A 72,089-nucleotide genomic window follows, 5' to 3' on the forward strand; every position below is an offset into this window, starting at 1 on the left:
CAAAAAAGACGGAAAGATGGACAGACAGAGAGCGAGAGAGGGCAAGTGCAATGCACTTGTTGTTTTTGTTCTGCCTGCGTCCGCTGATCTTTCGGCTGATAAATATCTCTTTTTCAATCTGTTGTGCGGTTCGATGTGTGCGGCGAGTGATCGAACAAACGGAGTAACGGAGAGGGTGTATGTATGTATACACGAGCACCTAGCCCATTTCTGATTTTATTTGTTTTACGGATCTGTCTCTCTCACTCTCTCTCTTTCTCTCTCAGTCGCCCTCGACACTCCCTCTTTCCATTGATTACAAATCAATGAACAAGGGAGGAAACAAAATATATATATGCAAGGGCATACAACTTTAAAAAACTTGCAACAGAACTTCCGCTGCTGCTGCTGCTGCTGCCTTTCATTCCCGTAATTATTGAACTGCAACTTTCCTCTGCCTTACACCTGATTGCGGTAATGAGACACCAACTACCGCACCCTCCCTTCCTCTTCCATCTCATCACTCTCTGTCTCTCTCTCTCTCTTATTGGTGTGTGGCTTTTCTTTTTCCAAACTCTTTCAACGCGCTTCCATAGCTCGTTTTTTTTTGTACATTTTTATCCTCCTCCACTGGCTCTTTTTCTGAGTCTTTTTGCAACTTTTTCCCACTGGTTTTCTAATTAGTTTTTAATACATTCTCCCAACACACACATACAAACACACATGAGAGAGTTAGAGAGAGGGATCAAAGCCACTCAATGACTAATTAGCATATGGCATTACCTCCTTGTAAGCGATGGGATAGGAACCATTAAGTGCCAGAGAGTGTGGTGCGGTGCAGATGATTTAGAGATTTCTCTCAAGACAGTCGCTGCCACACAGCCTACACATTATTTCTCATTAGAAATGTAATATATTAGGCAGACCTTTTCCGAAATTATCACTAATTGCCATGAATGGCCGGACCCTCTGGATGACTCCACGCACACGCGCTGTCTGTACTGCTCCCTGTAATGTTCCTCCTGCCCATGCCAGTGCCACTTCTACTCCGGGAAAACTTTTGCCGCTTTTGTTTTTGAGGCATAAAAACGACAAGCAAATGCGTCTATTTTTATATTGTGTCTCTGCTCGGCTTTTGCGAACAAACTGATAAAAACAATGCTTGCCATTTCGACAGCCGTTTGATGGTTTGATGCTGCTGCTGTTTTCTGCTATTTTTCTGCTGTGGTTAGCAGTTTTTCCAGCCAACAGCGAAAGCACCATCCTCCAGGGGGCGGGGGATGCCAGTTTTCCCTACTCTCTGTTCAGTTGTTGTTCTTGTTTTTGAGCCGCCGCCATTGCGTGTCAGCCATTTGTCTCACTCCCAAAACGAAACATCCTCCTGCTCCTACCACCCCACCCTACTCCTCCTTCCGCTTTGTGTTCTGTGTAAGAGAGAGAGAGAGCACGACTGACAGACTGCCTGACTGACACACTGACTGACTGACTGACTGACAGCGAAATCATTGAAATGTCACTTGTGCTGTCACTTTTGCCAGGGCTTTTCCTTCGTCTCCGCCTCTGCATTGGCGTCTCCTCTGTCGTCTCTGTGTCGTGTGCCACGTATTCAATTTCCCTTTGCAAAAAGGGAGAGAGAGTGAGAGAGAAATTTCCCCGGGCCAGTCACTTAATGTCAGTTAATTGAGCTTCCCTTTCTCCTGTGGTTTTGCATATAATTAAACAGGGAGTTGTCCCATCACATTGGGGGGTTTCTTCTGTCTTCCAAAAAGAAAAAACGACACACAGAAAACCAGGCAAATTATAATCGAATTTCCGGACAATGAAAAAAATAGCTGAAGAAAGAAATGATACATTTTTTTCCTCCGTCAGAGCTGGCGATGCAGTTTTTTAATTGAAAATTGCATTCGACATTCGGCAGACATCATCGTATCATCGCATCATATCATATGTAGAGAGATATGTACATATATCATGTGCCACAAACATTTTTCCATCCATTTTTTAGGTTGCTTAATTAAATCGTTAGCCACCAAAAATCCCTGGAATATCCCCAGAGAGAATGAGAGAGAGAGAGAGAGTGTTATGCTTGTCATGCAACCAAAACATAACGTAAAACGAACGGCACCTGAAGCGCTTTAAATCACGCTTCACACTTTCAATGAAAAGAGTAAATTTGAATTCCACTCAATTTCGTGTGAGAAAAACAAGTAGCTAGAGAGAGCGATACATGGCAGAGAAACCAAAGAACAGATCACTCGGTTCTCGGCTCAGCCACGCATCGCATGTGTCCACATAAAACTATCACAAATTGTACCCGGAGACCATACACAAATATTAACAAGTGCCAACAAGCTAATAAAACCAAAAAAGAAACAGAAATACTCAGTGAATCTTTGATTGCTGCTGTTGCTCCCTTGCAGATTTGTTTTTGATTGAATCCCGGGGATCTCATGCCTCATTCTTTCATTGCTGCTCGTTGCCTTCTTCGTGCTGTTTTCTCTTCTTTTCTCTTTCCCCTTTTTGCTGGCACTAAAAGCATTCCCGTTTTCCTGTTTGCTCTTTGCTGTTTCATGGCTGTTTCATAAAGGCATGCTGCATAATTCTGGATACCCTGTGATTGCATGTTGAGTAGGGTACGATGTTCTGATTAAAGTTTTTGTGTTTTTGTCTTTATCCGGAGGTCTGTGCTCTTTGTTGCTGTCAGGAATATTTGAAGCCGATAAGCTCTCAATAAGTATTTACCCTGGTACCAACTTTGCTCAGGGTATCTCTGAGTCGCATTATCAATCAAAAATCTTTCATTTTTTTGTTACATTTGCTCCGTCCCACTGCGTCCTTCTGTGTGCAGGACCCCATGCAAATGCATTACGTGTGTATGGGTTGTTGTCCCTCTCTCGCTCTTTCTCTCTCCTCCTGTGTGTTTGTGTGTGTTTGCGAGAAATATTGCCTGTCAAACATATCTTTGGCTTAATTCGTGCGTGGCATCACCCGACACTCCGCCACAATCCGTCCCTCCTCAGCCACCTCCTCCCTGTGCTGCTGTCGAGTATCCAAAATCCAGAGCTCAATCTCGCGAGCAGCAGGCGTGCGTGCCGTAGCGTTTGGTAAACCAAAAATCGACACAACCCACTTGCTCCTTGCCCCTTGCCCCTTGGCCCATGCCCCATGCCCCATGCCCCATGGCACATGCCACCCACCATAAGCCATTTGATGCAGGCACGTGAGTCAGCTTATGAAAATCAAATTTCTAAACAAAAAAGCAAACAGTGTGGGAGGGTCTAAAGGGCTGCTCGACTTTTTGATGCCCTTAAACTGGATGGGAGGCATGCAACACTCTCGTACGCTCTCTCTCTCTCTCTCTCATTCTGTTCCTTCTCTGTGTGACATTCCAAAGCACAGTCGCAACAGCAGCCGCAGCAGAGTGCGATAGATCGTGTGTGTTTTTTTCCGAGAATTGTATTTATTATTCCTCTTTTGTGCGGGGTTTAAATCAAATTTGCATATAAGACATCGCCTTTCTCGCCTCTCGCCTCTTTCTCTCACATGCCACGAACACTTCTCTGATGAAAGAGCGCCAGTCGTATTATAATCAATAGCGGTGTAAGGATGTGTGGCCTGAGGGGTATGAGGGTGCTCTTTCTGTTTGCCAGAGGCTCAAGCCTGGCTGCGGGCGCTCTTTCTCTTCTCACTTCTCACCACTTCTCACTTCTCTCTCGTGTGTGTGTTTTCTGAATTGAGGTTTTCACTTCAAATTGGTTTTGGTTTTAGTTTGCTGAATGGATTTCGGTTAGCGCGCCAAGTGCTGCTGTGGCAGCAACAGCACCAGCAGCATCAAGCAGCAACAACGTTTGAAGCGGAAGAAGATGCTTTATGGCCTGCTCGTTTAGGCCTCCCCCATTCCCCATTCTCCATTCCCCACTCCCCCCAGGGGGTCGTGTGCGTCGTGTGTTTTAATCAAAGACTCAAGGACACGAAAATGTTGGCTAAACCATAGACCGGTGGGATAACAGGCAACAGTTTGCCATGCAGGAGTCCCGCCTCAAAAATTAGGCAACACTTTGCAGCGGTTTTTCCTTATGTGTGTCTCTCCCCTCGCTCATCTAGTGTGGATTTTCTGGGAACGAGCTGAGAGAAACTTAGTAATGCACTTACCTCTGAGTTTTGAATCATCTTTGAATGTCGTCAGATTAATAAAGATCTTAGCTTTTAGTTAGAGAATCATTTATGCACTTCTTATTACTGATAACATGTGAAAGAATCTACTTAATATCGATAAAGAGCTTATGTTTCTCGATAAATGTTTCATGGTGGACTCCCTTGTACTCTTTCGCCGACTCTTCTCTGTGAGTGTTCTCCATGGCAGTACTTTCTCCTTTATGTCTTCTATTTACTTTCTGCTTATTAGTGTATCTCTATCTCTACCTTTCTCTGCCCATGATTGTTTCTCCCCCTTTTGCTTACCCCTCTGGGTTCAGATGCGTGTGTACGTTTTCGTAAGTTTATGTGCTTTTGTGGCCTCCCTCCGTAACTAATATTAACATGCCAGCAGGCCACTACGCCCTACCCTCTCTGTCCGCCAGCTGTTTCCCCAAGTGTTTGTTAGTATTCTCTTGTGTCTGTGTGTCTGTGTGTGTGTGTGTGTGTGAGTGTGTGTACCTAAGTTATTGAAGTTGATTGTGTGGTTGCTGCTGCTGTTGCTGTTGTCCCTTGTTTGGATGCCTGCAGCGTTTTGAGTCGCCAGAGAGAGAGAGAGAGAGCCAGAGGAGGCGTGTTTCCTGATTGAAGTTCAAGCATATTTGGGCACAAAATTAAATACAGAGAAACTAAGGCAAAAATGGGAGTGAAAGGAGTGCTAGGAAGAGGAGAAGGAGAGAGTAGCAATATATTGCAGAAACATTTTCCAGATCAAACCTCTCCATCTATCTGTGCCGGGAAATCTTTGAAAAAAGATTCTGTGACTCGAGACAGTTTTTTCACTTCATTAAAATATTTACTGAACGCTTTGTGTGGGTGTAGAGTGTATCTGTATCTATGCATGAGACTGTGTTTTTGCATCTTTGTTTCTGCTGCGTAAGTCACGTATTTCCATTGAAGCTTCTCCAAACTTTTCCAGCCAAAAAAAAGCCTCAGCCCCGCAATCTTTTCCTTTTTTTAACCACTTTTTTTCGCTAGCTCTCTCTCTCTCCCGCGCAGTATAGCTTTATCTATTCTCAGCTCTCTCACTCTCTGTCTCTCTCTCTCTCTCTTTCTCTCACTCGAATGCCCCTTAGTTGCTCCCACTTGATGCATTTTAGAACCCAAGTTGCACATATTTTTTTTTGTGGCTCGCATTTCTTCGGACTATTTTTGCTTCATATTTTCTTTTATGCTCTTCTCTTTTTTTTATTCTGCTGCGACACATTTCAATACAAAACCGCTGCACATATGAAAGCGAGAGAGTCGCCACGAGCAGAGAACGTGGAGGTGTGTGAGGCAGGGAAACAAGTAACGATAGTGGCATACCCTCTGGGGACACACATGAATGAGGCACAAGCCGAATACTTTCCGTAATTATCGGCTCCCATGCTAAATATCAAATATCGATACTGACAAATTCCTATTTTGAATCAATTATTGCATGGAGTCCCCTGATGGCTCTCTTTCCTTTCAAAAGTCTCATTTTGGGGTCTCAGAATGGTCTGGGGCATGGAATGGATTAAGGATGGCCGAGGGTGCAATGGCAGTGGGGGAGATCCCGTGCACGGACGTACGTATGGTACGTGTGTTCCACTTACGCAGCGTCGCAGAGTAACGGTAACGCGGAGGAACAGCAACAGCAGCAGTAGGAGCTGTTGGTGGGGTGCGTGGCAGGGCGGGCGGTAACCGGTAACGACGATGCTGGGGCAACGCTTTTAACATTCGCATTATGCATGCGGCAATGCCGCGTATGTACATATGTCTCCCCCTGCCAACCCACTCCCCTCTCAGTAGGAATATAAGTGGTGTACAGGAGGAATGCATAGGGGTGAATGGGGGTTTGGCTTCAGCAAAAAGTCCAAAGTAGGGCATGGCACTTAATTGAAAAACTTTTATGCGGTCGACAACGCAGCAAAAGAGCGACTCAGAGACTGGGAGTGAAAGTAAGAGAAGGAGTGGAAAGGCACAGCACAGCACAGGGAAGGGGTACCAAGAGTTTCAGCAAAAAAAAAAAAAAAAAAACAGAAAACAGAAAACAGAACAGAACAGAACAGAAAATAAGGACAAGCGGACAGTGGAGAACAGGACACAAGAGGACAGCACCTTTTTCCCCCAACTCACTGTTTCTATCTCTCTCTCTTGGGGGCCACCGGCAATAAAAGATAGTTTATTGTGGCTCACAAAAAGGCTTTGTCCTTGTCTCTGATACGAGAGTCCTCGTACGAGTCCTCCGCATTGCCATTTCCCTTGATTTTTTCGTTCTTTATATTTTTTTTACCCCACATTAAGTCCTGGGTTTCATCATTTGCAAAAATGCCACTTTATATGCCACAGATATATGCCACATATATCCATGTGTATGTGTATGTGTATGCGTATGTGTGCATATGCAAATGACTCCTTAGAAACAAGGACCCTCAAATAGAGAAAGAGAGAGAGAGATGCAGTGAGGTGGTGTGGTGTGGGGTGTGTGAGAGCTAAGACAATACTTTGGGGCTGTGTTTCTTTCGTTGAAAGTCAAATCGATTCAAATTAATTCTTCTAAATTTATTCAATCAACGCTGGAAAAATATCAAAATCAAACGAGAGCAGAGCCGAGCATAGTGGGAGATGGGTGTGAGAGGATCTCAGGTGTATTGGAAAACCCCGTCACCATACAAAAATTAATCAAATTATCCATTATTCAAGGGAAAATCGCAAAGTAATCGATTTTCGGTATGATCGTTGATTAAAATATCGAATTAGTTCCAACTCATATGAGTGATGCTTGTGCCATCATTTGATAACTCCTTTTTGACGATACCTCTTCGAATCCCCAGTCTAGCCGTAAAGAAGCCTCTGCACAAGCTATCGGCTGCCAGTTTGCCCCCCAAAAATTCTTTAAAATATTTCGCTGACATCCGCTCAACTCAGGCTGTGCGGGGGATGTGTGGAGAGATATGTATGGGCAAATATTTGATACTCTCTGGTACGAGCAGCGGCAGCAGCTGACGATAATGGAGACCTTATTCCCAGCAATTGGCCCGAGTAATTGGCGCAAAGAAATGCTTGAAATTTCTCATTTTTTTGGGTAGAATCAAATCAAATAGTCCCAGGGGATACTGTAGCCTGCATTCGTATTCGTATTTCGATTTGCATCTCTCGTTTTGCAATCTGGCTGTCAAGTGGTGCACCACTCTCTCGTTCTCTCTCTCTCTCTCTGCCTCTCCTTCTCTATGCTGGCTGTCAAGTGGTGCGTATACGTAATAATTGAACAATATATATTGCACATACGCCACGTACGACAACTTTATTGCATTCTTTTGCTTTGTGTGATATTTGTTTGATAATTTGCATATTTCGGGCTAACAGCTGTCGAATATTTAGGAGCAAAAATGGTTTTTAATTGCATTTCTGGCTTTTTTGTTTTCTTTCTTTTTCTTCTTTTAAGTTGAATTTATGTCGAATGAGGTGACAATTTGAACGGATGAAATAATCATCAGGGAGACACCATCCAAATTGGAGGCATCTTTCAGTACATTTTCAGCCCTCAATCAGTTAATATTTTGTTATAATTTTTCGTGTTTTTGGGCTGCGGCATCCTTTGTGTGTTTAAGCCTTTTATTTGCGCATATTTTTAAGGTCATTTACGACAATTTGGGTTAAACTATGTGCTATTGTGTCAGCTGAAGAGCTGAAGAGTCTTTTCTGGTAGTATTCCCTTATACATGAATGAATTGAGAGCACTATTGCTTGTAGCTCTGGAGATCTGGAGAATCAGTCTCCGGCCGACAGACAGACAGAAGTATCTGCTTATCACTAATTTCCCTTTAGCTTATTCTCGCTATTTTTGCTCATCTTTCCATCGCACTTCTTCCTCTCTCTCTCTCTGTCCGAATGGAGGCAGCCTGGCAGTCATCTAACGCCAATTGTCGTTTGAGATTTTCCACAAGCTCGCCCTCTAAATGAAAATCCAATGACATGCACACACACACACACACATGAATCGAGTGCAGTTTTCAGCCTGCATGTGGTGGAAACTTGTTAGGAGGGATGTGGAGGGAAAGGAAAAGGAGAAAATGAGAAAAGCGCAAAATCATTACGATTTGAATGCCATAAAATGCGTTTTCCTCGTTTCGTTTCGCAATTGTGGAACACTGCAGTTGGTTAAAGTGGTTCAACGGGTGGGAGGTGGTACGGGGTGGTGGTAAAAATAAATTCCAGGGTATTCTCTGCTCGGCCGCTCGGTCGCCGGTGAGTGGGGAGGGAGGAGAACGGAGAACGGAGAACGGGGTTAGAAAATGTCTTTTTTAGTCGACAGCTAAACACTTTTCACATGCTCTCTCGCGCCCTCCCCTTCTTCAGTGACATAATAAACCGAAACTGTCAGTGGCATGCCCCATGCTGCAACCATATCCTGCCATCCCTTGCAGCGCAGAGAGAGAGGGAACGGAGGGGCCAACTCCAACACACAAAAGGCGTCGCAGTGTATTTTTTCCCCATTTTCTCTCTCCTGGCCTGGTCAGTGCAAAAGCAACAAAAGAAACAACCCGAATGAAGGGTGCATGAGCATGTTGAAACATGCAACTCCCCAGCCCCAGCCCCAGCCCCAGCCCCACACAACCCACCCAACCGACGCGTCGGCTTGGCAAGCTCCGACACCTTTTTTTGGGAGCTCAAAAGTTGATTTCGCTTTCGCCTGAAGCCACAGAGAAACAGAACAGAAACAATCAAATTCAGCTTAACGACGAAGCACTTGACTTACATACGACAGCAGAAGCAGCAGAAGAGCAGCAGCACACACACACACAGGCACTCCAAGACACACAAGGGTGGAACACTGCAACACACAGATACAGTTCTTGAAAGGAAAACATCCTTTGAGCAAGAGAAATCGAAGCAAGGACTCCCTCGGCATGCTGTCCAATAAAATGTTTTGTGTCTATACCCTGGGAAATGTCTCTCACTGCCACTGGAAGTATCTACCAATTTAGCGGCCAAATGCCTCTTTGCAAATCTAAATCCGAGTCGATCCAGCGATCACATAAATAGAACATGAAAAACACTGTTAGTGCATCCATCCAATGAAAGATGTTTGATTGTTCCAACTAGCTATACAAAAACACGTATGCCCATTCCTGGAATATATCTGCAGAGCTTTTCGCAGCCACTGACTTTGTCTCTGACAGAAAGGGCATCCAAGTGTGCACCATATTTTAGGGAATCGCTGTGGGAGCTGTGTCCCTGCTGCCACTGCACATAGTTGGCTGTGTGTAGTTTTTCGCTCAAAGTTTTCTTTTGATTTTGTTTTTCTTTTTCTCCTGTGGCTGTAACCCACTTTACAACTTCCTCAAGTGCTGCTGCTTCCTACAGCCGATGGCGGTATAATCATAAACTGCTGGCACCTCAAATGTATGTGGCTAGGCTGCTTTGGGAGCATGAGATGGGGAATGGCATTGGAGAGATGGATGGAGAGAGCGAATTATATTGCATTTTGTATTGATTTCAATTACCATTTTCCTCCTGTGCTCCTTTGTGCTGCATGTTGCAAGAACATCATCATGGTAATGATTGTCTAATTGCCAAATGTACAACAGGAAAATCTATGCAACTCAAATTCTGATTTGTGACTGCCACGTGCCACGAGCCACGCGCTAGGAGCCAGTAGCAGAGTTTCCTCCTTTCGTAATCTTTTAAAAATGTGATTTTAATGTTTTCTTAATATCCCTTTCGGAAGCCGCACGCCGCACGACACACGCCCACACACCTTTTTCCGAACTTTTTTCCAACTTTTTGCTGATATGAAAACTCACTTTTGAGTATCTAATTCGATATTTATGTGGTCTCCACCCAAAATATCTTCCAGTCGCTTGTGAGAATATCCCCGTACTTTTCTCTGCTGCTGTTGTTGCTGTTACGGCATGAAACATTCCTAAAAATGTCAAATTATCTTGTAAATATTGCGGCATTTGAATTTTATTTGCCCATGGAATGGAATTTAATTAATGAATGGATCACCCTGCGGCTCCCCTGCCCCGTGTAATAGCGAATATTGCTGCTTACAGCCCGCATTAGCCACGCCAAGGAATTAAAAGCCAATTAAGCGGCAGGACTTCTCCTCATAATTCACATGAAAGTCACAGGGAAAAAAATGCAGCCGCGCGCGCTTCTGGCCAATGGCCATAAATGCCAATCATTGCAGGAGTCAGAGTGCAGGAGTCAGGAGCACGGGGCTACAGAGAAAAGAGAGTACAGAGAAAAGAGAGGAAACAGCGAGACGTGAAAAGAGCAACCAATTGAGACTTGCAAAGGGAAGGAGAAGGAATAAAAAAGGGCAACAAAATAACAATTCAAGCTTTTAATTTCATTGCTTTTGAGCACTCCCCTGGGAGTCGCATGATAAATGAAGGCCCAGACGACCCAGAGCCAAGCCTTCGAGAGAGCAGGAAAGGAACCTCCCAGACAGGCAGACGTAGAAGTGGGGCACCCAGCGCCCTCGGGGGCAGGATGCCGAGCAGTTCATTCACACGTTCACTTGTGTAAAATCGATGGAGGGAAAGGGAGCTGGAGAGTGGATTCCTCTAATGGGAGCGGTCTGTGTCTGTGTCTGAGAGCAAGAACCAGCAACAGGAACAAGCTTCTGGGGCCTAATTGGCGGTGGATCCATTCTTTTAAAGTAGAAACCGAAACCAGAACCGATTCTGCAGCTGCTCCTGCTTCTGTGCTTGCCCGTGGAGCATGAACATAAACGAAACCAAAAGAACAGTCGTAGGTTATTCATTGGACTGTCAAAACAAAAATCGTGCAGATAGTTGCCGCCGCCCCAACTGCCTGCCCACGATGATCCACTAACCAAAAGGACCTTCCAAAGTTTTAGCCGCAAAAGAAAAGGCAGAAGAAAAAGTAGATGTGGCTGAAACACTTACAAGAAATACCCTTTGATTATGGTGTTATGGAAAATACAATTTGCGAAATTAATTTTATATATTTTATATTTATTTATATTTTGTATCATCTCCACGATTCTTTATTATTCGTCAATCAGCCTCCAAGTATATTTTTGTTGCCAAAAAACGCTTCTTTGCTGTTAAGCCATTTGTCGTAGAAAATAACTCGGTAAGCCCCTCGATCTTAGGCTGGGTATTCCTTCAAGGTGGCGAGGCGCTTGATATTGTTTTAATGAAATTCGAATTGATTCCACAAACATCACCACACCCCCGCCAACGCCGCCCAAGTGGCCGCCATTTTGTATTTGCCTCAGCATTTTAATCTAATTTCAATGTTCTCTCCCACGGAAAAAGAAACAACAAAAAAAAGGAAAGGAAAAGTGAAAGTGAAAGTGAAAGTGAAAGGCAACTAAGCGTAAACGCTGAAAAGTTTTCCATGCTGCGGGAAACAAAAGGGGGCGAGTGGGGCAAAAACACACACAGAAATGTTTTAGGTAGATTCGCGTGCAGCATTTTGTGGTCAGTCGCTGTGCCCCACCACACTCCATCTGTGCGGCAACTCATCCGGCTGTCAAAGCGGTAAAGTTAACGCCAATTGCCAAGAAAAAATACAAATAAAAACAAAACAAAAACGCACTCAATTAGCTTTGATTAAATGGAAGCAACGCGGGGGGGGGAAACATCCAACCTTGGGGCCATTTCAAAAAAGGTATTAACATGCCGCTGACAGGCGGGGCTTCTTGACGGGGCTTAGTCCACTTCGATTGGCTATAAATAAGGCTTAAAGCTGAATGAATTATAGAATCAGCAATTCGAGTAGAGTTATACCTACAGAAAGAGTCGCAAAAATGTCTCTGGCTTTAAAATGTATTCCCAAAAGTGTCTTCCAGGTGGCATTCTCCAGCGGCCAATGTGTGGCATTGAGGGCTTAAGGGTTATTGTGGAGCTGCTGTCGTTTTATTAGGATTTGATTTGACCCCAAAAATGCTTGCCTTTGACAGCTGCTGCTGCTCCTGCTGCTGGCTCCTTCAGTGCTTAACTATGCTGCCACTGGCTGCTGGATGTTGCAAGGGTCTGCTGCTGTAGCTGCCTTTTCATTTGCATTTTGCAGTTTGCTTTTTTGCGCCTAATTAAGAAGGCCAAACGAATGCAGGCAGCGGACGGACACAGGGACACAGAGACACAGAGACACAGAGACACACAGACAACGGACAGGATCTGCTGCTGCTGCTGATGCTGCTGTATATCCTTTGAGGCTGCCACTGGCTGCGCAGCGGCTTCCCACGGCTTATTATCTCATCTAATTTACGGGCTTTCCTTTCTGCCCCTGCCCCAGTGCTTTTTAGCCACTCGTTTTTCCACTCGCCGATTCAAACTAAATGAAATCAAGCCGTGTAATGAGCAAAAAACTTGTGCAAAAATGTGGCCTGCCAATGCTCCAGTCCCTTCCCCACTCCGCAGTTCATAATTTTCTATTAACCCCATCGCCCCACTGCATGGCGCAGCACAGCCTCCTCCCCCTTCGTCCACCGATAGTACAGTCGCTGCTACATTTTCATGAAAACAATTTCGCGCATTGCGCTCGCTGTAATTTTTCCGTTTTCCGTTTTCTGTTTTCTGTTTTATTTTTTTTTTTGGTGTTTGGCTGGGGACCGAATGGCACGAGAACTTTAATTGTTGCATACCCCCGTCGTCACATCCCACAATGCCTGCTGGCCACTCCCACAGGGGCGGCCCCAAGCCGGCGAGGACAGCTGTGTGTGTGTGTTTCCTGTTTGGCTCCTGTGGTCCTGTTAATGTGTCCAATGTTCTGGTTAACAAAACCAATTTGCCTTAGTGGATTTTTATGTTGCAACTCCAGGACTCCAGTCCGGACCCAATCCTGTACTGTATGCGGTTTTCCAGGGCCCCTCAGCCTACCCCGCGATCTCATTGTTTGCTCTTCTGTTTGTCCATTTTTCGGCTGTGTTTGTCGACAATTTGTTCCTTTTGTATTTCTGTATTTGTGAAACTTTTTGGCTATTTTTGTAGGTCGGGACTTGCCTTTAATTGCATTTGTTGTTGCACTTTTCTTTGGGGTGGGAGAAAGGCTAAAGAAACGGGTCTGGAAATTTCAGAAAGGGTATGCTTGAATTTATTTATTTTCTAATCTCTAAATGAAAACTTCCATGGCTCATATCGCACTCTCATTTGTATTCTTCTTTCTTCTTTTTTCAGGCATAAACTAAACAACAAACGAAGTTCCTGAAACGCCAGCAGAAGAATCTAGAGATAAATAGATCAAAGATGTCGATGAATTGGGCCCTGTATTGGGGCATAATGTGGATGCTGTCAGGTGAGTTCCCTCAGCTCTAAAAACAGCTGTTCGGCAGCCCTCTGCTAGGGACTTCATGTACTTTTTGTTCATTCGCGTCACGTAAAAACAATTTCATTGGCTGGAGGGATGCTAGGGCTAGTACTGGGGCTGGGGCTGGGGCTGCTGCTGCTGCTGCTTTCGCGACCCATAGTCTGTGCAGAAATTGTTTTATATAATCTACTGCTGCACATCACATCTCTTCTTTCCATCTCTATTTTATATAAACTGAAATTTAAAATAACATGCCGTAAGCGTGCTTTGATTATTGCAGGAACATTTCAGCGCATTGCAAATTGCAAATTGAGCAGAAAAAAGGCAAAGCCCCCGCCCTGTCGCCCATTCATGCTGAAGTTGACAAGGTTGACAAGGTTGACAAGGGAAGGCGTGGGGCACGGGGTGGGACATACATACATATACAAACATAGGTGGGTTTTACACAATGTTCGTTAAAATATGAGCACTGCGAATGCAATGGCAATGGGAAAACATGTGCACTAGGCGGTGGTTCTGCTTGATACTTCGATGAAGAGATGTCCTGGAAGATGTCTTTGTAGGAGTACAGTATCCTGTGTGTGTGTATGTGTGTGTGCACACATGCGTTTGTGCATTCTATCTGAAATGTGAAATTCATGCAGCAATTGAAATGCATAAAGCATCACAGAATCCCTGCATCCCTGCATACGAGTTAGCATCTCCAATAGCTCTCCTCTTTGACAGAAGGTAAATACCATTTAAGTGACTTTTTCTTGCGGAAAAAGAAACCGGCAAAGAAGGGAAAACGAGAAAAACGAGGGGGTAGAGAATCAGAGAAAAAGTCTGTGATTTTCCTTTCCCCATACCACTGACAAGACCCGAATCCATTTGATTGCTTAATAAATTTATTTCATTTTTGTTCCCATTTCCATTTCCTGTTTTTGCCGGGAAAAAACATACCCCACACCCCCACAGAGGTCACACCCAACTTAGAGGTCACCATCCCCGTTGGGGAGAGCTTTTTCGGATGAAATTAATGAACAACTCAACGGCTGGCAGTGGCAATCAATAAAATGTCAAAGCCCTGGCAAAATATTTGGTCTGATTAAAGTCTACAGCTTAGCCACTGTCACAGCGTTGCGTGTTTTGTGGAGGCGCCTCCACCAGAGAAAGCGAGAGATCAAAGGGCAGGGCTGATTGTAAGGCAAGCGCCAAAATGGGGCAAGTAAGCAATAAAAGATGGGGCAAGGGCAAGGGCAAGGGCAAGGGCGAGGACATTTGTTGTGGGAAATTATCAAGAAAGCAAAAATCCAATTTTTGTGACCTAAATGCCCGATAAACATTATCTGTAGCCAAGTTTCCTTTCCACTTGAATGTTCATTGTTCAATTTATGGCATAATTGCCAGCATAATTCTCGAATGTCAAAGACATTGTCGCCCCTACAGAGATCCTTTCCACGGCTCTCAAAAGCCTTGTCATGGCAAGAGAACAGGGGGGGGGGGGAAATAAATCAAAATGATTCCACCTCTGCCACCACAACCCAAAGCCAGAACACTCTCCCCCCCCCCCCCCCCCCCCCCCCCCCCCCCCCCCCCCCCCCCCCCCCCCCCCCCCCCCCCCCCCCCCCCGACCAAGCTGTTGTCCACTGGCACAACGAGTTAAATAGTTCCATAATGCGTGGCAGGGAGAGAGACAGCGAGAAATATGAAAGATGCCACAAGAAATGCCATCAAATGAAGTCCCTCGCTGAGTGCGGGCGGCTGCAGAAGATGATGGAAGGAAGGAGAGCTTCTTAGTTGAATGAATGAATGACTGACTGACCTACAGAATGATGGAGTGAACGACTTATGGAATGACTTACAGGCTGATGGAATGAATGACTTACTGACTCGCGCAATGAGTGACTTAGTGGAACCCTGGAAAAGACGCTGATGCCATTTATAACCAAGAATGGGGTTGGCTTTCATTTCGTTTCGTTTCGTTTCGTTTCGTCTCGCTGCGAGTGGTATGATGAGCCATGGCGGGCCATTGGGTGGGTGGGACATGGCTGTGCTGCCTCCCGCCTCCTTGATGCGATAAGAATAATTGGAATGTCAGTTTAGAAACGCGCACGTAAAATGCGAACGCAAAGCGACATCCACATAGCCACAGAATCGCAGAGAGAACCCGCGAATAGGATGTGTCTGATGCTCCTGCTGCTGCTGCTGCTGCTTCTACTACTGTTGCACATGTTGCAAGGCGAGCAGTAAATATGGCACAATAGCATACTAGTTCTCTCGTCATCGCTGGCGCACTTGGGTGAACAATGACATAAGTCTAATGACAAGCAGAACGACGACTACGACGAGGACGAGGACGAGGACGACCGCAAAGCCACCGCCAGGAGCAGCAGCAGCAGCAGCAGCAATAGGGATCTGTGTATCTGTAGAGCACCCATCAAGCAGAGTTTCCAGATGCTGCTGCTGCTGCTGCTGCTGCTGTGATGACACTGACAACAATGACAACGCTGACATGACATGCAACGGAGCGGACCAATGCGGTGCAGAACGCAACCCAAAAAAAAAAAAAATGAGAAAGACTTTCCAAAATTGGACACAGCGGAATCTCATTTCGAGTTTGTAGCCATAAGGAAGCGTTAGATACTCTAAAATACCTTTTTTTTTAACTATTTCATTAACATAATTAACAGAAATGTGTAGCTCTTAATTGGTATTCAATTCCTTTGTAATTGAATTGATTTTGAGATATAATGATGTAAAATCTCCATCTCCACTGGCTTTTGGCTCATCCAACACTCACTTGCATCATTCTTCCGAAATATCCACACAAGATAAACACAAAGGAGTCTCTGGCAAAGAAATCAGAAATTTAACAGAGCGAACGGGAGCGCCAGACCCTGTCCGCTGAGGAGGAGAAATGCGGTAGTGTGGGGTACGTGAACGGTGGGGGAGGGTCGCTGTCTGAGCATAAATTTCGCTGGATGCTGCGGTCAGCAATATGCGTCCATGATAAACGAGCTGGGGATGGGGCTGAGGGTTTTTGCATGCAGTCAGGCTGCTCCATCATTGCGTGGGCGGACTCGCATGCACGACCGAGGACGAGCCGTGAGGAGAGATTCGAGCTGCCATTTCAGGAAGAGAGGAGCCACTGAGCCACTGAGGCGGCAGTGAGGCACTGAGGCATTCAGCCAGCGAGCCATGCCCATTTATCGTCTAAATTGAAATTGAAAATCATGCAGGCGCAACGTAGAGGGCATCCCAGAGCCAGGAGAAGGAGATTCTACAGATTGCTGCCACTCCTGCTGCTCCTGCTGCTGCATTTGATGGCCACTCCACCCAGGACTCTGGAGTTACTTGATTAGCTTGTTGCGCATGCGTTATGGGCGTGTTCAGAGCCACAACAACGGGAAAATGTATCCTGCACTGGGTGCCAGACACGCCCTCAAATGGATAGCGGTTCTGTCAACAACAGAAGCAATGCTGCAAAGGAGATCTTTATGGGACTGCCACTCCTTGAATGCGGCTGCTGTCGGTCCTCAATGTTCGGTGGCAAGCTTCTGTTTCTAAATCTGTATCTGGCAAGAGTGTCTCTTTCGTTGACACTTAATCCATCCAGAAGAAAATTCGATCCGCCACAAAATATGCCTTCAGATTGTGCTCTTGCTGCACTTTCAGACTCTCTCTCTCTATTTCTCAAAGAAAAATGACACGGAAATTATGAAAAGAAGCCAATTGAAAATGTAAAAATTGCTGAACTTGGCACAAAACTCATTTGACATTCAAATGGCAGCACAGCTGCCCACTCACTGCCTTCACTGCCACTCCACCCTTTGGTTTAGTTTTACTACTCTACAGATTTCCACTTTTTCCACTCATTTTTCTTGCTTTTTTTGGCTTTTTTTTGGCTTTTTTTGATAAATGTCATGGCTTGATTGGCTGCCAGAACGACCATTAGGCGGCAGGCCCAAGCCACTCGTCCAGAAGGGGCAGGGGGACAGGGGACAATATATTACACGCTTATATGCAAATGAGTTCAATTTCTGACCAACCGAAAAGGCATTATGTCCAGGGATGAATTCGGGGGCGAAGAAAATTGCCAACTTAGTGAATTATAAAACGGTCGCAAGGGCTGGAGCAGGGGTGGTGTGGTGTGGCAGAGGGCAAGCTGCAGAAGCGGAAATGTGTAGAGGCTCAAATTGAAAATCTATGCAAAAGGAGGCATGAGAGAGCGGCATGTGCTGTGAGGCATGTGAGCCAGAAACAAATTGCTGGCCAGCATTATGGATTGTGTGTGTGTGTGTGTGTGTGTGTGTGTGTGTGTGTGTGGTGTGGTGATTGCCTCTCCTTAAATTTGCATAAGAAGTCGCTTGAAATTAGCCAACAAATAGTTGATCGACTGATGCTTTACCCTGAAAATATATTATGAAGATCTGATTTCCTGTAAGTTTTGTGTGAATGATTGATTGAAGAATTCATTGCTGGTTCCTTTTCAGAGTGGAATTTCTTATTTGTTCCCTACATTTAGCCGATGTAACCGATGTTACCTTACATCCAAAACTTATGTGTACATTTATTGGCTTACGATTTCCTTAATGACTGTCAAGGGAACTTTTCCATTTTTTGACTCCTTAATCACTTTACTTTCTTGGTGGAGGATTAAGTTAAACCCTTTTCTGACTCATTTCTCTATACTTTGAGGCACCTTTTGGATGTGCTGTTCGGATGTTTGCCAAACTAAGTATAATTCTATTCCGGAACTAGCATTTCAATCAAAGACAAACTTTCAATTGGCAGTTTGCTTTCTCAAAACAGCCACTTAAATGCTAATCTTAGAGGGCAGCCCCAGCCCCAGCCCCAGATCCTCCCTGTGTTGCTCCTGCCCAAAAGGGCAAAGGCCAAAGCTAGGCATTAAAAAGTTTTTCCTCTTCAAACATAAAGATTGGCAAGTTCTTCTGCTGTTTTTTTTTCAGTCATAGATGCTCCACAGAGATGCTCCCACTCCTTCTCTGTGCTTTGCCTTTTACTTGTCGGCATTTTTGTGCATTTTATCAGGATATCATGCGATTAACTTTTACATAAATGCCTATCAGTCGCATGCCCCATGCTCTACCGGAAAGTTTTGGCATCTTGTGTGCACACAAACACACGCACATCACAGGCATATCAATGTCAAGTGAGAGCGGGAGTCCTTCTGGCCCCTGATAAGGCACATGGGCAAATATAGAAGAGAGAGAGAGATACTCTTGGCGGGAGGGAAACCCATCGAAGACTGCGCCATGCTTCAGGCTATGTTCCATATGGTGCCTTCCATCATTCTCCCTTCAGTATCCTTCCCATACTCCCACTCGTTGACAATTTTATTTGCATGAGCAGGACTTATGACGCATGACGGAATGGTTTTCGCATTTTAGCCGTCCCCACACATCCTTCCATCCTGAGCCACCTCTCTTCTCCGCTCTGCTCTTTATCTTCGCCTCTTGTTTGTTGCTTTGGAATTTTCGTGGGGAAATCCATCTCCCGTTTTGGCGTTTGCCAACTCAATTAAAGTGTCCTCACCCTACCCCATTCCCGGTGGCAATCATGATACACGGGCTGCGCATTGAATGTGCGGATATTCTTGGCACAAATGCCCAGCGGGTTTGCCACAGGCACGTAGGCATGCAACACGGATGCAGCAGCCGCAGAAGCATGCAGCACCACCGCGGGGCATGTCTTTCCTTGCCATTTCTACGATTCATCGATTTGATTGTGCCATAGACTAATGCCACGGCTAATGAATGATGAACAAGGATGAGGAGGAACAAACTTTCACTTCAAAACATGGAAAATACGCACCGAGACAGATAGAGAGCGAGGCTGTGGGTTGCCGCTCTTATTGGTAATCCCATTGACCCATTCAGCCGCACGTTTCCTTTTGTTTTATACTTTTTTTTGTGTGTGCTTGTAGCACTCCTCGTGTGCTAATAAATTATTGGTATTTGCTTTAAAAAACCATAAAATTGGCATGCCACATGGAGGTACGTGTACATCTCATGCCATGCCGGGCCATGCCCCTCGTGCCACCATTGAGGAGCCGCTTAAGTGCACACTTAGCACACAGCCCACACGCCGCTGTAGCCGTAGCTATTCCACATAGCAGATAGCATATGATAAATGTTGAAAGCAATGGCCACAACCGAGATCCAGTTCCAGTTGCAGCGATACTTTCTGCCCATGAAAATACCCTGTAGTTAACGGAGGGAAAGTATGGTGGCACCGTAGGGGCAACTGTCTGTAAAAACAAAAACTCTGGGTGCTCCTGGGTTCTTTTTTAATAAACAAGGTAGCCTCTTGTTCGGTAGGCCAATCACGACATTCGCTAAAGGACCTCAGCAACAGGTCAGGGGGAGCATGGAGCTCGAATTGCGTGGCGGTAACATAAAAATGCCCATTAAATTGAGACACAAATACAAAATAAAAACGCTTTGGGGGTTTTTTCGGGGTTTGGGTTTCGATGGCAGGTGGAGCATTGAGGGTGCACCCACTACTTTACGGTATATTTTCACTGGATTTTCGAATATGAGTACACACACACGTGAAAATTGTGTGCAAAAAGAAGTTGTTACATTCGTATTTCATGTGCTGCGTTTTTTGTGCCTGTATCGCAGAGCGGAAAGCGCTCGAACCATTCGAGTTTTCTTTTGGGGATATAAAGCAATCATATTTTATTAATTTCATATATAGACATAAATCTGATAAAATGTAATTGCTACGTGTTCCGTTTTTGCATGCGCCAACAGGGAATTACTGCGTGGTGGCAGTCATTTATTTTCGCAAAAACTTGATCAGTTTTTGTTATGGCTTTTGGCAACTAAAAGTCATTTTCACATATACTTTAATAAAATATGGGAAGCAGCAACAAATAAAAAATAGCATTTATGAAACTCTAATATTTATTTGTATTAAATATAAATACAAACATTTTGGATCCAGTGGTCTCAAAATAAGAACAATTTGCGATTTGTGGATGCACAAATCGAAATGTATGGAAACTCTTTAAAAATAAACTGGATTGATCATAAAAAAGCTTTGGATTTTGTTGCCATCTATTTCCTTGTGGAGTTGAGTGCTTTTTGGTTGTATCCAAATCGAAAATACATTCAAGCTGAGTGAAATGCAAAGTTCCAAGGGATCCACTATCAGTATTTAGATCCTCTAGCAATATCTTTGCTGTATGCATTTTTGATGATTGCTCATTTCCCTTCAATCTCAAAGTTTTGTTGTCATAAGTTTTAAGGACTTTAAGGCCTCATTCTGAGCACAAAAACAGGCTTGCAAATCAAGTTCTTCTCCATTATGCGGCACTTGGGCGTCTCCTCCTCAATGCTGCCTCTTATCCTGGCAATTGACAACTTAACGATGGCTCTGCTCTGTTCTGTCTGCCTCCTGGAATGTGTGGCATGCTCCGAAAAACATTATCACGCGCGCAGCGGGTGAGCACGGGTCTGAGTGGGGTGCAGAGGGAGCGGCGGTCTCCTGATGACATAAAAAAACAGCATAAAAATGCACACAAGACAAAGGACATGTCGGGGACTCTGCGATATGTGTGTTTAATAAAAAAATTATGAACTTCAATTACGATGGAGCAGAGGAGTCCCCAGTTCGCCAGCCTTCGAAGTGGAAGGCGCAGCAGGGACAGGAGGAGAGGAGAGGAGAGAGCAGGCAGCAGGATATTGAGATGGAGATTGAGGCGACGTCAGGAGACAGGAGGCGCCGCATCGAGTGCATAAAATTCTGAGCAAATAGCAGCGGAGCCGGCGGATAAGCGGCACGAGCCACAGCCACAGCCACATGTGTCTGTGTGTGTGTCGCTCATAACTGTATCCGTGTCTCTGCCTTTTACATGTGTGCGTGTATCCTGGGTGTTTGCATAACATAATTCGTTCCTGGCCAAAGTTGTAAACCCAAAAGCGAGGACATGCCAGAGTAAGGGTACTAAAAGAGGGGGGGCTTGCCATGTGAGAGGGGCACCTCGGCAGAAGCAGCTTCAGGGTGGCACAAGGGCATCGGGGTGGGGCGGCTGCTGCTGTAGACGCGTGCATGTGAATGGCGGCCATAAATCAAACGACGACAAGCAGTCGAAGGGCAGCGACCAAGGATCAGCGGGGCGGGGCGTGTTATCACCCCGCCCAAAGGACTGCCTTTAATTGGCTTTCCCTCGCACCAGGAATCCCCCACTTTCTCATCAGCATAATCGTCATTGTAATCGTGGAACAGAGGCGCACACAAAAGTGAAAAAATATAGCAGCAAAGCGTCCTCTTGGTGGGGCTTACAGCTGCATGCCACCACACACCATGCGCCACGTACAGATGGGCGGGAGGGAGCCAAACAACATATGCAACGGCAGGTGTCGCAAACGGAAGCGGCAGACATCAAATGGCGGCACTTAACACTTTTACAAAATGTCGTTCGCCATTTTCGGCGCGGCCATTTTCATTTCTTTTGGCCTTTTGCTTGCTCACTTTACACTTTTTGTTTGTTTTTCATTCTCCCGCTCTCTCTAGGACATGCACCTGTGAGTGTGACAGCTGCAAGCTTGGCACTAATCTCTTGTGCCCCTGCGTGACACTCTTTCCTTAGTCGCTTCCTTTCTGGTCACATTTTCATTGCGCTTCTCCTTCACAGAGAAGTGGTAGACTCTTTCAAGTGTGAGGGAGAACAGCACAATTTAGGGGTAACTTTAACTTACTCGAGTAGTATTCATAATTGGCTCTTTACAGTACTGTGCACATTGCAACTTGGACAATGTTTGTTCACATTTTTCTGGCTCGGTCCAGGCAGGATTTTATCTGGCAGCCACAGGCAGGCAGTCGTCGTCGAATCTTCCAGCGTCCTGTGCCCAGTCATTTTATCTTGAAAGTCCTGCTTCACCTCCAACACCCAGCACACCCAACCATCACTCCTGCCACGGAATATGGCATAAACAGCTTACAGAAAAACAAGCAGAAATCTGGGGCATATAATATGGGGCGTTTATCATTTAATTAATTGCCTTTCGGGCAATTTTCATTAAGTAATTTTCGCCTCTTTCGCTCTTGCTTGCTCTTCTGCTTCCCACCGCGCTTTTTCCTTTTCTTTCGTTGCATGCCAGACACACACAAATACGGCCAATCGCAGTGGTTGTGTGGGTGTGGGAGCAACAGCTGTGCCACATATTTATTCAGGGAAGAAAGAGTGTTCACTCCTTTCATGTGGCCGGGAGTGTGTGTGTGGGTCCGATCGGTTCCAAATTGCCACTCGTTGTAAAGTGGCAATTAACGCCACATGACGCTGTCAACAAATGGCAGTGCCCCACTCCACGCCAGTCGCCATTCTATTGTAAATTCGAAGCCCACTCTCCGGGCACTTGTTAAGTGCATTTTTGCAGGGGGGCACCCTTTCGGCCTGTGCTAATTTGTAAATTATTACTTGAGACACAAGCAGAAGCAGCAACATAAATGAACATGCCTCCAAGAGCCACACACACAAATATGAGGTGGAAACAATTTTCAACACACACTCACACGCTGCCTGCCATCCATTGAGGGCAGCAATTTTCCCATCAAAAATGTCAGTGGAGCGTCATTACGTATCGATCCGATCCGCCATCTAATGGGTTATTGTATGGAGCCCCTTGATAATTCGACAGAGGAACAAGTAGGTCGTGCAACTGTCTTATGAATTTATAATCAGCGCGAATTAAAGTAGAGCCCGAGTGGGAGAGATTTGCTCTATTGGTTCTATGCGCTTTCGAAAAAGGGGACACCATCGGAATTAGTTCTTTAAACGTGGTCAAATGTCTACCTTGCAATATTAAATCAAACCTTCAACCGCTCTTTTTCGTTTGCAGGCTCTACAGACAGCGCTTCGAAGCGTTTCTTTACAGACTTTTTGCAGGATTTGCCCACACCAGGAACCGGTGGACCCACCTTTGACCCCAGTGCGATCAGCAATATAACAGGACTCGTTGGCAAGACCGTTAAGATGACCTGCCGTGTTAAGAATTTGGGCAATCGAACGGTAAGTAAGGGAAATACATCTACAGAGAGAGAGTCCTGGGAGTGGGAGTGGGAGTGGGACTCGTGGTATGCTGTCAAGTTTTGTGTATAATAATTTTTAAGTACTTGGCCGAAAATAAAAGTAAAAGTAAAAGTTGCTGCAGTGCAGGGGAAACTTGTCAAAAGGCGTTACGCTTGACAGGGCGGTGAGTGCGCTTCCTCCGCGCAGTGGCAGCTGCAACATGCGGCATGCAACAGCAGCCGCTCCTGCTCCCGCTACCGCTCCTCTCGTGCTGACGGCAGCTGTCGCTCTGTCGTTTTTGGTTTGGGTTTTAGCTTTGCCCTCCGGGAGTTCGAGTGAAAAGTTGTAAACTCCTCCTGCCGCGCGACTACGCTGCCTCTTCCTCACTCTCTCTCTCTCTCTCTCTCTCTCTCTCTGTCGCTTTTGCCACTGCCACTGCCACAGCCCGCTTTTCATTATGAAAATGCAGCTGGAGATGCAGTTGCTGTTGCTGTTGCTGTTGCAGTTGTTGTTGCAGCTGTTAAACAATTAGCAAATTAAACTCTGAACTTTCAACTCACCCTCGCACTGGGCAGAGAGAATACACAAAGACGGAGAACATTTCCTGGCCCCCTTCCCCTTCCCTTCCCTTCCCTTCCATTCCCTTCCCCATCCATGCATCTGCGTATGAGTGACGTCCGATGGAGTCCAATCCCCGGCATTCCCCGTTTCCCTCCTCTTTTTTTAAGACCAAGTTTTTCTCAAGTGTCGCGCGCGCGGCCATAAAACTTTCAAAATTTTTACGCTTTGCTGGCTTATTAGGTGAGTGCCGTCCTGCCGTCCTGCCGTCCTCCTGTTGTCGTTCTGTTGTCGTCCTTTAGGGCCAAGTCATAGTCTGAGCCTTTGGCAACATGCCCCCATCCCCCCATCCCCCCATGCCCCATTCCTCTACTAACAAATTCCAAAAAAGTTTCGGCCTCTCGCTTCCCGTTTTAATTTCAGTTTGACAAAGTGAATGAATGAATGAATGAGTCGAAGCTCGAGTTTCGGTGCCCTTCCCCTTCCACTGTTCCCACCCCATCAGCACCGTCTCTGGCTACTCGTCGAGGATTCGGAGAAGGGAAGGCTCCTGGGTCTGCTCTATGTCAAGCGCAAGTTATGGACGCGCGTCCGTCTAATTACCGAGTCTCACGCCAACAAACGCCAATTAAATACGCGATGGAGACCCCGGATCGCCAGACCAGCAATTATCCCCATGCGCCCCACCAACCCCCAAAACTTTGCTGCATGACCGAAAACTATGCCCCACCCCAAGACAGGGGTCAGCTAGCATTTTCTCGGACTCAAAGATTCGATTAGAGCACTGAAATGTTATCTCTTCCGCATAAGAATCAAACAAATTCAACAGATTAAATATCATCGAATGATAAATCCAAAATTCTGGAAAAAATGTCTTAAATGTTTTTTTGCTGTTGCTTTTTTTGTGATAATTTGCAGCTATTTTTGTCTCATTTTGATCAATGAATAGATAAATATGCTCAATGGCAGACTCATGAACGTGCCACTGGAACTTTTGGTGCCACTTTGCCCCTTCCAAAGAATCTCAAAGCGGGTACCAAACATCACGTCGTTTGGGGGCATCATGTCTTCGAGGGCAAAGTCTTCGGTGGCTATGTCTTTGGGCCGTATATTACCTGAGTCAGTGGGCAGGAGGAGTTTTGGTAACGTGATAAGTAGGATGTGGTGTCCTGCTTTATGGTCTCCTCGGTGTCCCTTAGCCGGTCATCGATGCTGCCTGCTGATGAGCTGCTGCTAAAAGTTCGGATAATTAATCACGGTCCCAAGAGCCTTGGAGTTTGCCATTTATTACGCGCCTGCCTGCCCTGCCTGCCCTGCCAGCCCCTTTTCTGGAGCCTCTTGTAGATGTCTAATTACTCAGAGATGTTGCAAGTTGTTCCATGAATTACGGCGGCAGTACATGGGTGGGTACTTGAGTTCCCTCGAGTGGATTTTCGGGGCTGCATGCAGCAAGTCATTTTCCATGCAATTTGCCATGTTTAATCAACTTAAAGCCGAGAGTCATATCGACACGTGGTATTTTTCAACGAGCTTCTTTCAAAGATAGGAGAGGAGCCTCAGGAGCGTGGCAATCAGCATGGATAATGAAATGGAGATTGTGCTACTGTCTGCGAGGTTATATGCGAGGGGCAATGTCATCGATTAGGTTCTCGGTGTGTGGTGTGGTGTTCTCGGAGGGCGACAATGACCGCAAGTCCAGGGCTTCCCTTTGCCTCAGAGTGCGAATGAAGCAAGATGAATAAATGAGTGAATGGATGGTTGGCTAGATGGAATGCCAGGCAGTTCATTAGTGTGTAATTGTGAGGGGAGGGAGAGAGAAGAGAAAGTGCGCATCGATTTGCATTTACGAATTGAATTCTCGAGTGTCCAGAGCGCAGTGGCAATGACCGCAGAGCCACAGAGAATGGACGACATTCGACATCGACCATGCGATGGGCCGGGCCTTGGTTCTTTGTCCTCGAGGGGTTAGAGGTCACCTCCCCTCCTACTGCTGCTGCCTTTTTGGGGGCAGGCTGCAATTGAAATTGTTGCGGTTGGCTTTACAAGTAAATTGTCAGAGAGCCAGAAGGCTCTCTGTGGTGGTAAATCCCCACACACCTCCATGCACCTGCAATCCCCTGCAGCCCATGGCCCCAGCCCCACTCCCACCCTCAGCAATTGAAAATGCAATTTAGCGTGTGAGAGCAGTCTTTTCCATGCCATACCCTGGACTTGCAACAGTAGAAAAGGTTTTATGGCAGCCTCCTCCATTCATCCTCTCCCTAGGGACATCGGAGAGGCCACAATCAATCACTCATATCAATATCAATCAAAGTTTCTCAATTTCAAAGGTATAAAGGTTGAACTTTAGTTGGTTATAAATAATGAAATTATCCATCTAAATATGTACCAAAAATCATTGGAATCGGCTGAAAAGTACAAACACTCATCATTAAAAAACATTAATAATAATGGAAATTATGCTGTGATCCTGATGCTGTGACAGGGTATCCCATTTGTCTGTAGCATATTCTTTCTTGTTTTCGGTCTTTCTTCTCGTTTTTTTCTGTCCGTTCCGCTTGCACTCGTTTCTGTTATATGGCGCATCTCGTCGATTTCATTCGCTTTTTTCCAGCGCGGCGCTGTCTGCTGTTCAATCTTTTGGCCTTTTGTTTTGTCAATGGAAAAACCACACACCCAAGAACCACCAACACCCACCACCCACCAAGCATCAGTGTATGTAACAGCGATTTCGATGAATTTCGTTGCGTTTTACCCGGTTTTCCCGTTACAGTTTTTCGCTCTCTCTCTCTCTCTGCCTTTCTCTCTCTTTTTTTGTTGCGCTTTTCATTTCGTCGCCTTTTGTGTGCGTGCGTTGCTCACTTCTTTGGGCATACTCAAGCTATTTCTTTTTTCTCTGTTCTACGATTTGAAGAACGATTTGGCAAAGCCGTTTCCCATCTGTAATTTATGTCTCGAAATCCCAGATTTTAAATGGAATTAATTAGATTAGTTCTCACATTCAGCCCCACTTTTGGGGCTGAGTTTGGTCTGCCACTCATTAAAGCTTCACTTTCTCCGTGGAAAGCAAGGGGGGAGTAGGAGCACTGACTGGGATAACAGCGGGGTAGCGAGTGGCACCACTTTATATTGTACAAACCAATTGCCACGCGCCGCATGTGGCAAGTGCCACGCCCATGCCATTTCCGATATCTACCCCACCCCGGCATATCTGCTTGGCAATCAGAAATAAGAAAATAAATATTAGAAAGGAACAAAAATATGGAAAATGAAAAATGAAAAAGAGTCTGCAGGGCGCGTGTGTGTGTGTGTGTGTATGTGTGTGGGGGCGTTGGGGCATGGCCCTCCTGCTGTCTGCAAAAAGCAAATCAATCAAAGAAAATGTTTAATATTTTTCGCTATGCGCTTCACAGGACGCGCAGCACGCGGCGTCGTTGACACAAAACGAGAATGAAACTGAAGCTGAAACACCGCCAAAGAAAGCTGCCAGAATGTCGAAGGCCAGGGACAGGGACAGGGACAGGGACAGTGGCATGGGCAGGGGCTGAGGAGTGGCAGGACGAACTTCACAATTGTCTGCCTTTGTGTCAGCTGTCAATTTTTTTGTTGTGTGTCGCGAACGATGACTTAGCTGGGAAGGCAACACATCCCTCAGATACAGACGTGTAGCTCTCCAGGAATTTTGAAGCGAAAAGCGTAAACATTTTCCCAAGTCTGTCCGTTCCTCCGACTGCCTGCTGGTTCTTCGAGTACAGTCCTCGACCAGAATCAACATAAAAAAAACAAGAAAAAGAAGCGGCTAATGATCTCAAATGTGCTTACCCCTTAGCCCCATCTCTCTCACGCCACCCACTCGTATCCTTGTCGAAGTCCTGCAACAAGAACAGCAAATAATAATAAGAATGATAATAATAATATTGGAAAATAAATTGCTCTCACTCTCTCCGTCTCTGTCTCTGTGGCAATTAGAGAAGAGAGCGGCTCGGGGGGCATACGTGTGGCAGTGTTGCCAGGTGACATATGCAGCAGAGTCGCCACCCACACACACACACACACACGCGCGCGTTCTTTCTGTTCTGCTTCATCGTTTATCTTCGTCAATGCTTTTTGATTTACGTGCTCTCGGTGATTGCCTTTATCTCCTCCCAGCCCCAGCCCCAGCCCCAACCCCTACTCCCGAGCACGCCTGGTAGCCCCACCTTGCGCTGAGACAACCCTGCCCTGCCCTGCTGTGAGCCGCTAATGTGCCGGGCCAAAGGGCGCGAGGGACGAACGAGGCATTTAAACACAATTTCCTTAAACAACAACAAAAAAATATTAAAAAACGTGAAACAGGAAAAGGCTGTGGGAAATATATGGGAAACACCATGGGATACCCTGTATATAATGGAGTTTTGAGAACCCTTTGGTAGCGAGAGTAACTATCTGTCTATACATATATGTATGATAGGTATATATTCATATTTAACCAAAGTCTTCCTTCGTACTACCTCGATTGAGAACAAGAATCATTCAAACAGTTGTTAAGCGGGCCTCAAGCTCAAGAAAAAAAAAGCTCTTTAAATTCTGATTTTCTTCTAAGAGTCCCACCTAAGAAACAGCATACCCCATGCCTCAGCGATGTAGTGGGTGTCCGCCCAAAAGAAAATACACCAAAATTGCGTTACGTGCTTTGCGCCCGGTGAGACATGGACGTTGATGTGCGCGGGGGAGGAGCCGCAAAAGGATGCCCTGCTTATTATTATTTCATTCTTGCTACCTTGGGCCCCCCCCCCTCCCCTCCAAATTTCAAATTCATGTTGTTTTGGGGGCGGCAATTTCATTCAATTTCGTTTACAAATTTTCTGTGCCGACGGCAATTGAAGAAGGAGGCGAAGACCGATAAGAACCACCTGCAGGACTTCCTATTGCCCACCTCCAGCCGCATTATTCCATTTCCATTCCGCAGAGCACCGCTCGTTAGGATCTTGGACTTTAGCGGCTTATGAAAATCTGTTGCGGCGGCTATGGAACGTGTCGTGGCTTGTCCTGCGAGTGTCATTAGTGTTCAGAGGCGTTGCCTGCCAAATCAAACAATTTTGCCTCCTTGGCCCATAATTTACAGCAGAAGAACAGAGCGAAGGACCGCCATTTGATGGCCTTCTTATGCTAATTCCTTTGGCAAATTCCACATTTGTTTTCAAAATGGTTTGGGAGAACTCTTTTCTTTTATGAAAAATTCATGCGACTTGCCATCGCTCACAGCTACAGACGTTATCCATCTGCCATAATAAATTATTCAAAATGCAAAACGTTTGCCGCGTATGAGTGATTTAAAGCAAATACAAAATACAAATAAATGTCGATATATATGGTACCTATCGAAATACATTCGCATGGGCCATATGGCATATCTCTTTGGCTCCTTGGGTGGTGCCTGGTTGCCGCCTGATGGTCCTGCAGCCGTTGGATCTTTGCATATTAATGGACATTTGCCCCAAAGCAGAGTCTGCCCGAGAAAGTATTTTTGTTTCGTCTTTCGATTAGCATACTCGCTGCCAAGACCAACAACGAATTTAACAGGAACAAGAAGGACTCTAAGCCAAGCTGACAGATGAATAGTGCTGCATGACGCGTGCAACGGATGAATGTGGAGTGTGTGAGTGTGTAGCTCTGCCTCTTCCAATGCCACAGAATTAGCTGCTATCCAGTGAATTTTTCCTTGGAACATTCCTCGCCTCAACTTCTCATCTCGAAGCTTATTTATTGCTTCATTAAAGAGGAGAACAGGGACTCTCGCTCTCTGTCTCTCTCACCAGAGCCCAAACAAACAATGGAGGTTCTTTCGAAAGACTTTAGCGCCTTCAATCAATGGACCTTGCCCCTCCTCCCTTGCTCCCTCATGTGACTAGTTTTTGTGGCTTAGTAGCTCTGAGTATTTTGGGGTGGGGTGGGCTGAAAACCCTTTTCTAATTTACTTACACTTGAGGAGTTTTCCGAAACGTGAACCCAAAAACCGAAACTTCTGCTTCATTAGTGACATCGTCGGAGCGGCCAGCGAGGCATCCTCTGGCAGGAAGTGAAAGGACAGACACATGGGCAGGGAATCACAGAGACAACGAGAAAGAGAGCGAGACAATGGGAGAGTGAAACGAGCCGAAAGGCAAACAAAAACTAAAGCAAGTTGCCAGCCACCGTAGGCAATAATCAACCTGAGCACAGTGAACACTCGCCATAGCGGAACTCTAACTCCACAGGCCACGAGAAGATTTCTGATGATGTTTTGGGCAACCTTTTGTTGTTTATTTATTTGTTCTCTATTTCCTTTCCTTTGGGGGTTGCTCTTTTAAATGTTGCATGTAGAAAGAAGTCTTAGAATACTCCAAAAAATTCATGTAGTTTGCAAATGCACAAAGAGCAAGCCAAAAGGAGAGTGAAAGTCGAGTGAAATGTCAAAGTTCGGCAAGTGCAAACGACAAGACGGATAAGACTTGGGGTGGGGAGCTGGGAAAGGTCCTGCCGCAATTATGTTGCCCCGACCCGACCAGTGCTGCTGCCACCAACAACAACTGTCATGCCAAATGGCATAAGTCATAAATTACACGACAATTCTGTCAGCGACAGTTGTACATCACAGTCAGACAGGGGGAGCTCCTGCAAGTCCTAAATGGATACAACTTATAGCTCCATCCGAAAGTCCGCCTGTAGCTCCTGTACAGCAGGTCGAGCTGCACGTCCAGGTTCTGGAGCTGCCACGGCGTCAAAGGCAATGTTGTCATAAAGCATTTACACAACGAACAGAAATTGTATAAACATAAATTGCTGCCTGCCGTTGGAAACTAAAAAACGCCCAAAAAGCAAACCACAAAAATACCCAAACAAAAAACGAGAAACCGAGAAACCGAGAAAGAAAAACCCCAAGAACAACGATGAGTTGGAGCTGGGAGAGGACTTGGAGGCGTAGCACCAGCAAATGAAAACTGTCATAAAAGTTGAGCAGAGCATGGGGGGCATTTGTTGCATTTGCCGCCCACCAAATGGTGAAGGGAAAAGGCAGAGGGAGAGAGCCACCAAGAGTGGGAGAAACTTGAGAGAAAGAGAAAGAGGAGGTGGAGGCTGAGGCTGAGGCTGAGGCAGAGGCAGTGGATCAGGTGGCAACTGGAGGCGAAACCGGCGACTGGCGACTCCTTGCAGGTGATTTCCGTTTGTCGCCCAAAGACATTTACTTTTGTTTCTCTCTTTCTTGATTTTTCTCCTTCGTTTCTTTCTTCTTTTGTCTTTTGTTGTTGTTTGCGTAAACTTTTGTCAGTCCACTGCCCACTCCCCACTGAGCTCTTGGCTAATCTAAGCAGGCGAAAGACTTTGACTTAAGCGAAACACGTACGGCCCCCAAAACCCCAATACCGAAATCACCCACACGCCCACACGCCCACACGCCCAACCCCAAATCCGAAGCATCACCCACGCCATGTGGCAAGGTCGCAGAGTGGTCTCCTCGGCTCGTTGTCATTCCGATGGAGTGCCAGGACCTCACCCTGCGTGTCCTGTGCGTCCTGTGCTTACACTTGATAGGCTTCACGTGGAACGTGTCCGTGTCTGTGTCCTTGTCGACGACAACCGACAACGACAATTGCCAGGGCACAAGTTTTCAAGAACAACATACCAGAAGACAGGACATAGACAGGAGTCAGCCCCCCACAGGAGGCGGAGGCGGAGCAGGAGCAGGAGCAGGAGCAGAAACAGAAGCAGGTGGCAGCATGTTAAGCAGTGCAGTGTACACCTCCCCTGGCATATCCCGAGACGGGACGCACTGGAGAGTTGCTGCAAAAACATTAGAGGCGAAAGTTTGCTCTTAACGAAGCGTTCAAGCGGAATAAGTGGAACAAATTCCAAAGTAAGAATGCCCACCCGCCCGCAGCCCAAAACGAAGAAGCAGGAGAGAAGAGACAGGAGACCCACCGATACACCCACCTGGAGACAATGCCTCCCACTGTCCTCTCACCTGGACCTCCTCTCGATGTAATCAGCATCGTTGTGCAGGCACACGAGAAGCTCCCCTGAAAAAAGTGCCTCCCTAGATTGCAGCAGCAGCGAAGGCGGAAGTGGTGGTGCGGGGCAACAATGAGATTCTCAAAGGTCCCAATGGGAGGGAGGAAAAACGGGGCACCAGGACGATACCTATTGATGTGTTTTTTTTTTTATTTTGCTGCTTTCTTTGGCCCCAAAGTTGATTGTAAAATAATTGAACAACAGGCTGGAGAAAATGACTGCGAGGCACAGGGGTTGTGTGGTGGAAGGTGCGGCCGTTGTTTAGGGAACAAGTGGATGCCATACCACCACCCACCACCCACAGGTTTTTTAGAATATATTTCCGATAGCGGCAGCAAAGAGAGAGAGAAAGAGAGAGAGAGAGGCAAAACTCCTTTTGTCGCGCTTTTTAAATGCCTCTTGAACGTTTTGTAGTCATTTAAAACGGTTACGAAACTTTTCCAAATTACTAATGGGAACGGAACAATTACGACACTGTTGAATTTTGTGTGTTTAAAGTTTAAACGGTTAAAGGGAAGCTTTTCGAAAATCTCTGTGGATTTGTTTTGGATATTGCTTACGTGAAGCAGTTGCAAAATGGTTACATTTTCAATCAATTAACACCATGAGTGATGGCATTTTACGACTCATTGCAGCATGGAAACTTGAAATGCTTGCAAAAATAGTTACTCAAGAATTTGATTACATCCAATATACTCAAAATAAACTATGAGGAATACATACAGTACACAAGAAAATGCTCAAATTGTGCAAGGATTGTGTATTCAAATAGCCTTACGTTTCCATGAAGTCGATCACTGAAAAATATCCACACTAAGAAGCGGCTCGTCACCTCGCTGATCAATCGTTTTATTGGCCTGACTCCATTCTGGGGAATCCATTTTCTATTCACAGAACTCATTACCAGTGCCAGCAGCAGCAGCTCTTTCGCCGTCGCAGGGTTTACTCGAGGAGTCCCACCCAACAATGTTCTAATGTCCCCCAAGGCCATTGTTTGACAAGGCCAATCTTTCAGGCCGCCGATGCTAATGCTAATGCCATGACTTTAAGGCGACAGAAAGCGGGCTGAATGCGATGTAAACTAATGAGTGAACGTGTTCTAGCAAATTGGCCCTAACGGCCATGAGCCCGGGTGCTGTGCCACATCCTTTTGGGGTAATCAAAGTCAAAGTTTTTCTCCCTCTCCCTCTCCCTCTCCCTCTGCTCTCAAACTCAAACTGACTCTCTCCTCTTCCAGAGGGAGTACGGACATTTATTGACCAAATTAAAAGATGCATAACAAAAGCTTTGTCATGCTGATGTCGGATGATATTCTGTCTTTGGAAACTTAGTGGAGCATAAATCATAAAAACCAGTAGATTTCCCATAAAATATATACACACACACACACACACACGCACACAGACTATATAGTGGAAAATAATGCAAGAGTCGTGGTTGGGGGGAACAGTAATGAAAACTTTGCCAAGCAAAAAAAAAATATATATATGGAAAGATAAACGCAGAAAATTCAAAATAAATTAAAAGCAAAGCCAAATGGTGTGTCATAGGAGAGAGAGGGGGGCAGAGCGGTTCCATAGGGGATGCGATGGGATGGACGGCAAAACTTTTAATCTTAAATCCACCAAACGGACGACAACACGACAAATGTTCGACAAGGCACAAGGCAGAAGGCATTTCTCTTGTGCTTTTGTCAAATATTTACCCAATAAATTCCCATTAAAACTAACAATTGGTTTACTTTTTAGCTTAAATGACAGCCCTGCTGGCTCCGCTTGTTCTTTGCTGTGCTGTGCTGTGGGTGGCAGCCCTACAACTTGCTTCTTTTTGCTCCTTTCAACTTTTCATCGTTGTAATTTCTGCGGCTGTGCACTTGTCACCGCGTAGCAATGGAGTCGAGGAAAATCAGGCATTGAATGGCTGCCACCAGTTGGGGCATGCGTAAGTGTCGCTGCAAGTGCCGGATGTGACTTTTTTTTCTGAGGTTTTCCTCAGCTGCTCTTCTGGCTTTTGTCTTTGTTGTGTTTTGAAAAGCGATGCGTGACGACATGCATAAAACAAAGCAATACCAAAAACTCAAGTGAAACCAAAACAAACCGTCGAAAGGGAAGGCAGTGACAGACCGCCCCAGACTATGAGAGAGAGAGAGAGAGGCAGAAAGGACATCCCACAGAGATGTGGCATCGATGTGCGGTGGCCTTAATGGAGACTTAAGGCAGGGTATTCCAGCAAGTGTTGAATACAACAAAAAAGACTTAAATATTCAATATTATTTATTGATTATTCGTGACATTAAATTGCTCCAACGAATCACAAGGCTGTTTTTAGTGTCAATTCCGTGTCGATTCCTATTTCTATTTGTGGCTTATGTGGCGTATGGAAAACGAGAAAATGGATCAGCGTCCTCCTCCTCTTCCATCTCCTGCTCCTCTTCCTCCACTTCGATCTCCTTCTCCTGCTCCTCCCACTGATCGTCGTCCTCCATGCCCATTTCATAATCAGGTATAAGACAGAAATCGTCCCATGGGGTTGGCAGCTTTCCGATCATCTTAAAAAATTAACAAGCAATTATAATTAATAAATGCACAGACCTCGGGTTCTGCTTTACCTTTTTAAAATATATATAGAAATTCTCGATAATAATAATTGTATTCTGTTGCTGCTTTCACACAGATGTACGTATGTTGTAATGAAATGAAATATCGAACAAAGGCATTCGCCCCGAGTGCTTTGTACTTGATTTGTCTGTTGCCAAAAACTCTCTACTGATAGGAAAATCATTGACTGGGGTCCCACTCCGTTTCCAAATCGAACAACATAAAACCACTTTAAAGGCTGCTTTCCCTTGCTACTCGCCACAGCGGAAAATCCAAAGAAAAACGTATCTTTATTGCAGTTTTGTGGAAAATTACAGAATGCATTGCCATTCTGCCCTCTGATGGACAAAAAGATGGGCAAGGGAGGGCGGCGGCAGTGGGCGGCAGGTTCCCAAAATATTTTTGTGCATAAATTTGATGGCATTTTGATTTCATTTTGAATTTCTTGTTTGCGAAATTTCCAAATGCAATTTACGATGCTCCAAAAGATGATTTCCGTCCGCACACACACACAAGTTTCCCCTCTCCCTCTCTCTCTCTCATTATTTGTTCTTGCTCTTCTGTTTCTCTCTGCAATTATATTTCGATATTTCGATGGCCCCAATCCTCCACAAGGCCCCCACTCCGTAACGTCGGATTCGCTGAACTAAAGCTCGAAAATCCAAAACATCCTATGCCCGTTGGCTTTTTTGGCATCCACTCTCTTTTCCCACTCCTCCCCGCTTCCTCTCTATCCATCTCTCTCCATGCCAAAAGCGGCGTGGCAGGAAGTGGGCGGTAAAAGTAGGAGCCAGAAATGAGCAAAAATTATGAGTGCAGCATTTTCTAATTTAATGTGATTATTATTATATGCATCTGTCCCAGTAGGCGGTGGGTGGGGGCTCTGTTTATTTCGAGAACTTCTTGGCGATACTGCAGAAAATGTCATTAGTGGCTGCCAAACGAGGGGAGGGGAAGCAGAGGGGATGTGGCTGGAACGATGGGTATACACTCGGTGCTCGCCGAAATGGGGGACAGCGGTTGGAATAAACTGCATATGTTGCTGATAGAAATTAAAGCGATTATTTCTTGAAAGCGATGATGAAAGTTTGTCTTTTCTGCGTCTCCCCAAAACCTGTCTTTGGACCAAGTGATCGATATCGAAGTCTCTCCAAGTGGGCTGGAGACGATCCTTCATTTTTCCCTCTCAGTGTTCCCTTGTCGCAGGTTTAGCTCGTGTGAAATATGCTGCTTGAAGGAAAGTCTTTCCCTTTACCTGATTGCTGCCATGACTTGGGACTTGGGACAAGTTTTTCTCTCACTCTCTCTCTCTCTCTCTCTCTCTCCCTCTGTGTGTGTGTTTGTGGAGAAGCAAAAGGAAATTCCGCTTGTCAGCCATAAAGGTGTTTGTTCCAGCAAATCCTCTATGGGGACTGGGCAGTGGGGACTGGGGACTGGGGACTGGGGAGTGGGGCACAGGACACTGATTGGCATTTCATTCTGGCTGCAGCCGATTCAACGCGATGCAATTCACAGCGTGGGGCATCGATGCTGGCAAGACCGACCATTCGGAAGGCAGTTCCCCAATCAGCAACCTCTCACGTGCAGCAGCAGTGGCAGTGGCAGTTTCAGTGGGGTGTGGCACTGGCATGTGGCATGGTAACAATGCCAACAATAAACTGAGCAAACAACTTCTTGGGGGGGTTGCACAAACGTCTCAGTTCTCGGCTAAAGACTCGAAAGAAAAGTAAAAGGAAAATTATAAAGGCTGCGACAGAGAGGGCGCGGGACTGGGAGAGAGCCAACGAGGGAGAGAGAGGAAGTCCCATACATATTCAAAAGCAAGGGCATCTCATAATTTCCGCCAACTACCTACCGCCCGCCACAGGAGTATCGTGCCACCCCGTGGAATATAAACCAACTAAAAAGTTTCACGCAGCGCAAACTTTAAGCTGCAGGAACCACACGCCTCTCTCCATAACGTAAGGCATGCCCCATGCTCCATGCCGCACACTAAAAAAACTCGACAAAATAAAACTGTGCAACAGAGGAAACAAAGTGTCGCCAGAGCAAAGAAAACCAGAGACAGTCGATGGTTCACGAACAAAAGCAGGACTTACAAATTCGCAGAGCGAAGCGTCTGATGCCCTGGGTAACAATCGAAACTATGGACGGGGATATACATATGTGTGTAGTTTGATTCGATTTGGAGTAGGTTTTCGCATTTAATAATGAGTTTTCCTGAAATTTTGTATGCCCATCAGAGCTATGAAAATTATCCAATGACTTGAGCATCGCAGATACCTCGCAATACCCTCAGCAAATGGGGAAGGAAAGAAAGAACAACAACAAAAATACGCTTGTCACCGCGACTTTGGGGACACATGAAGCAGATGCCCCAAACAGCCCCGCGTCCCTTATCCAGCCAATCATCGGCAGGCGAAGAAAGAGAGGAGAAGGCCTTGTCCCTGTCCCTGTGTTATGTGTGTGCACAGAGAACCAAATTGAGAACGAACACCCAAAATCCCTTTGCCGCAACAGAGCCAAGCGGCGACTTTATCGGTGGCACGGACGCAGTGTTTGCTACTCTCTCGCTTTACGATTTTTTTCCCCTAAAATGCGATTTTCATTTCTTCATTTCGCTGAAACTAGAAGCAAAGAACGAGAGAAAGGGTTCCGCGCTACCGTTTGACTGGCATCTTGCCATTCAGCCAGCGGCACTAGCAGTTTAATGCTTTAACTCTGGTCTGGTTGAATGCCTTCATTCGAAAGGGGCACAAAATATATATTAACATTAAAATTCACTGCAAAAACCTTACCGATTCGTTGCACAATTAACCCATTGAATAAATAATCTGACGATAACATTTTCTGCTTTCGATTTTTATTTCTTTCACTCATTTGTGGGCTGCTCTGGATGTAGGTTATTTTGAGTACTGAGTTCCTCCTCGCTGCCATACAATGTTCATTGGCTCTTCTTCTCGAAATACGAGTATATTTTGTCTTTCTATAAATGAGGAGAGTGGGCACACACACACTCACACTCACACTCACACGCACACTCACAGACATTTCCTTTGCCAAATGCTTTGGCTGAATGCCAGGGACAACAGCAGCAGGAAGGACTGCAAAAATGCGCAATTTGCAATTGGAATGTCTGCCATATACAAATACACGAATAATTAATGCATATACATATGTTCAGATGTACATATGTACATGTAGACGCACTCTCTCTTTTTCTCTGTCATTCTCATTTGGCACTCGGCCGCATAAAATCAAAATTAATTTGCTAATAATGTTGTCGTAATTATCTAATTGCCACCCAACAAATCGCATAGAATATAGAGTTTCCGCTGTGTGATAATTACAGGACCACCATCCTCCGTGCGACACACGTACGAAATTACACAACAAATACTAAACGAGCGAAAACCGCATTTAAAATAATTACAGAACACTGCCAGACCCTCCCTGCCCACAAAATGCTGAAAAATTCAAATTACATTTGATCGTTGGCAACCGATTGATGATGGCACATAAAGGATATTCAAGCGATGCATTTGGCAGCTCTGGGACTGTCGTTTATAAATACTCGAATGGAATTTATGAAAGTTATGCTAGGAGCTCTGCCTTCTTTTGGTTACGAGTCGAAAATCCTCTTGCAATGCGTGTTGTGGTGGCACTTTCGATAACCAAAGGGCGACGATGTCAAGGGTTCTAACCTGAAAAGCGCCCGAAAATCCACAGCTTTTGGCATGCCTTTCGGCATCATTTTTGGGCCTTCTAAACGTACACCTCTGGGTACTTCTATGGGTAATGCCCTACGCTCCTCTTGGCCGCCCAGCGGCACTCCTCTTGCTGCCCTTTGTGCCGCTCTTTTTGACTGGTTTCCTCGTTGAAGCGTCGCGTAATTATGGCCACCATTTAAGAGCCTCTCAGACTCCTCGGACCATGGGGACCACAGGCCATAAAACTCAAAGAGCATAACAAAGGCGAGGGGGATGTGTATAGGGTTCACTTCATGTTGGGTCTTTGCACGACCTCAATGTTCGGGGACAGAACGGGTGGAAGGGGGGATGGGGAGTGGAGAGACTCAGACCCCACATTCGATTTCAATTTGGCATTTAAATTGTTTGTCCTGTGTGTCCTGTCCTGCAATTAAGGGACGGACACCAACAAAGCGCGCAATTAAAGTCAGCACCAGCAGGACATCATCCCAGTCATTGTCCAGTCACAGTCACAGTCACAGTCACTAAGTGCGCGTTTTCCCTCTCTCTTTTTGCAGGTCTCATGGGTGCGACATCGTGACATCCATCTGCTGACTGTCGGCCGCTATACGTACACATCAGATCAGCGTTTCGAGGCCCAGCATTCGCCACACGCCGAGGATTGGTCCCTTCGCATACGCTATGCCCAGCGCAAGGATTCGGGCATCTACGAGTGCCAGATCTCCACCACACCACCCATCGGCCATGCTGTCTATCTGAATATTGTCGGTGAGTAATCAAAGCGCCAATAAGCCACACAAAACCTTTTAACACATTTAGTTGTATCATCAAAAAGTAAACAAAATAAATTAAAAATGCTTCTCCTGTTTTGCCAACAATTTATTGGATCTGTGAGCTTGCAGCATCCAATCTAATCCCAAATTCACTCAATCGTTCAGCAATAGAGTACAGCAGGAAGCATTTCCGCTCCTACATCCTAATGAAGTTACACGGACTCGAGTATCCCGCAATTATTGAGTTACTGGCAGCCACAACTGGCTTAGACGGCGCCCATGATTTCGCTCAGTGTGATCTCAAGAGTGCCGCCAATTTGTATGCGTGGCCATAGAAGCATCGATGTCCTCATTGGAGTACTCTCGAAATGAGAGTGCGAGGGTTTTGGGGTCTCTTCTCTTGTGTCAATTCCGCTCCCGCTTTGGACTCTTTGGGTCGACTCCTTTGCAAAGTTCCCCTCCTAGGCTCATTCCCCGGGACCAATAGTCTGCTTTTGGTTCAGGGGGCCAACGCTACGTGTGAGTGATTTGCCAACTACTTTGATGTTTACACTGATATCCAATCTGGCAGCAAACAGAGAGAAGCCACCAGCGAGCAGGCAGCAGCCACGATGGTGTCCATTCGAAGCGTTGGCAACACCAAATGTTGACCACTTGATGGGGTATCTATTTCCGGGGTTCGTTCTCTTCTTTGCCCTGTGTGTGGCTTTTAGTTTGGGCTGCTGCTGCTGTCGCACATGTTTCGTGCTGTCGTTTTATGGCAGCTTTTTGCTGCTTTTGATGATTCCCTTGGGCACCATTTGCACTTTATGGCCGACTCCTTGGATCTACTTCTCCGTTTGGGAGGCGAGGCATCCGACACCCCGATGCGCATCGGAGACGCGTTTCAGCCGGAGGTAACGCTGCTGTCGCTGCCGCTGCCGCTGCTACGGCTCATAAATCACAACTTATGCAGGAGGCGGTGAGACTCGAGGATACACAAGGATACAAAAAAGCAAAGCCACAAAGCTTATGACACAAACACAGAGAGCATCAGCTGTCGGCTGCTCTGTGCATTTTTATGCGTGGAGTATCTTATGGATAGTTATGTGTACAAAGGCGGCAGAAAGAGCGAGAATCGCTGAAGTTTTGATGAAACTTTGGGGGGAAAGGGGGTGGGGCCAAGACTGTTTTAGGAGAACAGATGATGAGAGCTTTGTGGCAGGGGCTGGAATAATCTGAAGCTTAAGAATGGAAAAACATGTGTGGATAATTTTAGAAATGAATAGAACTGCAGGAAAGTATCTGCAGAGTTTCCATTCATTTCCATTCATGGGGGATAATCTACTGAAAAATATTGCTCTAATTTGTATCTTTTATCCTTGTCCATCTGCTCCACTGTTTCCCCCTCAGCTCATCTTTGTCGCCTCGTTGTCCCATTTCTCCTCATTTCGTAATCTCTTTCATGGCATATCCAGCATAATTTCTTAAAATTTAAAAGCGTCCCCCCCATTTTCCGCTTTTCAAAGTATTTAATTTGCTTTATTAATTGTTGTTTTATTTTTCTTTTTTGGGCAAATCTACAGCGAAAACTGTTGGCTTTTTCTTGGGAAGACAACGCCCACTTTACCCTGACTATCAGAACAGGCCCAACAGCAAAACACAAACAAATGCGAGAAAATAAATAATGCAAATTTGTTTATTTTTCACACTGTCACAATATTTGAATAGTAATCAAAGCAGAGAGGAGGCGAGACACGCCCGAAAGAGAGGTCCTAGGACTCAGCGTTGCAGGGCAGAGAGAGGGAGACCCCACAACCCATCCTTAGAAGCTCAGAAAGAGAGCCCCCAGACAGACATGTTATATATGGGAAGGCGAGCAAAGGAATAGGACTAGCAATAGGAATTGTAGGTATCAGGACATGCAGGGAGGAGTCGCAATAACGCAAAATACGAGCATTAGAAGGGAGTAAAAGGGAAAGGAGCACATGGGCGACTCATGTGTGTGTTTGTGTGTGGATTCGGCAGACTATAAACATAAACCAAAACCATTATTATAATGTCAACACAAACACACACATAATTCCACTTTCAACACTTTTGCCTTTCGCCGGGAAGGAGAATAAGGATGTGGCACACGGAACGAGGAGGATATAGAAAGAGGGCATAGGGATAGGGATAGGGATAGGGATAGGGATATGGATCGGGGCGCAAGGATATATATGTAGATAGGAGCGAGGCGATAGGGTAGGGCGTGGCTGTGGGCATGGAAATCACGCACAACACACATTTGCGGTTGCAAAGAGGAACTAGGGGAACTACTTCTCCCCTCGTCGACTCCACTCCAACACTGCCACTGCCACTGCCACTGCCACTCCCACTGCTAAAGCATGTCCTTGTTATATGCCAAATGCCAGCAAATAAAGTGTGTGGCATTCGTGACGAAAGTAAGGCCAAGGATGCGTCAGTTTTTAGCATTTGTCAAATGGGGACGAAATGGTGGTATTTGCTGTTGGGGCAATGGAACGAGTTGTTTTGTGTGGAAGGATATCGATGAAGCGATGACAGAAGAAGCTCCTTTTTGGGTAGTGGGGGAGCGAAAAAAAACGAGAGGTGGCAGCTGCTTGTTTCTTGTGGGTCGGCAGAAGGTGTTACCCTGTTGAGAAATCGCTTGGTTATTGGTTTTTGCTGGAAGTCAAATAATTCATGTCGATTTCCTGGACACACGGTGGGGAAGACACACTGCAAAACAGGCTGTCACGATATCTAATGAATATGCAGACATGGAAATGGATGAATGGAAATGTTTACGCAATGCGTGAAGCGAAGGAAGTGTATGGAGAGATGTCAGTGAAAGGCCACACCCCATAAACTTTAAAGTTGTCTTTAATTTTGCATTTTTTTTGTGCTATTACCACTGCTGAATGAACAATGTTTGTGGTGTAGCTATCTGTATTGTAAGCCATTTTTTTCGCACACCAAAAGAGTTTCAAATTGTGATGGAGAGAGATGTGCTGTGAGAATGATTGTTATGATAATTCTATGCCACACAATAACGAAATGAATCTGCTGAAACGAGCTGCTTGCTGGCTTTTTTACTTTTCTATGAATGTTTGAATTGTTTTTTCCACTTTTCATTTGGAGCCACCATGGACTTGGCCTGACTTACGGCCTTTCTTTTTGGCTACAAATTTAAACAGATTTCCTTTGTTTCAGATATAATTTATTGATCCACAAAATCAGAGCTGCCGCTGCCCTAGCCATGGTATTTGCCAGTGCTCTTCTGGCGCCGCGTTTATCCCCTGATTTCGGGTACCAAAAGCGGCTTTAAAAACAAAGCCAAAAACCTCCGACCCCGAAAGCGGGTCCCATGGGAAAATTGCGGGTCATTCAAGGGGGAGGCTCCCACTCATGTGCGTGTGGGCGTGGCAGTGGCCATGGCAGTGGTGTTGGTGTGTGTGTGTGTGTGTGTGTGTGTGTGTGTGGGCATAACAGGGCGTAGCCGTGGCACCCGTGTATGTATGATGATGATTCGTTTGGGTTAATATTAAACAAATATTACGCATACGACACTAGGGACCGTCCACCAGATGGAAAATCATCAAAAGCGTTCTCATTGTGGATGTATGTGCATGAGTGTGTGGGCTTATCTGTGTATATTTCGGATGCGTGTGGCGCCTGGAAGTACATACATATGCATACGTATGTATGCAGTAGGTTTATTATTTATGCCATTCATGCGGTGATTCGGTCTCCCATTCAAATAATAGGAGAAGGAGCTGCCGCCCTGTATGGCACATTCCCACGAGGAATTTATGACCTTTTTACTTTTAATTTGGTCAAATAAGAGATGGAGATGGAGAGCTGTGAGATCCATAGACAAAAGTTCGTTCATGTGTGTCCTCCTTGGAGCACATTTGGAATTTGGATCTATCTTTTGGTGATTTTTACTTTTCCCTTTCTCGCTCCCCACCCCCCCCTGCACACTGGCCTCGGCACTAGGCACTCCTTTTACCACTTGCAAACTCAATTACTGAACGAATCGCAGGAGGAATCTCCTACGTATCGCCTGGCCAAAAGGACATGCCTCGCTCTGCGGTCTGCGTGACCAAAATGCAAAAGGACACGAGCCATGGGGAATTGAGTAGGAATGAGAGAGAGAAGGACAGAGAGACAGTGCCAAATGGACAGAGGGAGAGGCAGAGAGTGTGAGATACTCATTAATCAACGTAATTTCTGGAGGAGAGACTCCTACCTCTGCGTGGATTATAAGCGGTGCTTATGAATGATTCATGACTCCTTTCACTCCCTTTCGCTCCCTCTCGCAGTCGAATTAGTTTTGCTGCATTTGCGAGGCAGCCTTGCACTTTGATTAATCGCCTTGTCAACATTTGTAGCCTAATTTGCAACTTTTATGCCGGGGCTTTCGAATGTGATTTATGGCTCCCAAAATATTGTCCTCACCTCCCCGCCCACCCGTACAAATATCGTGTGTGTTGGCTGTCACTTAAACTCGTGTAAATCAAGCAATAAATTTCAATAAAAACAAAAATAAAACCTATCAAATGTCGATGTTTTTTCGGCCCCTCCCCATGAAGTGAAGATTCTCGAAAGGTTGCCCTTTGTTGGCAGAAAGACCCTTACATCGACACACACACTCACTAAACACCTCGCTCATTCCCTCACCCAATGTTGTTGTTTTGTTTTTTTGCTTGGGATCGAATTTGAATGCTGTAGCCATGCTGCTGTACGAGTATGTGGGCTGAGTGTAGACTGAAAAACCTTGTAGAAAGTGGAGCCCTGCACATGCTTTATTGGTATAGTGGATCACTGAGGGGGAATCGGAGACTGTAGAAACCATAAGACTGTAAATTCCATAAAATATTTTCCACTTTCCACTAATGCGCTGCCATAAAAACTTCCTAATACCGTCTACCTGTCCTCCATCTACATGAGTGTGTTAATTATACCCCTTACTTAGGAGAGCACAAGAGGGTATATAGTATCCGTATTAGTATATTTTCTTGTGTGTGTAAAATCCACAAATAAAGAACTGAGTAGGTCGACCAACCAGTGTAGCAGAGCCCCCCCATTAACACACAGCCGAATACACCCGAATTGTCACTCAGTACTTTGGTTTCTTCGATCACTCAAGCACCACAGCTCAGCTTTTGCACTACTTCATTGCACTCCTCCTGCCCCTCGCAAAACCACACAACGAGCATCAATATAGCGGTCGCAGGCAGAGACCAATGTTAATTGCAACAACAATGTTCAGTATTTACAGTATTTTGCATTTCTTTCGCTCTCTCGTCAGCTTCTTATTGCTCTCTTCGGCCTCGCAAGGCAAAGCAGCAACACTTTGCCTTGCTCATTCGTGTTGGGTGAGAGAGAGAGAGAGAGAGAGAGAGAGGCAACAGCTTGTTATCAGCAGATCAGATCTACAGCTGCGTTCTTTTGAGACGTTTCGTGACTTTATTTCGGAGTGCCAAAGAATTGCACTGTGGAATGAGTTTGGCTGTTATTTATAGAATACAATTTCACGAGCTCCCTATCAATGTATGTAGCTCAAAGAGTGTGAGAATCTTTGGGGAATATATACATACATATATTCTGTATTTGAAAGAGTTAGGATGTATTCCCTTAGGATATGCCAATTACAATACTTTCATCGTTACATATTATGTACATATTATGTACATATGTATGTGCATTTATGTATGCTTTCACTGCTGTTCCCTTTCTGTGTGTCTGTTTAATCCCCTAATCTTCGTAGAGTATTAAAGTTTTCCCCAATTTAACGATGTATACGGTTCTGTTGCCGCCATAAAGGTTAACATAATGCTGCCCTATAACATCACACAATCACCCACTTACTGGGCAGAGGGAGAGGGCGGGAGAGACGGTAGGAAGGCAAAAGGCTTACACGCCCATAAACCTTTATGTTTTTTCAATTGAATTGTCCCGAATGTCAGAGCAAAACAGAAGGTAGAATGGATGGGAATGGATCCCTTTTGTTTGTTTTTTTTTTTTGGTAAGGGTAATAAAATTTGTTGCCGCTTGTCGCCACCATTGTTCTACGATGCGCGATTTTATGGGCACAACGTAAGGAAGACTTCAAGGAAAATCAACAAAACTTTATCTGAAAAATTATAGTTTCGGGGGTCCTCGTCGGTGTTATTAAAGCGAAATTATGCTCGGAATATTTGGGAAATTGTCTGGGAATGTGGGCGAAATATATTTGAAGGCAATTGCCGAATGGCTGAACGGAGGCATTGTGTCCCCCAGAAGTCAACAAGGCGCAACACGCACAGGACACAATGGGAGGCACGTACACATCGATTCGATTCGATTGTTGATTGGTTGAATGTGCTTATATGTATGTACATATATATATATATATGTATGTACATATGTATAAAGGATATGGTGTTTGTATGTTTATGTATGCAAAATCCACTTTTGTCCATTGATTGACTTTCAGAATCGAAATTTGGAGACAAAAGGCTGGCAGTAGTCCGGGAAAACAGCTTGCAATTGACAGCAAACGCAGCAGCGGCCGTGTGGGATGTGGCAGGGAAGGGCAGCCAGCAAAAGCCAGGAATCTATCATCAGAAGTGCATTATGGATGCAACACAATGCATTTTATATATGTATAAGGGGATATCGGGGAGATATTTGCATCATGTGTGCATTTTGGTGCATGAAAAGATCGTCGGCCAGGGGTGTGTAGGGGTAGACACACACATTTCGATAATCATTGACAGATGATGAAGGCAGCAGCAGCAGCAGCAGCGGCAGTTGTGAATCGATTGTCACTTGATTATGTATCCTGGATTGAGTGGAGTGTTAAACCATTTATGTATTTGTCCAATGGAAAAACCCATGTGTACAACATAGCAGCACACGAGCAGCTCACTCTTTTAACATCAATGCATTTAGAGAGAGAGAAAAAACTCAACAGAAAGCAACCCAAAAGATACACTTCGTTTTTTGGGCAGCGTACAACTAGTAACTAAAATATTCGTTTATAGGATCGATCCCACGTGGATCGATTTGTGTGAAAGAATGGCTGAAAATACATCCCCTTCCCAGGAGATGGCGAGGGAGCATCCTTCCTCGAACGAGGCACTGAATGAGCAGCCTTCCTTGCACGAGTCACTGGACGATAAGTCCATCAATTTGGCTTCCACAAGCGAATCAGATATTCAGATGGTAATCGCCGCAGAGCTGGAGAAAATGAAGGCCGACTACGAGAAGATGTTGAAGGAGAAATTGCGGACTGCGAGGAGAAGGTGGAGGTTGCCACTGACATCTTTCGACTAATTACGCAGCTGTCTCTGATCTGCCTTCACGAGGATCGTGAGCAGCGGCAGCAGCAGCAGCAGTCACTCCCATAAATACACATACAGATACGACACAGACACATAGATATTCATTCGATAAATACACCACAAATATCGTTAATTCAGCAGCTTTGGTAGCACAAATAAACGCATATTAATACACAGAAAAATTTAAACTAAAACTTTGAAGCGTTTTCCTTAGATGCAAATGCTTGAAGATACATTTTATTTCTTGTAGCTGCAACATCGTGCAGCCATTCTATTCCATGAATTCACTTCAGTTCTGCTGATTTTTTACTCACTCAAAAGTATCTTTGGGATTATTTCTTTGGCAAACAGCGGAAGAGGCGGCAATCCCCACATCAGAGATCAAATCTGCGGCAAAATGGGGCACGTATGCAGACAGGGGGCCCGAGAGGAGTAGAGGCAGAGAGACCGCGCATAAAGAACTTCAAATGGAGATTGAGAGATACGAGATACGGGACACGAGCGCTGCTCGTACCAGAGTGTGTTGCATAAGAAAATTGGGCCACCATTTGCTAGTACATAACTTTGGCTAACCTTTGGCGCGGGGCGCCACCTCCAGAGACAGAGAGAGGGGGAGGGCACATAACCGTTAGCCAAAGTAACTGCACTTCAGACACTCACAGAAAGACAGACAGAGAGAGAGAGAGAGAGAGATACAGACACACGAAAACGTAAGCGCTAAAGCAGCCATTTTGCTGGCAGACAAAAACACATATAAGAAATCCCACAATTTATTAGTGGAGACGAATGAAAGAGATTTCTCTGTAGAGGGAGAGAGAGAGAGTTAGAGAACAAGATAGGGAGTGCAGTGTGGGCTACGATGGTTATTTTGAGGTGTTTGGAATAAACAGGATATATGTATACATAGATTGTGGATCGCCTAAAAGTATCGAAATATTCATTAAGCTTACAGGGTTTTTGTGGCTAAAACTGCTCATTTGATGAGTAAAAAGTGTAACATATGCTTCGAGCCATATATACAAATGTGGGGTTTTTCGAGGCTGAAAATGCTACGCAGAATTTGCCAATTTTTAGTTACTGAGATTTCAATCAATGTCCTTGAACAAATGACACAATTTGCTGCTGAATTTGCATATTTGTATCTGCGTGTTTCCCAGTCTCTCTTCCGCTACATCTTTCTCGTGTATCTCTGTATATTTTGCGCTCGCTCTCCCCCGCTAGTTCTACTGTCACTTTGCATTTATTCTGGCTCACTTTCTTTGCTTTTGCTATTTTTCCGTGTGTGTGTATTTTTAGCCTCCGTTTTCCGCTTGGTTTTTGCTCCTTCAAAAAGTCAGAAATTGTTTTACGATGAATAAAGAGAGTAAACAAACGTGTAAATGTCAAATACACACACACATACATATTCCTGGAAGTGGTGGGGGGGAGGGAGTGGTGTTCCGAGGGGGTTCTTCCCCTAAGATACGACCCCTGGTTACGCGGCAGAAAAGAAAACAATTTAACGCAACGGTAGATAAACTTTTCTTAAACAGAGAGAGAGAGAGAGAGGCTCAACAACGACAACCTCGAGGACGATTTCGAGTGTCCTTGGCCCCCTTATTACCATCTCTTCATACCCTTCCATCACTCAATGGCTCTATTCTCAATAGAGATATATACGTTTGTTATACCCTGTACATTAATATATATTTTTAGGACAGAATTTATCATTACCACTTGACCCAAGAATTATTCTTCTTTTAAATAGAGAATCTCTAGTGAAATTAGTTTCGCAAAATGGGAGTGTGAGATGGGTATCCACATGGTCGAGCCACTCAACGGAAAGACCTCTTGCCCCTCTTGTGTCTTACTTTTATTGTTGTTTGAGTTTTAGAACCGAAATGAGCTTTCAAAATGTTTTATGCCCCATTTTCTGTGCTTATGCAATGGAGTTTTAAACCTCTCTTTGCCTCTCTTTTTGTATCTTTTTGTGCAGAACCCATCACCGAGGTCATTGGCGGCCCCGACCTGCACATCAACAAAGGATCCACCATCAATTTAACCTGCATTGTGAAATTTGCACCGGAACCACCGCCAACCGTCTCCTGGTCCCACAATCGCGAGGTGAGTGCGTCCCCAATCCCCAAAAACAAAACAAAAAAAACCCCCGCATCAAAATAAAAAAAAAACACCACATGACAGGTGCACGTGTACATATATGGGGGCTTACACTACATATACGATATAGGATGCGACAGTAAAGAAGAGAGAGCGAGGGATAAGAACAGCATCAATAATTATATTTGACAAGGGTCCGCCTCTCTCACTCCGCTTTCAGTTACGGCAGAGACATCTTACACTTTTTACGATTATTAGTGCTCGGCGGTAATATTTCTTTTCTTCCCCCCACACACCCAAATAACACTAAAGCAATCAGGGAACTCAACCAAAAAACCTCATTGTCAAAGATTTCTTTAAGTTGTGCAGGCTATTAGGCACTAGAACGAAGTGTCTTTAGAACACGCCTTTGTGGAATAGGTTTCGTAGAAGAAATACCATAGAAGTTAAGCCTAAAAGCTAGTTCGAAATTCGTTATGGCAGCAGACACATCTTAAGGTCATGGCTTGCCATTCTGAAACATCTGCAAGTTCTTGTCGATACGAAAAATGCACTGACGTAGCCTCAAAACTTTCGAATGAAATCTTAACAAAAAGACACAACACATATTAACGCCCCTAAAAGTGTACATTTTTCAAGACTTTCTAACTCTTGAATTTCGATTTTTAACTTTTGAACTTCCTTTACAGAATGATCCTAGATACAATAAGGTACAATATCCACCAACGCATCGGTCAAGCTTTTACATTTTTCTTTATGATTTGCTGTTTTGCTGTTGTAAATCCTGCAACCTGGCTGCTCTTTTGAGACTAAAACGACTGTCATTAATAAAAATTTAAATAACATGAGCTCTGGAGAGCCACAGACTCCGTCCCTTCCATCTCCTCTTCCCACAGCAAACCCAAGCAAACTCCAAAAATCTGTAGAACATTTCGTAGAGCAGCAGCGGCAGGCAGCTCCTGAAAGTTGTGTGTGGTACTAAGCTCTGTTTTTTTTTCTGTTTTGTTTGTTTCGTTTCTCTCTCTCGTGTTTTGGGTGTTATTCATTTCAGGTCATAAATTTCGATTCACCTCGCGGCGGCATATCATTAGTCACTGAGAAAGGTGTACTGACCACCAGCCGTCTCCTCGTCCAGAAGGCCATACAGGAGGATGAGGGCCTCTACACATGCGCCCCCTCAAATGCCAATCCCACATCGGTCCGCGTCCACATCGTTGATGGTGAGTAGAGGGCCAGACCCAGTGTCCGAGCAGCGCTCTGTGTGTCCTACTATGCAAAAAAGCGCCCTATGTATGTACCTTTCCTTTTTTTTGTTGTCGTATTGGTTAAAACGAGTGCCTGGTATGTCCGAATAAGGAAGCTCCTGGGTTACGAGGGGTTCCCTTTTTTAGGCAGGGTGGGGGGTTTTCAGCAAGACAAATGTGCGGGCGCCCAAAAGTCAACTAAGCTTTTGCCTCGGCTTTATTTGACAGACGAGCGGAGCAGTTAAGAGCGGAGCGGAACAGAGCGAGCGTTTGGTCCAGTGATTGACGACAAGTTTTTCCTACACCGGAGACGCTTCGGGGAGATGACATTAAACATAGAGATTGCTGCAGACATGAGTCGGCGGGGGGCAGAGAGTAGTCCCTGGGGGCAAACGACTGAGCCAACAATTAGGTGTATAACTTTTGAGCTCTGCTCCGCAATGAAAACGGAGTTAAAGCTTCAAGTAGAAACAAGAAAAATATAAAAATATACAGGGAAAATGATTGAAAGCGATTATTATTGTTTAATTAATATTTATAGAATATTCTTGTGGTTACGCTACGAATAATAAATGCCGGAAAATATTTACTGTATGGAATGCATTTGCCTTGAAAAATGTTTATAAAAAAGTACTAATTAATAGTTGTTGAAAATACTACCAAATGCTACCAAATGTTTTGTATGCACATATTTAGTATTTTGTTTTTTAATTTTTAGAATATATAATCGACTTTTGTAATACGCGAAATATGGAAGATTTGAGAGAGAAATTTCTGAATGCAGTGAGCAAGAGAGAGATTTATTTTTCTAAACACAATATATAGTTTGGTCTGACTTTCCAGAGGAGTTTAGGAGCTTCGGTGGTGAACCAGAACGGCCTGGGTGCGACGGTATGTACATACATAGAATCGATTCCAAAAAAAAAAACACTATCTTGTATCTTTTTTGTAAAAAACAAACATTTGAGGACAGAAAAAAGAACAAGGAATGGGTTTTTAACATAATTGGAAACCCCATTCCGACAAAATGTCCCGAAATAGATAATGTCCTGTGTCGAAATTATAAAATGAAGGCGGTACATATTCGGTAATATTTGTGGGACATTATCTGAAATGGCAACAATATTTTGATGAAGTGTTTTCTTTATAGTTTTCTTTCAGATTTTGTTGGTGTTGTAAAATTGTTATTTTCGATTCCGTATCTGTTAGATTGTATCCCTATTTCTTCCCCATTACTAGTGATTCAAAACTATATAAAAAATTTTATGAGTTTCGAAAAATCGGCAAACAATTTGGCTCTTCTCTCCCTAAAAGTATTTAACGTTTAAGCAAACATACCCGATTTTGTGTTTAAAACCAAAAGTGTAACAAAAAAAAACCACCTCATTCAATCCGTTTCATACACATTAAATATAAGCGCTTCTTATCCGATAAAACATTTAAAAATGGATTGCTATTTCACATTAACTTCAGGATGTTGCCTAGAATTACATTTTGGTTGATACAATGATCAAATATTATATTTTCTTGCATGTCTTTCCTTTAAATTCCACTTCGACAGGAACGATTGACAAGAATGTTTTGAGGAAATCATGGAAAGCTTTTCCAAAGTTATAGGAGTACATGCATCATAATTTGTATAACTATGTTATCCGGAATCTCTTTAGGGGAACAATTTGAGGACCAAGTGTTAGCCAATATTCCAAGGAGGGGAGGGGTACACACAAAATCATAGATACTCATTTATGCACACACAAATGAACACAGACACACACACACACATGGAAAAGTCAAAGAAAATTAGTTGCGGAAAAAGTTTGAGCATCAACATTTGCGCAAGTTTTGACTCGTTTATGCCGCAGACGCCGCAGCCACTGTGTTGAGCTTTGGGTGGTTTTCGACTCCAATCTACGCCCCCATCTACTCGGCCGGGTTCGAGGCGCCCATCCGCCTTCCGGCTTCCGCTGAGGCCGGAAAAAAGCGCTTACAAAGCAAAAAGTTTAACAACTTGAGCGCAAATGACTTTGGCGTGTAAGCGGCACGCTACAACAAATATGCCCCTGGAATTAGACTAAAAATAACAGCAACAGCGGCAACAACAGCAGCAGCTGACACTCTGGCAAAAAGGCCAGAAGCAGGAGGAACAGCAGGAACGGGGAAAGTGGCAGGAGTAGCAGTAGCAGTAGCAGTAGCACTACCAGGCAGTGGTAGCAAGCAACTTGTTAAGTGGAACAACTGCTGAAACTTAAGTAATTAACACAAGTTGTTTGCGCCCCAACGTTGCCACAGGGCCAGTGCCACACAGCGCCATGGGGCATGGAGATTGATGGGGTGGCCGGGTGGCCGGGTGGCAGCTTCTGCTGCCAGCGGGACGCTTTCCACCACACTTCCAACTAGTTTATTTAATAAAAGTATCTGACTACCACTCACCCCCCCTCCGAGCACGACTCACCAAAAGGCAGCAGAAAGCCAAATTGAAATCGACACAAAAGCCGCCCAAATGCCGGCAAAATAGAGAGATCAGTCGTGGCCTTCCAGTAGGGAAGAGCAGCAGCCACTACCCCTTCCATCCCATCCGTTTGGAGTATTCCTCTTTGAGCAACCAAGCATAACTAAGAAGGTAAATGAGTTTTTATTTCGGTGCAAAGAAAACAGAGGAAGAAATATCCATCGCGATAACAGACTTTTGCTCCGAACTTGATTTTAATTGTCGAAGGGAATCCACTCTGGGTGACTTTCCTTCCTTAAAATCAAAGATTAAAAAATAACTTTCGGCCCTCCATCATTATTTGCATATACATAGATATAATATTTGAATTCATGAGGAGTTTCTCCACTCAGAAGCTCATTCATTCAATCACTCAGTCCACTTTGTCTGCACAGAGTTCATTCGCATGCGCTTAAGCTCTTTCTCCTGTCGCCTGAACTCCTATATTGTGTGAGTACTCATACATAAATATCTTAGTTGTTGCATTATTGATAATGCCTGGTCTTTCAGCATCAAAGCCAACAACAAAAGCCGCTTACTGCTGTATGTTTTTGCTTGTCTTTTTGGGAATCAGAGGATGCGATCATTACACCAAGACGCACAAAAATCGACTGACATCAAAGTCATTTTCATTAATTGAACTGATTCGGGTGTCCTGCAAGCGGTCCATTCGACCACACGCAATCCATACAAAAACCCCAATCCAATTAGGTATAGTTTCTATGACGCTTTTATCTTTGCCAGAGAGAGAGAGAGAGGAAGAGAGAGTGTCCTTTCCGCCTTCACCTTCTGCTACGGCCACTCCTTCATTACTGTCATAAGTGGACGAACGATTCATTGTGTCTCCTCTCCAAGTGCTCCTCCTTCTCAAATGCTTAATTATGTCAAACCGTATTAACTGAGCAGACCAGACGCTCGCTCCTTTCGGTTCCATCTTATATCCTTCGTAATTAGTGGACGCTTCGTACGATGGAACGTTGTTGCTCCTGGTTATTGGCCATTGTCGTTTAGCATTCGGCATGGCATGGAAACTTTTCAAAATGCTTAGCAGCCAAAGAACTTGGGGCAAAATGGTTTGCGAAATCTGCATTCAGTTCAAAGCAAAAAAGATAGAGACACACACAAAGATAGAGAGAGAGAGAGAAAGAGGAGGAAAGACACTTAAGTAACAGCTCATGATGCGGCATCAACGAACTCGTAAAGGACGAACGATGCATGATAATTGAAGCAGCAGTCGCCGCGTAGCACTGAAACACAGACAGAGACTCGGAGACTCTCCGCGAGCGCATTTCATGCCAAAATTTATGGCTCCCGTATCTGGCATCTGTGTGCTCCATCTACCCCCATCGGCACCCCTCCCCACCACCGCCAAGATGCCACTCAAGGCACCCATGGCCCCTGTTCCCTGGCCCATTCTGGACCCCCTGGCTCCAAAAAGTAGTTGGGCAGTTGAATACCCTGTAATTAAAGAGGTTTAACACAGAATGCAACAGATGACTTGGACGATTTTTACCATGCTGTCAACGAAGAAATGCAAATACATTTCTCAGATTCATTAAAGTAGAATTGTGAAAGTTTGTCAAATACGATAGGACTTTCCGTTCATTTTTTATCCGAGTTAAATTTTATGTTAAATATTGAAGAATTCATCTAAATCCTCCTTACATTGCGAAGCCAAAAAGAGTGTCCCATATTCGTATTCGTAGAAGCGAAATCCCTTCTGTTGGTTGCTGCTGCCTGTTCATCTTTTGTGTGTTCTTTTTTTAGCCAGTAGCTTGGCGTTTTTATTGCCGGCAATTAAGTTAATAGGCAATAAAGCTGCTGGATTTGCCAGCCATCGCCAGTGGCAGGGCCAGGAGGAGCAGCAAAAGCATGCAGATGCAGATGCAGATACAGATACATCCCATAGATGCAAGCTAAAGTCCCCTCTCCTCCTTTGGCAGATTTCTCTGGCATGAAAAGTGCTGCAGCTTTCAAATTAACCTTTTTTCCATCACTCAATTGCTGGGGATGTATCCGAAAGATACTTTGGCAAAACTGATTTAAGTCGCTAGGCAATTAATTAATAAGAAAAATACTTGTCGGATAAGAACTAGAAAGCAATTTCTCTATGAGTTAAAAATACAAAATTTGTTTGTAAATAGTAAATATCATTTATTCTATGTCTCGGTTGTGGATTTAAGCCAAAAATCAGATTTAAATCAATTTTATAAAGACAAGAACCTGTCCGAATGAAATATATGTACAGTAAGAAATCGGTATGATATCTTTAAATGTTTCATAAGATGGTTCTGGAACTCGGCTGGCACCGAATCGATATTAAAAGAGCGGTCTGCAGAATCTATGCACTCAAAACCAAGTCAAAATTTGAGTATTCAAATTGATTGCAGTGCATTGGCACACATCGAAGCGTTTTTGAATGCATTCTGCAGGTGTGTTCATACATGTGTGGGTGTCGTAGGAGCCGCTTTATGTGAGTGTGTGTGTGTTTGCATCCCCCTGCTTGCATCTTTGCTGTGTGTGGATGTGTCTCACACATCGTATCTGTTACCTCCGACCCGATTGGCACCCGTTGTGATAAATTTCTCGTTATTCATTTGCAGGCGAACATCCGGCGGCCATGCATCATGGAAACTCGGCGCCAGCTCAGCCACCGCCTGTGATCTCAGTGTTGATGGCCATCTGCAGCACTCTGATCCTGTTGCACGCCTCTGCCTGCTGCAGCCCAACCCTACCCAAGATGAGGACACAGCAACTGCAACGAGGAGGCAACAACAATGGACAGCAGAGGGACATCGACGGTGGAGAGCAGCAGATGGAGAGGAATTCGTTGGTGCCAGGCACATGACTAGCCGGCCCCCGCGTAACCGGAGCCGGAGCCGGAAATGCCATCGAAATGCCAACTGGGATGCAGTACTAAATATTCCAAGAGCGAGCTACACAGAGAGAGAGAGAGTGAGGCGTGGGGGTGGAGGGTGTGCTGCTCTCTGGTTTTCCGTTCCAGTTTCAGGATCCTTCCAGCCAACGCCTTGGTTTTGCGTTCTCCAAAACGTTTCGTTTCTCCCCTTTGCCCCACTCCCATCGATGTGGTCTCTCATTTTTCGCTCTATGAGTGGAATGCAGAGGGGGCGGGGCATACGTGAGTACATCCTTTTATCACTAAATTAAGTAGTCGTTAGATAAGGTCATTTTCGGGCTAAAACTGGAACTGTAACGAAGGGAAAAACAAAGAGCAAAACCCACAGAAGAAAAAAAAACAACAAAATAAACACAGAACGAAAGAACGAACGATTTTCTTCATGTTCATGCAACATGTTCTTGCAACAAAACCATAAAATCCATAAGTACATAAAAATAAACCCATTGTAAATAAGGCATCAGATGAGAGATTGCCAGCAGATCATAAAAAAATTACAACAAAATACAAAAGATACAGATACAAGTGGGGAAACAGAAGATAGATATTGATTGCATTGCATAATGGATTCAGACTCCCCTGTTTTGATATGGATCCATTCCATTCTATAAGCTATAGGTGTCTAAAGATAAATACATACTCGTAAATATATTACATACATATATGCGCGCAAAAACAGATACAAATACAGATAAATATAGACAAAAAAGAAAAAGAGATTCCTCGAAATTTGAGGAAGAAAAAGTGTTTTTTTTTAGGCTTAAGTTCAAGACTATAGTAAAATCTAAGAAAAAACGAAACATACAGAGAGAAGACGAAAGAGGAAAAGGAGTAGCAGAATATACAGAAAGATACATAGGTGCAGGATACAGAAGGATTGTCTAGTGATGTAAGCAAAGCTAAGCAACAAACAAAAACTGGAAAGGAAAACTTAGTATAATTGTATTTTTTTTTGTGTCTCATCAGATCTGATCAGAATATTAATCCGTTTAGCTCTCTATCTCTATATAGAAATTGTTGTTGTATGTGTGAGAACAGATATAAAAGATACATATATAGAGAAAAGCTACAGATACAGATACAAATAAATAACTATCCGATTAACGAAAGGCATATTGCTATTGAAACACTCTCTCTCTCTCTATCTCTCTAAATCTATCTCTATCTCTCTATATAGACTTCTATCTCCTTCACACACAGACAGCGCACCCACACAGATTCATACATAGATACATACTATAGAAACTCTATCTCTAAGCCAAGCTGACAAAAGGATAAGTTTAGAAAGAAAGAAAGAAAGAATCCGCGATCCCACCCCACACACAAGAAGACAGGGTCTAACCCTCCATTCTCCTCTTGATCCCAGAAAGAAAAATAAGCGAGACATCCCCATTGCCCCCTTTCATTCCAACCAACCCTTACTGTGAACCCATTTCTCATGCTCTTAAGATAAAAGAAAAACAAAAACAGAAAGATAAATATACAGATACTCTCCGTACTAAAAGCATAATTACATGGAATATGGCATAACTCTAACAAAAAACGTAAGAAGAAACATGGCAAGATCCCGAACAAAGTATATTTTATAAATGTGATGACGTTTAGAAAATTAAAAATGTATTAAAGAAACAGAAAAAACCAAAAAACCAAAAGACCAAAAAACAAATACAAACAAAGCAAAAAAACAAAAAATGGAAAATGAAACCCAAGCAAAAAAAAAGTGTAAGAGAAATGTCAGCGATATCCAAAGATATTCTTATGAATCTCTTGGGAAATTCCCTTCAATATAGGATTATCTTCTCTTGAAAACCCCCCACATCCCTCCCCTTCACCATCGACAACAGAAATATTGCTCCTGAGACGGTTCTGCAATATCTGCGTAAAATAATGGTAGAAAAGTGATCTATAGAAAAGAGGAGAAGCAGAAAGAAATGCTTTGATGGTTACTTGATTGTGAAGTGATGGAACTCCCATATAAAATCAGCAGTCGATTGCAAAGCATTCCTTCAAGTAGAATAGGTAGAAAAAGGGTGAAGAATAGGAGTATGAGGAGTCGTAGGAGTATATACTATTTGATCTACTTGTCCATCATCAAATCGCATTGCACTAGAGAGCCCTAAGCAGCGGATCAGAACAGAACAAAAAAAAAAGAGGAGGGGAAAAACTGAATGTAATTCAAATACCAAATTTAAAAAAGAAACTAAAATCAATTTCTATATATGTATGTATGTATATGTATATGAATATGTATAAAATAAGGGTGAAAACAAAAAAAATTAAGTCCATGTTGCAAAACTACGAATGAACAGAAAATAAACACATGAGGGTATCACAATGATGATAATAATGATACCATAAACGATAAGCGATAATTAAAAATGTGTCGAGCCCCGAAAGGAATTTATGTTCGATTCGATACGTCTGTACATTAATTTTTGTTGTTTTTCTATGGTTTTACCACCCGCCAGCCACACCTCCAAAATGATTTAATTAATGAGAGAAATCGCAAAAAAACAAAAAAAAAAACACAAAAAAAGCAAATACAATTTTTAATGAGATACATGTGTTAAAGTACAGAATTTTAAGGTGACAAATTGCAAAAACACAAAAAAAAACAAAGAAAAAACAGAACAATTTTAAATGTGAATTAAATTTAAAAAAAACCATAAAAAAGAAAATGCCCGAACAAATATCTATGGTATATGTGTGTGTTGCCTTCCAAAGCGATAAAAAATGGAACACTTTCAAAAATATTACGATTCATGAATAAAAAAAATATAAAAAAATACAGAAATACTTATACAGTAACATCAGCAAAGATCAGATACAGATATAGAATCCATATGTGACATGAGACATACTCGTTCGAAGAAGAGGAACAAAATAACAGCATCAGACTGCCACAGCACCTAACGATAGTCGATCGATGCTATTCAAATGTTCCCATAAGCAAAAGGCTACATTCGTTTCAGTGATTCTTCATTTTCTGGCATGCTTTCGGATGGAACGCTGTGGCAATTGTTCAAGAACAAATACATACCCACTTTGTGAGTGATTCCAAAAAAAAAGGGTTTGAATACTACAATTGCATGAGGTTTTTGAAATGAAATTAGTAACCTTAACGGAAAGGATATACACACAGAAAACACACAGGTACACCAGAGATACACCAGGGATACAGACACAGCAGAAATACAGATACAGATACACATTCCATATATCGATCAAAACGAATACCGAAAAGAGGCATGCAATTCAGAAAAACTATGAATTCAATAAAAAAAACTGTATAAGAAACAAAAAAATATATATAAATGCGCTTTTGATTTTCTTATGCCAGTGGGACTTTGGGACTTTCTAACATTCATTAACCAATGCCGAAGAAATCGATTAGGGGTCCAGAAAGGAATAGAGTGTACACTGAGTTGCATTGGCATTGCCAGTAAATGTGATCATTTCAGAGAGAAAAAGAGGTAAGTGGTTCAGGGAAAACGTTCCGAGAAAAAATCGAATCAAAAATACAGATTTTTCATTACGAACTTTATCCAAGCATATTTAAAGTCCAGATTTGGGTGAGATCGAAGTCATAGACGGGCAATAAAATATTCTAAAATAGCTAAAGGCTTTGCAGCGATAGTTTTCCAAAGAGACTTTTGGACTTTTTCCACGTTGATTGCATGAGCAGTTCGCTCGATTGATTGTCCATTCGATTGTTCATTGTCCACTTTCATTCCTGATTTATTGTAATTAATTTTTAATTTACTAGAAGGCTTTAAATGAACGAAACTTTGTCTCTTCGTAAATGTATCTTTGCTCTCTCTCTCTCTCTCTCTATCTCGCTGTCTCTTTCTTTGTGTCTCTATCCCTCTTACCCTCCCTGTCTCTGTAGTCCGTGGTGTATCCCTCTCTCTCCTTCTTTCATTGGTTTTTATTGAATATTTTAATTGATTGCATTTTGCATTGTCATTTTTGATTGCATTGCAGCTCTCCCCTTTTTAATACCCCACAATCACATGAAGATCCAGGTATCTCTGAAGGAAACGTAACAATCAAACATATATGCAATAATTTGCATCACCAAATTCTTAATAATCCTAGAGAAATTTAAACTCGTAAACTCTTTATTTGTTTTTATCTACCCAATATTTCCATTCATGTATATTCCCGTAGCGTCCAGAGTATCTCATGTTCGAATCGCTTTGCTTAATCGTTCTCTCCTTTTTTTTGCTACTTATGTATGTACTTTTTCCGTTTTTATCGTTTTTATGCTGTTGTTTTTATGTTGCCTGAAACTCTGTGGGTTTTCTCTTTTATTTTTTATTCATTTATTTATTGTTTTATTGGTTTTTCATACCCTGCAACTCAGTCCTCTTTTCTCTGTGTAAATTAATTTACATAATGCATGACACTTTCAGAATCATGGACGCGAAGGCAGACGTGGACATGGACGTGGGACATGGGACAATTGCTTTGAGCGTTGGGCGTTCGGCGGACCATAGCGATGTGAATGGAAAATGGCCATAAATAACGCCCGCCACTTGGTCCTGCTCTCTCTCTCTCTCTGGTGCTCTCTCAGTCACTCTCACTCTCTCTGTCTCTTCATATTAACTTAATTAGTTGAGAGCGATATTTTCTTACTCTTTCGCGTGCCGTCCGCTTCGTTCCCCCACTCGTCGCACTTTTATTTTCGAATTTAATCGCAATTTTATTTAATGTTTTTATAATGAGACACTGAACAGAATGGGGTGGGGTGGGGTGGCGCGGGGCGGGGACCGACCATGCACCCATATGAACTATTAATAATAATATCCCCCGATCAGTGATAAGGCATGTGTGCAAGTGTGGAGCAGGAGGGGGGAATAATGCGATTGAAATCGTTTTGGCAGCATTGTCTGACAGTTTTCATTACGGACCTTAACGTCGCGCCGTCGAAACAATGTATCCCATACAGCGGGGACATGGGATAATACAATGATTGCATTGAAAGCCAATTCTTTCTGATTGGTTAAGGGATTTGTAAGGCAGAAACTGAATTGAGAACAGCAACGGAAGAACTTATTAAAGTTTATGCACACATGTATGTATTGCCATTAGAACCCCTAGGGAACTGATCGTAGAATATACCCGAAGAGTAACCTCGGTACTCCGTTGTACACCTCTGCGTCTCATTTTCTCTTTCCTCTCAACCAGAACCACACCCCGCGCAACGCTGCGGAGAGAGAGCAAAAACGAGAGAGAGAGAGCAGTAGTAGGCCTTATTCACCAGAAAACAGATCAGCGACCGAAAGCAGTAGCCAATGTAAATTGCAACAAAAATTTCATTTACAGCGCATTTGATTTCTCTCTCTTTCTACAGCTGCTCTCTCTTCTTCAACTGCTCTCTCTCTCTCTCTCTTCAGCTTTGAGTCGGGAGCACTGAAATTACGGTAAATTACTACTGAGGCTGTACCCTCTAGAATGTACAAAATACATACTGGTCCATGGTTAGCCCACGCATATGCATCGGCAAGACAAAGAAAATAAAAATAAAATTGTTGGAAAGGAAAGGAAAGGTTCTCCGGAGGGGGTGCTCCAGAGAGGGCTTATCTGTTCAATTATGTTATCTGCATTTTTTATATATGGTAAAATGGGTATCGCATGTTTCTATCACTTCCTGCTTTAATTTTGCTGCGGCCAGAAGTATATTTGAGTCGGCTCTCATTACCGTTTTCCCCCGCTCTTCCATTGTCCATTTGTCGTTGCTTTTTATTATTATTTTATTATTTACGCTCGCTTTGTTTTTGAGCATGCTTTTCTTTATTTTGGGCGTCGGCGTTTCAAGTATTTTAACAAATTTTACAACTTTTTAAGCGGCGTGACCCCCCGAAAAGGCGGAGTACAAGCCACCTGCCACATTGCCACATCCTTTGGCCCGTTTGCCCCTTAGGACACCGGACCCCTTGGGCACTGCCCTTTGCCACTGTCAGTGCGCCCGCCCACCACACGCCCAGAAATTTCGTTGGCCTTGGCTTCTGGTGGTGTTCCCTTTGCTACTCCAAAGGCAGGGTAGCATATTCCTAGAATATTCGTGGAGTGCACAAAATGTGACTACGTGTGGAGAACATTTTCTTTGAATTTTTGACTGGACAACTCAGCGCTATTATTGCACTCAAATTCATTTGAAATTGACGAAGCTGCTTATGCTCGACACTGAATGATGCACAAGGTAAAGGGTATCAGTCCAGTCCATAAATCCCACTCTGAGGAGACGCTTTTTGAGGCCCCGTTGTGTTCTCTGCTTAAGCGTTTTGTCGAGCATATTTGTTGGTCATAAATTAACACGCCGCTCGCCTGCTTAATCTTTTTATGGCCTTGCGCCTAGGCCATGCCACGCCCTCGCCCTCGCCCGTGCCCCCACCGGCCCCCCTAGCCACCGTGCTGAACGGGCATCAGAGAAATTTAATAATTTGCTCAACATTTTAACCACTTGGCGGGCCGCGGCCTCCTGTTGTTGTCCTTGTGCAGACACAGCCCCGCCCCGCTGTCAACAGAGTTTTCCGGAGGTCCTTCTTCCCCGCCCAGTCATATCTTGTGTCCTGCTAATTATAACGGGGATTATTTGCTTATCCCACGAGAGTTCGAGAGGTTTCGAAGGGGTCGCCGAAGGTGGCAGGCTGCATAAATTGACCGTTAAGTGGGGTAGGGAAGGAGGCCTACAAAGGGATCCCCAGCTGTAAATTAACCAGAAAGAGGAGACGACTCCACCGACTGGCTCATCCACTCATCCGCGCGTCTGTGCCATAAATTTCCAATTAAAAGGTGTAATAAGCGTTTGTTCCGCTCTCCGGCCATGAATAACATTTTCGGTGGCAAGAGCCATCCAACGATAGTACGTGCCACCACCCACCACCCACCACCTCAGCCCGCGTGCCACTTGTCAGCAGCTGCGACTTTGTAATGCAATTGCAATAAAACAAACTACTGGGGGCCCCAAAAGGAGCCGAAGGGAGGGCTGAAATAGCGTAGAAAGCGAGAGAGAAAAAGTGCCACAGTGGGGCAATACCAAAAGGATTTTGGTGGCAAGAAATTACTGAAGGAAGGATGAAGAATGACCCGAAGAAGCAATCGTACGACTCGCATACAAGAGCAAAGCGAGAAAAGAGTTAAGAAACGGGAGCAAAATGCAGGAATAGATAAGGGAAAAGCCATGGATAAAATATAAAGAAAAGTCTCATTGAATGCGGAATGCAGATGCGAGGAAGCTTCTCATACAAAGTCGATGAAGAAATAATGAAAGTGGATACATGCAAAGTACATTCTACATGGTGGATTCTAAAAGAAGAAAAGAAAAGGGCGATTAGTAACATAAACTATGGGGAATAAAGAGAAAAGATAAGGCAACAAAAGGCAGAAAAATTACAGAGTTATGAAAACAAAACAGGATAAGAAGCGGAAGATAAGAACAGGGATAGAGATAAGAGGAACAAAAACCCGAGCAACGATATAAACAATAGCAAGTAAAAGGATAACAAGTATAAGGATAAATAGCAAAACGATTAAATAAAAAAAGAAGCAACGAAGTAAGCGATTAAGAAATAAGAAATTCAAAGAAAAACCACAGGCAAAGGTGCAACGGAAAATCAGATGGAAATGGAAAAACAGATTCTGAATCGAGAAAAGTCCACGAAAGAAGTTTATCCTAAAGAAAATGAAGAACTGAGTGGATTCTCCTGAATGAAGGATAAAGGAAGTGGGATCCAGGTTAAATTTTGGAATTGTTCCCGCGAAGATTCACTCGAGAGTCACGCAATTACGTGGCACGTAAGTAATTCTCTTTCGGTGACAATTTTCGCCTTTCTCGATGCTCCACTGTGCCCATCAAGTGTGTGCCCCGAGGGTTGGGGCAATTAAAAGGAGGCGGGGAACGGTTCAAAGTTCATAGCAAACTCCACAAATTATATGCGCATTTAATGAAGTGTGTGCCACACGGAAACACACACACAGGTGCGCACTCACGGACACACGAACACGGGAATGCGGACCTGCGATTCACACATGCGACTACGTGGCAGAGTCATTAAACCATCACCACCCACACCCACCCTTGCCACCAAAGGTCCCAAGCAAAGGTCACGCGCTGGCCAGGCCAAAAGGTCACTTAAACAAAATGAAATGAATAAATGCATGAGGCGCCACGAAGGGGAGTTCACGTCCACCTCTCCTCCTCCACCATTGAATGTCCTGCTTCCTCTAAGCGTTTTGTAATGGACGCCGACGCCTTATGGATGCCACAGGATTGAAACTTAATTGCACAAAATTTTAACAAACAACCCGCGCGGCAGGCAATAGCAATAATTTTCCACCGACTTTGGCTGGCAAAAAACTGCCCAATTTTTCGGTGGCGATGATATTACGTTGCAGGGCCAAGAAGCTCGTAGAAAAATCCTTTGCAACAGAGAAAATTCACTGAATATGCTTCACCATCTGTAGATCAATTTTCGGATTACAAATTGAAGGACTATTTCCTTAAACCTGGTCAAATCTTTTCCACTGTGTTGCAGCTCCAGAGTGGAGGAAAATTCATTGCGAAATTCAAAAGTGTATTTCTCATATTCGGCTTAAATTTCGCGTTTGTTTCAGCTGGAGTGTCCTTCCGCTGGTGAGACAGGGTGTTTTCTTAGGGCATGTGTCTTGTGGGTTGAGAGTCCTGCGCCTTGGATCTGGCACCCAAGATTTATGTTCCACAGACTGGAAATTAGAAACGTTGTCTCCGCACCCTCACTGTACTTTCTATGGCAGTAAAGAAAAACTCCTGCCACCTCACTGTGTCCTCGCCATACCGCCACCCACTTTTCCTTTGCCACCTTGTCATTAAGCAGAGGGGATGGAAAAGGCCATTAGTTGTTGCTCTCTTTAGCGGCATTCCGCGGCGACAAGTGCACTTTATTAGCGCCTCCTACTCAGCCTACGCCTTTGCTTTTTCTTCTCTCTCTTTGGCCCTCTTTCTTTCCCTTAGTTAGTATTTCTCTTGTGCTTCTCTCTTTTTCTACTTCTTCTGGAGGATCGTCTAGTATTCTATTGATTCTATCTTCTAGATGCCTATCGGTATGCCGAAAAAACTCCGATATTCGAGACATTTTCAGCAGCTTTTCTTGCGGAACTTGGAGTTGTCGCCTTTCTGTGTCTCCTTCCTCCTCAGTCTGTGTTCTGGGAGGGTTCCACTGTTAGGGTTACTCTGGAACAGCGCCTTGACCTGCGACCTGTGTGTGTTATTTATGCGTGACCGCAGTCACGTCCTGCCTGCTGGCTAAGTGCTCATGTGCTGCGCTCCCTCCTCTGCTACTCGTGTGTATTTATAAAATTGTGCATAATTTAAGGCTCCTTTTTCCAGCAGCAGCAACACCGCATGAATGATGGCTCCCGTAGAGCGCCAAAAGGAACAGCAGGATAAGTAAGGATATGAACGGTGGTAGAGTGGGCTGAGGGAGTCCAAGGGTCATGTCTCCGCATTGCAATTGCACTCCCTGCGACCATGCGACGGCGTGGTCGTCGGGGTACAACAACTTGAAAAGGCATAATGAAGGATAATGAGTTCTTGATTAGTACAAAGTGGAAAATTGTGTATTTTTCTGCGCTACCCCTGACCGGCTCTGTTCTACCCTCCACACACCTCTCTGTGGACGCGCAGGAGCGTACCAATTAACTGTAATTAGGGGCGCCGCACAATAGAACGAGGAAAAAGGCGAAACTTGCTAAGGGAAAGGACATTCGCAGCGTAAAACGGAATCACCAAATGTAGAACGGAGAGCAGAGAGCAGCAGGCATACGGCAGTGATTCGAAATGGCCCACATCCAAGTGCAAGGCCAACAAACAGCACACAGAGAGCATTCACATCCGCATCCGCATCCGCAATTCGAAGCTGGCAATAACCCATTTGCACGTATTACGTATACGCTCTGTGCAAACAGTGGCGCCACACACCACACATGCCACACGCCACTCGCCACTCGCGCCACTCCATCGAATGGTTGCAACGTGTAAATAAGAATGGATCCGCACATCATCCATTCCCGCCAGAAAAAAACTACTCACCGAATAAATAATACAAAACAAAAAAAAGGTGCAATAAAATCTTTGCAAAAATCAACACAATTTTTCAGTGTTTTTCCTTTATTTTGTATGGCCAAGTGACAGACCTACCGCTTGAGCCCTTCGCTTGAGTTCATTTTCAATAGCGAAAGATATACCCTATGAATGGTGAGTGCAGACTCACATTCACATTAATTCTTGGACACTCACATTTCGATTTAGCTTTCTCTCTATTTTCTTGAGGCAACTCTCGAGACAACAATCGAACTCAAGGAAACTCCTCATTTGCAGACCTCCACTGATGAAAAGCAGCATTATTAAATTGATTGGCATAAATTCAATAATGGTAGAAATAAAGCGATTACATTTCAAATTAAATATAAATTTAGTAAAGATTTTTTTGTGGCTCATATTTAAATTAAATTGAGAGCACTTTAAAAATAAATACAATGAACAATAAATGAATTTTCTATAATTTTCTATAATTTCCCCAAAGAGCATCAATTAGTCGCCTACTTGTTGGCCTCCCTTTTATTATTGTTTGATTTTTTCTGTGAAAAGTGGGGTTTTTTTTAGTGTCGAGCTGCATTTCCGCATTCGCATGCAAATCGACGATTAATCAAAATACCATTTTCCCTCAATTGTTGCCACAAATTACATTTTTCGCGCTTGCCGCATTTTCCACGTTTTCCACCGAGCCTCAATGAAATGACAAATTTGCACAAATGCTAGCCGATGGATGTCCTGACGTTGGCTCTGTCACTCGCAGTGCTGCCAAAAGGAAATGAAGACTTCGATGAGTGTTTATATTGAGGGATTTTTATGGAAAGAAATTATGCGGAAGAAGCCTGTAATCGAGGAATAATACTGTAATTCGTAGATGATTTTGTCAGGGGTATTGCATTTACTTGCGATATCTAGAACCTACCATTTTTAACGCTGAGAATTTAGTTTATAAATAAAAATATATATAAAAAATGATTTCGGTTGCCGTTGCTTTCTTTGCGATTATCCATCAGCCGTGCACTCCGGCTCGGTGGCTGCTAGTCCTTATATTGCTGCTCATTTTCGACTTTTTAATAACATTAATTAAAAGTGCGAAAGCTGAATGAAAAACCCCCAAGCCCACCGAACCATTCCAAGTACCCAGCAAGCCCGGCCGTGTACATCCATCCAGTCGTCCGTCGGATAGGCCTTCTGTACGTCCGTTCATTGCTCTCTCTCTCTCTGTTTTTGTTGGGCAAACAAAGGTAGCGACTACGCGGAAAACAAAAAATATAGAGGGTAAACGCAGAGCGAAACGATGGAGAAAAACGGGCAAGAGTGGAGGACCAAGTCAAAAGCAAACGCAAACGCAAGGAGCAAGCAAAAGGACGAGGCAGCACCACTCCTCTATTAAGTCCAACAACCAAAAATATTAATGAAAGAGCAAATACGCCGCAAAAGCAAAGAGGGAGAGCGAGAGAGAGGGAGAGGGAGAGAGGTAGGGAGCCCTTTAGTGGGTGGCTCAACCCCAGCCACCCTCTTTGGTTATGTAAGGGTATAAATTTCTAGTTAATTAATCACCTTTCGCTTTGTTTTATGGCTAATTTAATTAATTTTATGCCTTTTATTGTTTCTTCGGGGCAGTCGAAGGAGTAGTCCAGGAGCACCCATTCCACAGGATACATAAGACACGGGACAAGGATAGGCGGACACGGACACGGCTACGGATGCCATGGAATTGGAATCGGAATTGTGCATAAGTTGTTTGGGCAAAAACTTGAGCCGAAAGTCGAAAAATTATTCATTAGCCGCTAGGGAACGAAACGCACTGGAGTGGGATGGTATCCTAAGGTATCGCAGAGGCGTAGATACTCGTGAATGTCAGAAAAGTTGAATTCAATCAGTTCATGATTGAATGTGGCATTGTTCCACAGGGAATTTGAGGGAGCAAACTCACTGCAAGTAAACACAGCATAAGATTGAGAATATGTTTTAAAGCGCTCTCTTTCTTGGAGAAATTCGTTCAATAGATTTGAATCGCTGTCAAAATTAGCACTTAACTATGCTCAGACCATCAACTGCAAGTCTGACAAGCGCTGACAAATTTCCAATAAGCCATCAATATCGTATGGTAAAATGTGACGAAACCCAAGATCAGGGCACTTAGACCCGACCTTTCAACGCTCTGTTGGCCAGCTATTTATTGTTTTGGGTTCATTTTGTTGAGCCGCCAAAACCAATTTAAATATTGCATGTGAGTTCATTTTATAGCTGCTGGGAATGTGTGAGCCATTGCACCGGTTGGTTGTGAAATCCCCTTTGCATGCTACAGTTGCGCACAAAATACTAGTTATTCTCACAATCTCAGACACACTAACAGCATTTGCTTAGTTGAGAAATCTTCCCAGGCGTGTGCCACTAGCTAATGGGGTTCTAATTTAATGACCACCACTGTGCTGTGTGTGCATACGTGACCTGTTGCTGTAGGCATCCACTTGCTGTAGCGCTCTCCAGCGCTGCTCACTCCCACTCTCAGACTCTCTCCACTTTGCAGAACGAAGTCTATGAACGAAAAGAGTACCCTCTAGTGCGATCGTTTCTCACGTCTGAATATGTACCCGACAGCTCACAAGAGTATTCAAGCATCGTTTCACTTCGGCAAGCATCTTTTACTTCAAGCATTCAATTTGACATGTCTTTTCTTTAGTTTCGCTTTCGATGGCGAATGACTGTGCACTTTCCCATCGTTGCATTTTCCCCCGGCGAGAGATGAGTTGTTGCTTTCGTATGTATATTCATAATTTATTTATTTAAGTGTTTTTTCGTCTTTTTTGTTGTTGTTTTAAAGCATAAAATACAATACAATGTAATAATAAATTAATTATTTATATTTTAAATAGCATTTTTATACACGAGCTTGAGCATGAAAATGCAATAATTTGCATCCATTCGAAGAGGGGTACAGACGCAGGCAGACCCTTGGGAAGTCCATCCCCCTTGCACCTACGACTCTGTTCTGTTGGTAGCTTCTGTTGTTCTCTCTTTGTGCCTGCATTGGCTTCTCCTTGCCGTCGTCTCCTTCAATGCACTTCTCTCTGTCTCTCTCCTTCTCTGTGTGTCTCTGCAGCTTGCACCAACACTTTCTCTCTCTTTATGGCAACTGGTCCGTGTTCATGGGGGGAATGGATGGGTAGTTGCAACGAGTGGGATCAACGAGTGGGGTGCAAAGAGCGAGTGGAGTGCAACGAGTGCTTTCGGAGTGGAAATGAAGGAGTGTTTGCAGCGAGTTAATGCAACGAGTAGGCTTGGTCGATTATTAAAAGAGAGGAATGGGATAAATGGGATGAGGCAGCAATAAATAAGATTCAAGCGGCGTGGGATGATTAAGGATTGGATAACGACGATAACTAGTGACTGATTCGTTCCGATCCCATGTTGATCGGACTCTTCTAGTGCTTGGCCTCCTCCTCGGGCAGATCGGCGGCCACGATGGGCTCGATCTCCTTGACATCAGCGGGCACCTCCTCCTCGAGGGCATCAGCATCGGGCAGGACGCGCACCTCCACTCTGTTGGAGGCAGATCCACCCTGATGCCCATGCTCCTCTTCATCCACATCATCCTCCGCCTCAATCTGCTCCTGATCATGATCCAAATCAGAGCGACTCTGCGCCTTGTGGTTCTGTGGCAGCTGATGCTGCTGCTGCTGATGCTGCTGCTGCTGCTGGTTCTGGGGCTGCTCGATGGCCGTGAGGATGGACTGGAGCAGACCCTGCGAGAGGATCTCCTCGTGATTGGCACCCTGCTCGCCACCGGCATTGCCCTGAGGACTGTTGCCGTGGCCGCCTCCCTGGCTCAGGGAACTACCAAACTGCACCTGGAAGTTCTGCTGGGGCTGCTGTCCCGAACCAAGCTGAATGCTCTGCGATTTCTGGGCGGAGATCACGTTGAGGCCATCCAAGCCGGGCAGCTGCTGGGGATCCGTACCATCGGGCAATGCCGCCACTGAGTTCTTCTGCGAGGCGTAGCCTGCATGATCGTAGTCCAAGTCATTGCCAGATGCCGGTGGTCCGTAGCTGTCGGCGGGACCCGTCAGGAACTGTGTATGCTGCTCGGCCACGGGAATGCTCTGGGCAATGGCATTGTAAGCGCCAGCAGATGCCGCCGAGATGCTGCCAAACTGTTGCTGGATCTGTTGCTGCTGTTGTTGCTGCTGCTGCTGCACCTGGTAGCCATTGCTGCTCACAAGATTGGGTCCATGTCCACAATCGTGGACAATAATGGGCTGCTGCTGCTGTTGCTGCTGCTGCTGCTGCTGCTGCTGCTGTTGGTGTTGATGTTGCTGGGGGATCTGATTGAAACGTGGCGCCTGCTGCGGCAATGGCAGTCCCTGGTTGTGGACAAACTGCTGCTGGAACTGCGAGGCACTGTAGCTGTTCTCAGAGTGCTGGTGATGGTGCTGCTGTTGTTGCTGCTGCTGTTGCTGTTGCTGTTGCTGGAAGAACTGTGGTGGCAGGTACTGCTGTGCTGGTGGCGGTGGTGGTCCCAGGGGACGCACATTTGCCACTGGCGGTGGTGGCGGCAGATACTGGGGCTCTGGCGGTGGTGGTGGTCCGGGCGGCCCATATTGCTGCAGGGATCCTGGCTTCTGGTGAATGAATGCGGGTCCTGCCTGTGGCTGTGGCAGCTGCTGCTGCACAATCACCTGTGCCGAGCCCTGTGGTGGCGGCGGCGGCGGCGGCGGCTGGTACAAGGCCTGTGGTGCGGGCAGTGGTGCACTACCTCCCACGGGTATCTCATTGGCGGCTGGTGGTATGTACGTCTGCGGCTGCTGGGCTGGCTTCACACCAAACTGATCCAAATGCTGGACCGTGGCTCCAATGGACTCCAGGAGGCCAGCCGGCACTGGTGGGCGATAGGCCACCGGCTTGTTGGGCTGTCCGGCTCCGTGCTGGGGGAATGGCTGTGGGTTACCCGACGGCGGACCGTACTGAATGTTCACATTTGAGTGCGACTGGGAGTGGGCGTGGCTGCTCGATTGGCTGCTGGTAAGTGCCGCAAATTGTGGCGGTGGTGGCCCGTAGTTGCCGTTGGGCGGTGGTGGAGGTCCGAAGTTGCCATTGGGCGGGGGTCCGTAGTTGCCGTTGGGTGGCGGTGGTGGCCCGTAGTTGCCATTGGGTGGTGGTGGTGGGGGCAGGCCAGAGCCAATTGTCTGATACCTCTGGGCATGCACAGATCCAGGGGCGAAGGAGTCCGACGGTGGCTTCGAGTACGAATCATCTAGGGATCCAATGGAGAGCTGCAAGAAGCGATTAAATCGAATTGGTTCAAGATGGGGGAGCCCTGCACTGAGCCCCAAAAGGCCACTCACCTGGAGAGCTTCTGATTCGATGGAGTTTAAGTGTCCAGCGCCAGGGCCAGTGATTAGATTGCCGCCATCGTTGCCGCCCTGCAATGCTACGGCCACCAGCTGCTCGTCGGACAGGCCATCGATGATGCTGCCGCCGCCTCCTCCGGTGGCGCCCACGCCTCCTCCCACGCCTCCGCTGTACTGGGTGCCGAATGCACTGCCATGCCCCTGGGCCACGTGGCTGTAGCCGCCCTGCGTTTCGATGTGATTCTGCTCCACGTAGGCGCCAATCGGTGCCGGTATGGGCTTCCAGCCATCGCAGGCCGTGTGGAAGGGCGCCTGGGAGCCGCTCACGCTGTGTGTGTGCCCTGTGGCATCAATTTGGATCTGCACTTGCTTCAAAGGTCCTCCCGGTCCACTAGGTCCACTCGGTCCCTGTCCATGTCCGTGTCCGTGTCCGTGTCCGCCTCCACCGGATGTCAGAATGATCGTCGTCTCTGGCACGCGGTTGAAGCTCGCCGGCTGGCGCCCCGGCAGCGAGATGGGCAACGGTGGGGGTCCATAATTTGGTGGCGGCGCATCGTAATGCGGCTTGGGGGGCAGATTCAGGGGTCCCGAGGCGGGTGGTCCATACGAGCTAGCCGGCTGATGGGCGGGCTTGAAAAGCGGGGCCGAATGGGGCGATGGCAGGTGCTGCGGTGGTGGTCCGTACTGTGGCTTTGGTGGGCCGTACTGTGGCGCTGGGCGGTGCTGAATCTTCAGCGGTGGCCCGTACTGCGGTGCAGGCTGTGGTGGTGGCCCGTACTGCGGGGCAGGCTGTGGTGGAGGTGGACCATACTGCTGCTTTGGTGGTCCGTACTGCGGCGCTGGCTTGTGCTGGATATGAGGTGGTCCATAGAAGGGTTTGGGCACACCGAAGTGCGTCTTGATCTGCTCATGCAGACCGCCCAGCGATCCGGAGCCACCGCCGCCACCGCCCAGGAAGTTGAGCTTCGGGGGTCCGTACTTCAGGGCAGGGGGTCCATACTCCCGGAAGGGTATTTGCTGCGGCACACCGTACTCGCGATGGGGCAAGTGCTGCTGTGGTGGTCCGTACTGTGGTGCCGGTCGGGGCGGTGGCCCGTACGTGTCAAAGCCTGCCTCACGGCGCTTCAGTTCCTTGCCATTGAGCACCGCCTGGGCGGCGCAGAGGCAGAGCGTCGCCAGCAAGGTCAAACGTAGCAGCATCTGCGAGAGCGTTGGAGAGCGGGAGAAAGTGGAGAGTTAAGTAATTTATCATAGAAGGTGTCATCCCACTCTGTTAATAGCACTTGTCCCCTGTAAACCCCAGCCCCACCCCGTTGACCTCCCCGCGCCATCACATTTGTCAGCTGTCGAGGTTGAGAGACCTTTTTTGTGCTGAGATTTGTGGCTGTCAGGGCCTGCCTGTCACAGAGATCGCAGAGCAGCGAGAAGTCAGGTGTCGTTTGGAGGCCGCCACATGACCCCTTAACCCCATGACCCCACGGTCCCA

General features: G+C 45.1%; 2 protein-coding genes across 3 annotated transcripts in view; one reads left to right on the forward strand and one right to left on the reverse strand.

Annotated features, from left to right (window-relative positions):
* Positions 1-13,328: 13,328 nt before the first annotated feature.
* LOC117590246 (zwei Ig domain protein zig-8) lies at positions 13,329-56,639 on the forward strand. 2 transcript variants are annotated; one of them, XM_034282717.1, is made up of 7 exons: positions 13,329-13,416; positions 23,280-23,449; positions 38,900-39,110; positions 48,404-48,531; positions 49,215-49,235; positions 49,577-49,745; positions 54,861-56,639. In XM_034282717.1, exons 1-7 carry the CDS (start codon positions 13,368-13,370, stop codon positions 55,103-55,105), a joined length of 993 nt encoding a protein of 330 aa, XP_034138608.1. In that variant the 5' UTR covers positions 13,329-13,367; the 3' UTR covers positions 55,106-56,639. The 2 variants fall into 2 exon arrangements, with proteins under 2 accessions (XP_034138608.1, XP_034138610.1); XM_034282719.1 differs by lacking the exon at positions 49,215-49,235.
* An 11,497-nt stretch (positions 56,640-68,136) lies between these two features.
* The window catches only part of LOC117590244 (trithorax group protein osa), a 7,827-nt gene continuing 3,874 nt past the window's right edge, over positions 68,137-72,089 (reverse strand). Inside the window, exons 2-3 of the mRNA XM_034282715.1 lie at positions 70,598-71,803; positions 68,137-70,525 (exon numbers count right to left, since the gene is read on the reverse strand). Coding sequence (XP_034138606.1) covers positions 68,678-70,525; positions 70,598-71,803 — 3,054 coding nt within the window. The 3' untranslated portion in view covers positions 68,137-68,677. The remainder of the gene's footprint in view (positions 70,526-70,597; positions 71,804-72,089) is intronic.

This window comes from Drosophila guanche, unplaced genomic scaffold (genome assembly GCF_900245975.1).
Source record: "Drosophila guanche unplaced genomic scaffold, DGUA_6, whole genome shotgun sequence".
Lineage (NCBI taxonomy): Eukaryota > Metazoa > Arthropoda > Insecta > Diptera > Drosophilidae > Drosophila > Drosophila guanche.

What these genes read in the sequence shown, in the direction of transcription:
- LOC117590246 (XM_034282717.1), top strand. Translation starts at nt 13,368, where the DNA reads ATGTCGATGAATTGGGCCCTGTATTGGGGCATAATGTGGATGCTGTCA. An exon ending in CATAATGTGGATGCTGTCAG is followed by an intron (nt 13,417 to 23,279) that starts GTGAGTTCCCTC and finishes TTTCGTTTGCAG; the next exon opens with GCTCTACAGACAGCGCTTCG. An exon ending in TGTCTATCTGAATATTGTCG is followed by an intron (nt 39,111 to 48,403) that starts GTGAGTAATCAA and finishes CTTTTTGTGCAG; the next exon opens with AACCCATCACCGAGGTCATT.